At 34.5% G+C, this 72,089-nt stretch overlaps 2 protein-coding genes across 2 annotated transcripts in view; both read left to right on the top strand.

Annotated features, from left to right (window-relative positions):
* The first annotated feature begins 19,140 nt into the window (after positions 1–19,140).
* Positions 19,141–28,752, top strand: trib2 (tribbles pseudokinase 2). Its single transcript, XM_073816468.1, has 3 exons — positions 19,141–20,154; positions 20,830–21,122; positions 26,818–28,752. Exons 1-3 carry the CDS (start codon positions 19,885–19,887, stop codon positions 27,290–27,292), a joined length of 1,038 nt encoding a protein of 345 aa, XP_073672569.1. The 5' UTR covers positions 19,141–19,884; the 3' UTR covers positions 27,293–28,752.
* A 19,874-nt stretch (positions 28,753–48,626) lies between these two features.
* Positions 48,627–72,089, top strand: part of LOC141348553 (kelch-like protein 29) — a 215,180-nt gene continuing 191,717 nt past the window's right edge. Inside the window, exon 1 of the mRNA XM_073852833.1 lies at positions 48,627–48,825. The gene's annotated coding sequence lies outside the window, so the exon portion shown is untranslated. The remainder of the gene's footprint in view (positions 48,826–72,089) is intronic.

Below are 72,089 nucleotides of genomic sequence, written 5' to 3'. Positions count from 1 at the left end.
CCACCTTTGAGAGTCGTTTGGGATATTTGCCATTGAAACCTCTGATCCCAAACAGGTATTCATCACTGATTCTTGAGTGCTGCAAGGGACAATTACTAAGTTAAGTAAGTTTATGTACCAAATAAGATTGTCAGAGTTTTTTTTTTTTTTTTTTCTTTCAGGAAATGCTATTAAATTGTCACCACAGTCAAACAGAGTGATTATTAATGATTTTGAAAATGCTCATCAAGGCATTTATTTGATCATTTATTTGATCAAAAATACAGTAAAATCAGTAATATTGTAAAATATTATTAGTATTTAAAATACCTGGTTTCTTTTTGAATATATATTAATATGTAATTTATTTTTGTGGTGCAAAGCTGAATTTTCAGCACCATTACTCCAGTCTTTAGTGTCACATGATCCTTACGAAATCATCCCAACTTGTTGATTTGCTGCTCAAGAAATATTCTTTTTAATTATTAATGTTGAAAACAGTTGTGCCACTTAATATGTTTGTGTTAATTGTAATATTTTTTATTTATTTATTTATTTTTTTAAGATTTTTTCCCTTAGGATTTTTAGGATTAAAATCTATTTTTGAAACTAGATTTGCTGCTCGATAAATATTCTTATTAAACATTAATGTTGAAAACAGTTGTGCTACTTAATATTTTTGTTTAAATTGTTATATATACATATATATATAATTATTTTATTTATTTATTTTATTTATTTATTTATTTTTACAATTAAAAGACACTTTTTTGTAAGATTTTCTGCTCAATAAATATTCTTATTATTAATGTTTATAATAATGTTGATAATATTTTTGTTTCAATTGTAATATATATATTGGATTTTTAGGATTAGAAGACATTTTTGTAACATGAACAAGTCTTTTTTGTCACTTTTGATTAATTTAATGCATTGCTGCTGACTAAAAGCATTATTATTTTTTTAATCTTATGCTAAAATATAGAAATATTGAAAGAGAGCCCTGAAGATGTTTAAATAAGCATACAGTCATCTCTTTCTTTTTGCTGACATAGTAGTAATATATCTTTTAAAATACATTTTAATAGCACATTTATACATTTTAATATATATTTTAATTTGCATGAAGTACTGCGTTATGACAGTGAATGATAATGTCATCATTTAAACAAAGGGAAGAAAATCTAATAAAATGACATTTGTATCAAGAATATTGTAGTGATCATCATTTCAAAGTGGCAATTCTGCTATTTTAGTTATAAGACTTATTTTATCTCAAGTCTCAAGAGTCAGTGAAATGTTCAACCATCTCATATTCATAGTTAAATTAGCAGATATCTGAGGGAAAATGAATCTCATCTCACTCCCAAGTGCACCGGATGCCATTTTAAAGCACTTCTAAAGGTGCTGACTTCACATTTTGCTGCAGTAAAATGTCATTTATTACTATGCAAAATCTTATCTTGCTTAATCAACTGTTTCTAAGCACCGAAATGTCTTTTGCTTCTCACAGGTATTCAAGCGATGAGTATCTTACCGTTTAACAAATTGGTCATCTTGAAAGAGAAAACCACAGAGAAGTTCACACAAAGATCACATGACTCCCCAAAAAATGATAACACAGGCCTGTTGTATTAATTGATACTTCAGGGCCTTAAAAGCTGCTATAGTTGAATGAATAAAGTTTAAGCAATTGTGTTTATAAATTATTTGATATGTATTAGAGGCAAGGTTAATTAAGTACACGCTCCAGGCTGCTCTTTTTACCCAACATAGCTGCGTTTTGCACTCTAACCACCACGTTTTGATACGCATTTCTTCGAGGCATGAAAATTACAGCTAGTTATGCTGGAGACATGCTCCTCTAATCATAATTATGGTAGCATTACAGTAATTTAGCCTCAACAGTTCGTTAACTGGCAGGAGCACATGCCACAGGCCTGTTTTGATTGTACTGCTGGGCTCTTGGTCTGCTGGATAAAACGCTTCTTATTAATGTCAGCTGAAATAGCTCAAACGTCATCGTGGATCCTTCCTCCAAGTGAAAATCTCCCGCTGGAGTCGGCACTGATGGTGGTTAAGCGCTGAAGCTTGGCCTCGTCTATATCTATCAGGACCGATGCGCTAGTGATCTCAACAGACAGAGGTTTTCTCGCAGTTTCCACAGCAAACGATGAAAGCCGCTAATTAGGATCCCGCCATAATGATGTTTGTCACGATGACATTATCATAAAGCTTTCCCGACATGCTGTGTGCAAAAACCTAGCTGTAAGAATGATAAATCACAAAGGAGCTGTGTTGATGTTTTTCCTGTTAAAACAGGACATTGGGCACATTGATGGGCTTGTACTTTTTAAAATTAACCAGTATACTTCTGTTACCATAGAGCTTCTAAACAGCATTTTATTGGACAACAATCTTCAGAGGACTAAAAGAGTCAACAAATACAGATTTGTTTTAGTATGACAAAAGAGGGAACACACCTCTGATCTGGTACATTTGTAATGCGGTTTGTATTTGGTAGGTGGGTTTCTTTGAACCTACAGCCCGCGCTAGATCGGTGTCAGATAGCTGCGATTCAGATGGTAAGTCTGCCACCTGCACTGTCTCAGTAAATGCCTTCACTGCCAGGCTTCAAAAGCAAGAGTCAAAGAGATATTTGTTTGTGTGTATGTGTGTGTTTTTCCCGTGCCGTCTGTCTGGCAGATAGTAACAGGTCACAGCTCGACTGATTCACACATTAGAATGGCATCGTTTTACACAGAGTTTGATGAAGCCAGCCTTGTACTTTAATATTACAGTGTGTAATCGAGGTTGGGGGGAAAAAATCAGATGAAGAACTGAGTCTCAATGAGTTGGAGTGAACAGGTGACACTCTGCATGAAGATGAATTGGAATAACGAGGCAAGGGATTTACTGAAGTGGAATTCAAATAATTTCAGGTACATGCAAAAAGGAAATACTGAAAAAATGCCTGTAGAAACAATTTTAGAAAACGCTAGTAAATTTCACATCCATCCATTTATCCATTTATCCATCCATCTATGCATTCATCCATCTGTCCATCCACCCATCCATCCACCCATCCATCCATCCATCCATCATACAACAATCCATGCTTCCATCCATCCATCCATCCATCCACCCATCCTTTCATGCATCCATTTATTCATCCATCCATCCATCCACCCATGCATCTATTCATGTATCAATCCATGCATCCATCCATCCATCCATGCATCCATCCATCCGTCCGTCCATCCGTCCATGGATCCATCCATCCACCCATTCATGGATCCATCCATCCGCCCATCCATGGATCCATCCATCTATGCATCCATATATCCATCCGCCCATCTATGGATCCATCCATCCATCCATCCATGCATCCATGGATCCATCCATCCATCCATCCATGCATCCATGGATCCATCCATCCAGTCATCCATGCATCCATTTATCCATCCATCCATCCATCCACCCATCCATCCATTCATCCATCCATCCACCCACCCATCCATCCATCCATCCATCCATCCATCCATCCATCCATCCATCTATGCATCCATGCATCCACCAACCATGCATGCACGCATCCATCTATCCATCCATCCATCCACCCATCTATGGATCCGCCCATCCATCCATGGATCCATTCATACAGTTATCCATGCATCCATGGATCCATCCATGCATCAACAATCCATTTATCCATCCATCCATGCATCATCCATTTATCCATCCATCCACTCATCCATGCATCATCCATCCATCCATCCATCCATCCATCCATCCATCCATCCATCCATCCATCCATCCACCCATCCAAGGATCCATTCATCCACTCATCCATACATCCAACCATCTATGCATTCATGGATCCATCCCTACATGCATTCATGGATCCATCCATCAATCCATGCTCCCACGTATCCATTCACCTATTCATCTTCAGGGCTTTTAGACTTTTTAAAACATTCAATGAGAAGGTTTGAGACAAAATTCAATTGGTCTTGACAAACTTGGCCTCTGTCTATTTATAAGTAACAGTTATATACATTTCAACCAACACATTATGGTAGTAAAATGTGTTGTGAATGCATTTATCCTGATTGATTGATGGTTCCACTCATTATCACTAAAGTAATGCAAGACATTACTCTCTGGTATATGCTTTTCAGTGTTTTTTTTTTTTCATATGAATTACAGTATATGTACAGACATGCTTGTATATCCTCGTGAGAGTTAAATCGTGTTGCCATAGCATCTGCGTTAGCAGTATCCAAACCCGGTGCAAAAGGCTTCAAATTAAACGCATCAGTTAACATGTAGAAGTTGTGCGCTTGATACAGTAAATCCGCTCTGGTCGAGGGATTCAGACTCTTTTGGCCTTTTTTCTCAGAATCTGTTATTGAGTTTTGAGCTTATATTGCCTCCTGGACTTGTTCAGGGTTTCAAAGATCACAGCTCTACAATGAGACCTTCTCCCAGCCTGCATTTTTATGCCATTCCTCAAGCTTTCAGCGAGATTCTACATAATGTATTAAAGCTTCTCTGCCTGTCATTTATTTATATCCTTTCTACACACATTTTTACTCTTTGGGGCGTTTGTACAGCTACAAAATAACCGTGTGTCATTTGGCTGCCTTCATTCATTAATAACCGTATGTATAATTAAATATGACAAATGTATTTTGGCGGTGCTGTTGGTCCTCCCTGATGCCTGGAGCTCAGCTCTTTCACGTTTTTGTTTGTTCGACTTTTTTTGTGTTGTTATTCATCCTGTGTGTTTGGATTCTGAGTCACCCTGTCAAATCCGACTGAAGCTATATGCTTTTTCTTCCCGGCCTTCAGAATTCTTTCTGCAGCAAAAGCCAAAAGGCTCAAGTTTGAAAATTTCCTCCGGATCTACCTAGTCAGAGTATTGGACAGAAGTTAGCCAGCATTTCACATAAAGTTACTTCGGGTTGGAGAGAAGCCTAAAGAAACTTTTCAAAATCTTTCTAAAAGTTGTAGTTTTTAAGGGATAGCTCACAAGTTCCACCTATTTCAACTTAAAAACTTAAGTTACGGTCTTAAATTTTGAATCAACAAGTCATTTCAACTTAAATTATATTATAACAAATTGTAAAAATCAAGTTGAATTTTATAAAACTTAAAAAAAAAGTTTGATGAGTTAATGTGATGTATATGAATAATGTAATCTAATATAGTACTATTCTTTTTATATATATTTTCAGTTTGCATTTCCATTTTAAGCTTTAGTAATTTTTCTGTTTCTGTCATTATTGTAATTTTATTTCATTTTCCTTTTTTTAATATTTTATCTGTAGATTATTTTAATTACTTGCTATGACAAGTTTTTTTAGCTTTTAATTTGATTTAAATTTAGTTAACTCAGTTTTAATTAACAAAAATGATTTTTAATAGTTTTAATTTTAGTTAACAATTAAAAAAAACTACAACACTTATTTTAAAAACTTTCACAGAACTAAGAAACCAAGGTTTAGAATGATATGAGAAATAAATAAGAGCAATTTTCATTGCTGGATTTCTTTAAGCTTCAAAAATGACAATGATTCATTCTTGATTCAGAGTTTGACTGAAATGACTCAGGGCTCTGGTTGCAGCAGTTACTGACTCACTAGAGGTAGATTATCAGTGAATAAACATATTGTATAGAAAATAAATCTTTAGAAATATGTTTTTTTTTTTTGTTTGTTTGTTTGTTTCGAAGAGGAAGGAAAGCCAAGCAGATTGAATTGAGAAAAACATGGGAGTGAGTACATAATAACAGAATTCATTTTTGGAGGAACTGGCAACATGTTTGCCTCAAAACGGAACCTGGAAATGATTCATGAGGTGATGTGAGAGTATTTGGATATTAGTCTTACATAAATGACATTGCAAAGCATTCTTATCTGTTTAAAAGTTAAAATAACTGTTAAATTACACCGCTTTACACACCCTAATATTGTTGCAGTAGTATGGTAGCTAAAGGGTTATAGTAATATGTTTCTAGTTTTCCAGAGCAGAAAGCAGGTTTCTGCACTTCACCCACCTCGAGGCTTAAAATATAGAGATAGAGACATTTCCCAACAGCAAAATTGCTTCATTTTCTCATGGGCGGTGCGGCTGACAGGCGTGAGTGCCATTGCTGTAGGGGGTTAATTAAGATTTTAGCCATCCACGCTGACCTTTGGAAACTTCCAGGAGAGATCATCTCTCTACTTCCAGGCAGCCGCTGCTTTTCCCGCTTTGAAGTTTCCCAATTTAGCAGACTTTACCAGAGATAAGAGTTAGAAATGGGTCTATATTGAAAAGAAGGCACTTCAGTAAAAAGATAATCCCTTTTTTACTTACACATTTACTAGTGTGGTGGCATTTCTCTGTGTGACACAAACTGCTTTGACCTAAATATGTGACTATATCTCTGCAGCCACCATGCACTGTATTTGGGTCTATTAGAGAGGGTGAAATGGAGTCATTTTGAGCCCAATCTTTAGAAAGAAGTTAAACCCAGCTTGGGAAATTCTGACCCACTTTGAGTTTGGAGTAGTCAAAAAGTATGAGGAGTTCACCCAAAAATAAAAAAAAATTGCTTACAATTTATTCACGCTCAGGCCATTAAAGATGTAGATGAGTTTGTTGCTTCATCACAACAGATTTGGAGATATTTAGCATCACTTGCTCACCAATGGATCCTCTGCAGTGAATAGGTGCCATCAGAATGAGGTTCCAAACAGCTGATAAAAACATCACAATAATCTAATCCACACCACTCCAGTCCAGTGGTGTAGTCTACGTGATACGCAGGTATACGCTGTATACCCACTAGAAAAGGTCAAGGATTTGCATATACCCACTTTAAAAAGCGTGAGGATACGTAACAACATGATATTGTGACATAATTTTCACACTTCCATTCATAAATTAACCACGTCTGTCTTGCGAGGCATATTGTTTGACTTAAAGCGGCGATGTGTAGACCAATCGGCTGCTTCTACTGTATTTGAAGATTAATGACATATGAACTATTAAGGTTTCCGTAGCCTGATGTGACCTGGATCTGACGTCACCTATCAAGCTTGGTGGTCATTCTCGGCGCGAGTTTGAAATCAAGTTACGCAAACCAGTAAATGAGATATGAATTATGAAATGAAAACAGATTCGAATTACACTCTTTCAGTGTTTTCACAAGCCTGTCCGTCTCAATATACTGTACAACGCGGCATACATTCACATCAAATGCTAACTCAGCGGCAGAGTTCCACTCACGCAACTGGAGACACCCCTGCTGAAAAAAACAGCTAATACCAGCCTAGGCTGGTTGGCTGGTCTTAGCTGGTTTAAGCTGGTCTCCCGGTCAGGCTGGTTTTAGCTGGTGGTTTCCCAGCCTGACCAGCTAAGACAAAACCCCTCTAAAACCAGCCTGCCTTCCAGCTATGACCAGCTAAAACCAGGCTGGTTGACCAGCTAAAACCAGCCAACCAGCCTAGGCTGGTTTTAGCTGTTTTTTTCACCAGGGACGCTTTTCAAAATCCCGTTTGTGTCCTCCCACTTTCGAATGGTTTTGTTAAAATAATCTCTTGTATTGTAGAATGCACGCTCAGCGCCACAGAGAGTTTCGCGCAATCGTTAAAACGAGACCAAAAGTAAAACATGCACGCGCATTCAAAAGCAATTTTAATACCCCACGTTTAGAGAGCGATTCCCCAATGTGCGCAAATTAGGCTACATAACATATCTAGGCTGTTAATAGTATGTGGGCTATTATAGGTTGCATAATTGTCAATAGCTCTAGATCATGCTTGAAAAATTCGGTCTCTATTTGCGCTTTGAATATTGAAGATGGTTTAAAAATGCAGTGGTTGTCCCTTGCTTAAGGCGTAAAATAATAATTAAAAAAGGTTTTCAAAATCAGCCAATTTGTAATTAGTAAAAAAGTTAATTTCGAGCCCTGAATTTATTGTTAATAATAGTTCCAACTTGCACCCCTAAATGTGCATTGAAAATTGACAGCTCATAAAACTTACTAAAAATAAATCAAAATGTTGATAACACATAAGCAGTGTTTCAGAATGCTCTCAATTACATATAGATGCATCCTGTATGCATTAATGAGTGTGGTGGCGTTTGGGGTGTTGCTCTGGGGTGGGTAAATATGGGGCTGGGAGGGAAAAATCACAGTATACTCACTACAAAAAACTAGACTACACCACTGCTCCAGTCCATCAACTAACATCTTGTGAAATGAAAAGCTGCATGTTAGTAAGAAATTAATCCATCATTGAGGAATTTTAATGGCTTTTCAACGTTTAAACGTTGCTTCTGAGCAAAATACGAGTCCTGTCACATTAAAATTCACCAACATATTTGTTTATGACTGATTTAGACTGCAAACGGTTCTTGATCTGTGCAGATTTCTTTCCTGATTCAGACAAGACACAATATTAACGAAGAAAGCAATGTAATGGATACACTTTTAAAAATAAAGGCGCTTTCTTCACAGCGATGCCATAGAAGAACCATTTTTGGTTCCACAAAGAACCATTCAGTCAAAGGTTCTTTAAAGAACTATCTCTTTCTTACCTTTTTATAATCTGGAGAACCTTCTTTTGCCACAAAGAACCTTTTGTGAAACAGAAAGGTTCTTCAGATGTTAAAGGTTCTTTATGGAACCATTTATTTTTAAGTATGAGTGTAGAGGACTCATATTTTAGCTCAAAGTAATGTCTTAATGATAAATTTATTTCTCACAAACATGCACATTTTTGCTTTACAAGATATTAATCGATGTATTGGAGTGTTGTGGATTACTTGTAGATTATTATGTTGTTTTTATCAGGTGTTTGGACTCATTATGACGGCACCCATTCACTGCAGAGGACACCTTGGTGCGCAAGTGATGTAATGCAAAATTTCTTTACATCTGCAAATTAGTTCTGACAAAGAAACCCACTCATCTACATCTTGAAGTAAATATAGCAAACTTTAATTTTTAAGGTGAACTATGCCTTTAAGAGCAAGGCAAACTACTTTTTTGGTAGCTGCAGTCCTTGATTCTGGAAGAAAGGGGCTGTTTATGTGACAAACACAATCTCATGAAGCGTGGGCACACCGAGGCTGTGAACTGCAGGAGAGAAGCTACCGGCTCCCCCTTTGCAGTGTTATGTCAGGGGGTGGAATCTGTTTGGAATGAACAGTTCTGTCTGTGTCTTTCATCCAGCTGTGTGCATTCCATATGACGCCCTGCATTCCACAATGGAGAATTGCTCAATCCTGTATTCACTCCTGCTTACTCCTGCTTACTTGGCATTGGGAAAACAGTTCAGGAGCTCAGGAATGCAAGTGGGAAGTCACTTTCTCAGATGAACAAAACAGGAAAATCGTGACTGCTTTACATTAGGCCACTTATGGTGCAAAGATAAAGAAATTCCTGCAAGGTTTGTAATAAACTTTAACATGCAAAAAAATTAAGATAAGTTCACCTAAAAATCACAATTCATGTCTTTTGAAAGCCCTTGACTTTCTTTTTTGTCCAATGAATGTCCAACAATATAAAAAGTGGTAGTCTACAATTTTGTATTCTTGTGTTTGTAGATTTAGTGATGTTAAATGATAGTTTTTACTTTTGTTAACTTACAAAAGAATAACAATATGTGACCCTGGACCACAAAACCAATCATAAGTGTAATTTTTTTTTTTTTAATTGAGAAGAGAAAATGACCTTTAAAGTTGTCCAAATGAAGTTCTTAGCAATGTATTTTACTAATCAAAAATTAGATTTTGATGTATTTATGGTAGGAAATTTACAAAATATCTTCATGGAACATGATCTTTACTTAATATCCAAATGATTTCTGGCATAAAAGAAAAATCAATAATTTTGACCCATACAATGTATTTTTGGCTATTGCTACAAATATACTTGTGCTACTTAAGACTGGTTTTGTGGTCCAGGGTCACATTTCTAATATACAATGCCAGGTTTATTAGACTACTAGATTAAGAAGCAAACTAGAACAAAGGGCAAATGCAGAGAAGAATTTTTTCTTTATTTTTAATAATTTTATTAAAGCACATATTTAGGTTAACAACTTCTTTTTTTTTTTGAGTAAAGATGATTTTTGCATACAGTGAAAGTCTGAGTTATTGCAGTTAACTGAAAAACCATGCAAAAACTTGTTACTTGAAATCAAATAAACGCTAACTGAAATAAAATTCTAAAGCTAAACTAATTAAAATCACAAAAACACACAACAAATTGCTAAAACTTTCAAATTAAAATAAAAAAAACATTCAAAATCAATAAAAAAATTTAAAAGTGTCTCAATAATACTAAATAACACAGGTGAAAGTGAATGGTGACCACAGATTTCTAACAAGATTTCAGTAAATTCCCACATTTAGGCCCTGATTTACAAGACCAGGATTAAGCCATAGTTCAATTAGGACATTTAAGTCATTTTTATAAACATGCTTAGAAAAAAAACATTACTGGTGTGCATCTTGAGACAAGATAAAGGCATTGATATATTTTAAGATTAGTCGCTGTGAGTTTCGTTTAGCTGAAACAGCTTAGAGTTACATTTTAGTCTAGGACTAGGCTTAAAGGGGTCATTGGATGCAAAACTCACTTTTACATGTTGTTTAAACATGAATGTGTGCTGGCAGTTTGTGAACACAACCACCCTACAATGATAAAAAAAAATCCACCCAGTGGTATTTTTTTAATCTTTAAAAGTAACATCCTCTTTTTGAAATCAGGTCATTGTCAGCTTCTTGTCAGTGTGACGACACACAGACAGAGGCCACTCCCACGATAGTTGATTGACATGAGAGCCTTAGACCCGCCCTCATCGAGCTGAAACAGTCTTCGATCGCCATTGTGTCGACTCAGGTGCAGGGGAAGACAAGAATGTCTCCGATTGAGCGACTGAGGTCTTCAGTTGTTGGATGTAATAATGAACACAGCAGTCGTCATTTACTCCCGACATCTAAGCCGCTGAAGACGAGGATTAACCTTACTTTCATTTTTGAAAGGAAAGCGCCGATCCCGATCTACATATGTGTCTATGTTCGTGCAAATCATTCGTGATGCAGCTTCACGTGTTTTTTTTTTTTTTACATTACCATTGAGAAGTTATTAATCAAAGTATGTTATAAACTCCTCATCAAGATCCTAAAGAATCATACCAACTTGTGGAAAATGGGCATCCAATAACCCCTTTAAGCCTTGTCTGTGAAACCGGGGATAGTCTTTTCCTCACGCAAATACATTCCTCATACATATACATGTCTTCTAAACGGCTTTGGAAGACATATATAGCACACAATATCCACCTTATTCTTTAACACGGAAGTAAGCCTATGGGCGAGACTTACGGTTCATTATCTGCTATAATAACGAGAACAATAACAACGTGCAGTAAACAGTAAAACTGTTTGCACTACAAACCAGTGTGTTCATAATTAAGATAATACAGTAAAATAATATGGTAGTATTATACACGCTGTTGTTTACAACAATTTGCAATATCAAGCAGCAAAACTAGCTGTTTTGTTTGAATGAGCCTGGGAGCCGCACCCATAAAATTTATAAATGAAAAAGACCCAGTCTTACAAAAATAAAAAAAGGTGGATAAAGTGAATATTGTACAGTCATGGCCAAAAGTTTTGAGAATGACACAAATATTAGTTTTCACAAAGTTTGCTGTTAAACTGCTTTTACAGTAGATCTTTGTTTCAGTTGTTTCTGTGATGTACTGAAATATAATTACAAGCATTTCATACGTTTCAAAGACTTTTATCGACAATTACATGACATTTATGCAAAGAGTCAGTATTTGCAGTGTTGGCCCTTCTTTTTCAGGACCTTGTCCAGATGCACCAAACAATCGGACAGAGGCTTCATCTGAGAATATGACTTTGCCCCAGTCCTCAGCAGTCCATTCGCCATACTTTTTGCAGAAGATCAATCTGTCCCTGATGTTTTTTTTTTTGGAGAGAAGTGGCTTCTTTGCTGCCCTTCTTGACACCAGGCCATCTTCCAAAAGTCTTGGCCTCACTGTGCGTGTAGATGCGCTCACACCTGCCTGCTGCCATTCCTGAGCAAGCTCTGCACTGGTGGCACTCCGATCCCGCAGCTGAATCCTCTTTAGGAGACGATCCTGGCGCTTGCTGGACTTTCTTGGACGCCCTGTAGCCTTCTTAACAAGAATTGAACCTCTTTCCATGAAGTTCTTGATGATCCTATAAATTGTTGATTTAGGTGCAATCTTAGTAGCCACTATATCCTTGCCTGTGAAGACATTTTAATGCAACGCAATGATGGCTGCACGCGTTTCTTTGCAGGTCACCATGGTTAACAATGGAAGAACAATGATTTCAAGCATCACCCTCCTTTTAACATGTCAAGTCTGCCATTCTAACCCAATCAGCCTGACATAATGATCTCCAGCCTCGTGCTCGTCAACATTCTCACCTGAGTTAACAAGACAAAATGAAATGAAATGATCTCAGCAGGTCCTTTAATGACAGCAGTGAAATGCAGTGGAAAGTTTTTTTGGGATTAAGTTAATTTTCATGGCAAAGAAGGACTATGCAATTCATCTGATCACTCTTCATAACATTCTGGAGTACAGGTCCTTTTCAAAAAAATTGCATATTGTGATAAAGTTCATTATTTTCTGTAATGTACTGATAAACATTAGACTTTCATATATTTTAGATTCATTACACACAACTGAAGTAGTTCAAGCCTTTTATTGTTTTAATATTGATGATTTTGGCATACAGCTCATGAAAACCCAAAATTCCTATCTCAAAAAATTAGCATATCATGAAAAGGTTCTCTAAACGAGCTATTAACCTGATCATCTGAATCAACTAATTAACTCTAAACACCTGCAAAAGATTCCTGAGGCTTTTAAAAACTCCCAGCCTGGTTCATTACTCAAAACCGCAATCATGGGTAAGACTGCCGACCTGACTGCTGTCCAGAAGGCCATCATTGACACCCTCAAGCAAGAGGGTAAGACACAGAAAGAAATTTCTGAACAAATAGGCTGTTCCCAGAGTGCTGTATCAAGGCACCTCAGTGGGAAGTCTGTGGGAAGGAAAAAGTGTGGCAGAAAATGCTGCACAACGAGAAGAGGTGACCGGACCCTGAGGAAGATTGTGGAGAAGGACCGATTCCAGACCTTGGGGGACCTGCGGAAGCAGTGGACTGAGTCTGGAGTAGAAACATCCAGAGCCACCGTGTACAGGCGTGTGCAGGAAATGGGCTACAGGTGCCGCATTCCCCAGGTCAAGCCACTTTTGAACCAGAAACAGCGGCAGAAGTGCCTGACCTGGGCTACAGAGAAGCAGCACTGGACTGTTGCTCAGTGGTCCAAAGTACTTTTTTCGGATGAAAGCAAATTTTGCATGTCATTCGGAAATCAAGGTGCCAGAGTCTGGAGGAAGACTGGGGAGAGGGAAATGCCAAAATGCCTGAAGTCCAGTGTCAAGTACCCACAGTCAGTGATGGTCTGGGGTGCCATGTCAGCTGCTGGTGTTGGTCCACCGTGTTTTATCAAGGGCAGGGTCAATGCAGCTAGCTATCAGGAGATTTTGGAGCACTTCATGCTTCCATCTGCTGAAAGGCTTTATGGAGATGAAGATTTCATTTTTCAGCACGACCTGGCACCTGCTCACAGTGCCAAAACCACTGGTAAATGGTTTACTGACCATGGTATTGCTGTGCTCAATTGGCCTGCCAACTCTCCTGACTTGAACCCCATAGAGAATCTGTGGGATATTGTGAAGAGAAAGTTGAGAGACGCAAGACCCAACACTCTGGATGAGCTTAAGGCCGCTATCGAAGCATCCTGGGCCTCCATAACACCTTAGCAGTGCCACAGGCTGATTGCCTCCTTGCCACGCCGCATTGAAGCAGTCATTTCTGCAAAAGGATTCCCGACCAAGTATTGAGTGCATAACTGAACATAATTATTTGAAGGTTGACTTTTTTTGTATTAAAAACACTTTTCTTTTATTGGTCGGATGAAATATGCTAATTTTTTGAGATAGGAATTTTGGGTTTTCATGAGCTGTATGCCAAAATCATCAATATTAAAACAATAAAAGGCTTGAACTACTTCAGTTGTGTGTAATGAATCTAAAATATATGAAAGTCTAATGTTTATCAGTACATTTACAGTACTTTATCACAATATGCTAATTTTTTGAAAAGGACCTGCATATGCAAATTGCTATTATAAAAACTTAAGCAGCAACTTTTTTCCAATATTTAAGTAATTCTCAAAACTTTTGGCCACGACTGTATACTGTATGTCTTATTTAGAGCTTGTCAGCTCTTGTTTTCCATGCACTTTCATTGTGTAGATGAGAGCGGTGTGAACATTCCTCGATTATATGATTTGTCATACAGGTTTGAAATTACGTAAGAGTGAGTAAAATACAACAGTTATAATTTTGGGTGAACTATCCATATAACATTTCAACCGTGGGGTACATAAAAATCTCAGTCTGCCCACCATTCACTGTTGTTACACACAATAAACACTTTGTGAATGTACGAGTGGGAGGCACAACAATGTCATTCATCCAAAACACACAAATTCAAAAAATCCCCTTGATTCCTCAGTGTTCTCCTTCAGTACATGTAATCAGTTTTGAAATTCAACACCAGCTCCTACAAATCATGACATTGTGCAACAACAATAACGAGACTTTATACAACTGGAACAGATTATACACAGACAGCAGAGATTTTGTCACTCATCAGTCAAACACTCAGATCACTGCGGTAAAACTTACATCACTTCATCAGTGTCACACCAAATGAAAGAGCACATGATGTACCTCCTCTGAAATAATGTCAAAGCTAAATGTGAATTCATTATCCTGAAATTGCAGGTACAACAACATTTGTTGAACTCTTTTTATTTTTTTACAATCTTGGGTCATTATGGATGAATATATTCATAAGTATATGCATATATACATTATTTAATATGTTTACTTTCATTTTTGCTCTTTGTATTATTATTTTTATATTATATTTTAGGATGGAATATGATCAGGACGTGTCCTTTAGCCTACATGTTTCATTACATTCACCCTTATGTGAATATAATCTACCCAGATTTGTTGTTGTGGCTTGTAACTGCAGCATGAACGTCCACACATCTGGTTTTTGTTCAGAAAGACGGTAGAATCCTGCATTTCTAAAGCAGGGAACAGACCTGCTATTAACATGTGGGGATTTAACGTAGTCACCATCTGGCCAACAACCAGACTTCTTCCTACAATACGGTATATACAGGACTGGTATTATATTTCTTTTATATTTATATTTCTGTTACTTTTACTTAAACATTTCTGTAAACAAAAGTTAGATTTAAATGTGCAAAATATCCACCTTTTTTTCTGTAAGAGTGGGTGTAATCATTTGTACATTTTATAGGTCTGGCTTCCGGTCTCATCTGCATCCAGCTATTTTTAGCTGTACAAAACAGCTTGTTTTGCTGCTTGATTGCAAATTGGTGTGTGTTATCATATTATTTGAATGTATTATCTTAATTAAGAACACACTGGTTTATAGTGCAAACTGTTAAACAATGCGACTGAACCGAACGAAACTCACATATTTGATTATAATAATAATGCTGATTATTGCTGCAGAAAATGGTCAACTGTCATGTTTTGGACTGTACTAATCGGTCAGACCAGGAAAAACATTTGTAGTACTATAGACTGCCAAAAGTTATAACAAATCAAGGAGAAGAGTGCAAAAAAGCTGAGGAACAAAAGGCATTTGTGGTTGGCCAAACTGAACCAGGATTTCCGGGGCAAGATTCTTGACAACATTTGTGTTTGTTCTTATCATTTCCAGTCAGGTAGGTGAAATATGTAATATCATAATACCTTAATTAATACTGCTCGTACATGTCTTTACCACCTATTAACTTCAGTTTGTCAAAATATTGTGCCCTTTCCTGCTTATAAAGTCCTTCTCTGTATGATTTAGCAGCTTTTACACATTTTTTCCATGGTAGACAGCATAAATTAGCAGAACAATGTATTCAGTATACAGTACATAACTGTGCAATCCATGCTATTGTTTACAACAGTATCGGTAGTATGGTTGCGCATCCGGGTAACTGACCAAACCTTGACGTAAGTGCAAACCCTCTATAGCAGCTATTGAACCAGAAGTCTCACCCATAGGCTTACTTTTGCATTGAAGAAAAAGGTTTACAAAAATGAATACAAATCCATAAGTTGGATTTGCACAGAAATAGTACTCTTGCAACTTTATAAAAGTAAGGTTGAACCACTGATGTCAGTATTTTGACAATGTCCTTACTATGTTTCTGTGCCTTGACCATGGTAGGATTCTTGCTGCCTATAAAGGGTCAGAGAGCTTTCGGATTCCATCCAAAATATTTTGTTCCGAAGATGAATGAAGGTCTTATGGGTTTGGAATGACATGAGGTAATTAATGTAATTAATGACAGACTTTTCATTTTTGGGTGAACTATCCCTTTAAGATAATGACAGAACGTTGCTATCAAAATTATTCAACCCCCTTGACCTGCAAGACATTTTGCTGCAGAAAAAAAACATTTTGTGAAAAAAATTCAACAAAGGCATCAGTAAACTATTAGAGAAAATGTTTGTCATGACAAATGAAACAAAAAAAGAAAATAAAATGAATTGGCTCTAAACATTCATGTTCAAAATTATTCAAGTCAAATTTGGTGGAGAATCTTTAATTCTTTAAAACCACCAATAAACACTGCTTAAAAGTGCTTAGAAGTTTCTGTTTCCTCTTTACTGCAATCTTGGCCCATTCCTCACCTAAAAAAGCTTTCAGATCACTGAGAATCTTTGGTTTTCACTTTGCCATTGCTTTCTTCAAATTCAACCAAACATTTTCAATGAGAATTACATCTAAAGACTAAACAGACCACTCAAAAATATTCTATGACCCTGAATCAAGCTTAAGTAGATGTGGATGTTTACTTTGGGATGGCTGTCCTGCAGGTAAGTCCTTTGATCATCAGCTTCATTCTTTGCACCAAAAGTATCACAATTCTTGCCAAAATGGTCTGATACTTCAAAGAATCCATGAATTCCTTCATACGGTCATAATTTCCACTTCCTGCTACAGTAAAACACCTCTATGTTTGACAATGGAGACCGTGTTCTTTTTTGCACCAGACATACTGCTGATCCATGGGTCCAAAAAGTTCCAGTTTGGTCACATCAATCCATAAAACATTCTATCAGTCTATCCAATTGAGTTTTTGCACGTTCAAATCAGCATTTTATGTTCTTCTTGTTCAAGAGTGGTATTTGGCAAGATGCCTCAACATGAAAGCCATGCTTGTCTTGTGTTCATCTTATACTCTGCAATGAAATGTTTCTCCATCTTTCATTGGGTCATCTTGCAAGTCTTTGGCTGTACATTTCAGGTTTTTCTCAGTTGCTCTGATTAAACATTTTTTTGATATTGTGCTTTTTTTTTCATTTAACACCCTAAAAGCTGTGTCTCTAGGAACTTTAAATGTCTTGGAAATCTTTATGTAGCCTTAGACTTTCTTATAAAACAACTACTTCTCGTGAGAGCATTTAGCACATGCATGAGCTAAATGTATATATGTGTAACAGCCCAAACTAATTCTGTTTTGTTAATAGAGTTTCTAATGGCTTAAAAGAGTTGTCATCCAATATGTTCATGACTTTCTTCAGTCGTAAAGAAATTATGTTTTTTGAGGAAAACATTCAGGTTTTTTGTTCATATAGTGGACTTCTATGGTGCCCTGAGTTTGAACTTTCAAAATGCAGTTTAAATGCTGCTTCAAACGATCCCAAATGCAGTTGTTAACAATCCCAGTCGAGGAAGAAGGCTCTTATCTAGCGAAACAATCAGTAATTACAAAAATATATATACAATTTATATAACCTCAAACGCTCATCTTGTCTTGTTCTGCCTGCACTCTTCCGGTTCAAGACAGTTAGGGTATGTCGAAAAACACCCATCTTATTTTCTCCCTCAACTTCAAAAATCATTTCAAAATCATCCTTCATTGCTGCGGAAGTACCGACCCAGTGTTTGCAAAGTGAACATGCAAAGAAGATCAAACGACTTTAACAAAAAAGGTAAAACAGCGATGCAGGGCGATTTTGAAGATTAGGGAGAATATGAGATGGGAGTTTTTCGACATACCCTAACTGTGTTGAACTGGAAAAAAACAAAAAACAAAGTTCAGGCAGAACAAGACAAGACGAACGTTTGAGGTTAAAAAGTATTGTAATTGTAAAAAAACAAAACAAAACAGATCGTTTCGCTAAATAAGACCCTTCTTCATCGGCTGGGGTCATTTGAAGCCGCATTTTGTCAAACTGCATTTTGTAAGTTCAAACTCGGGGCACCATAGAAGTCCACTATATGGAGAAAAAATCCTAAAATGTTTTCCTCAAAAAACAATTTCTTTACGACTGAAGAAATAAAGACATGAACATCTTGAATGACAAGGGGGTGAGTATACATTATCTGTAAATGTTTGTTCTGGAACTGAACTTTTCCTTTAATTGTGTTTCAAAACCATTTTGATCCCTACCATAAACATAAGTGACTAAAAAAACAGCAATGTTGAATAGGGATTGAACAATTATAACACAGCTGTGTTATTAAAACACACCATCACTTTCAATATGCCAGTAAACTGCTGTAGATGTAATTTTATAAAAATCCTGGAACGTCAAAAAAGCTTGCATTTGTAAATTACTGCAGTCTCTTAGGGGTTTCAATTGCAATTTCGATTGCATCTGTATATACATATATTCAATGCTTAATCATCATGGCACTGCAGCTAATCAGAATTTGATGTCATTCTCGCTTCATTGCACAAACCAACTGACATTTAGTCATAACACACACTTTCCCCCTAGAATTCACCATACAGACAGATAATTTAGGGTGCTTCAATTAAATTCCAAGGACAACAATTATCTCACATGACTGCATGGATGGCTTGCTTGCAAGACTGTGGATGTGTCAGCATCAAGCGAGCGGCCAATGGGAGGGCGTTTGGGCCGTGACGTCATGGGGGCTGGTCGTGCGCGTGGAGAGCTCCAGTCAGTCCCGCGAGCGCAGTCAGTCAGTCAGCCAGCTCGTGTGTGCAGCTGACCCCGCGCCTTCAGTGGACTAGATTCCCAGCCACGTAAGTAAGACGAACAGGATGATAATGGTGTCTTGTTGCTGAAACAAGGGATAGGCCCGGGGAGAACGTCGGCCGTCCCCTCTTGCCTTTGTGCAAAATCAGATCCAACCGCCGGAGATCGTCGGGAGTTCGGCTGCTCACCAGGAGGAGGACATCGACTTCCCAGGCGTAACAAAAGGCGGCTCGCAACCTGGAGGAAATTTTTCCTAGCCATATTTGGTAGATGCACGGACAGGATTCGCGTGGAGGCCCGCTTGAATGAACGCGGAGCGCCCTCTCAGGATATCTAAACCCAGCTGGCACTTTTCCCTTTTCATTTAATGCAAAAAAGCCCGTTCTTTACCTGCTCCGCTGCATCGACCCTGACGTCACAGCTTTTAACGTTACATTACCGCGCCGATTCATGCATTTTGGGCTCTCGTGGGGACACTGAGCATAGAGGTCACAATCCGTGCATGCAAGTCATTGCATATGTGCTCAGATGACGCCACATTGTCATTGCAATTAACGCACATGCATAAGCTCATCATTACAGTCAAGGGGAATCGCCGCTGCCTTCATGCCCAGTGTTAAATAGAGGGCATCTGTCTGTCATTCACTTCCACCCCCCCTCCTCCAAGACCGTCTGAACCCTCCTGATCTGGACGAACCTCCTCCTATACTCATGAACATACAGAGATCCAGTCCCATTAACATTTCGCGTTATGGGAGATCGAGGCACAAAGCACACGACTTTGAGGAGCTATCTTGTCTAAGGACTACAGAATCCAGCCAGAGTTTCAGTCCCAATTTAGGATCTCCCAGCCCCCCTGAGACCCCTGACTCCTCGCACTGCATTTCTTGCATTGGAAATTACCTTTTGTTGGAGCCCATTGAGGGAGACCACGTTTTCAGAGCCACCCACCTGCACAGTGGGGAAGAGCTGGTGTGCAAGGTAAGAAACTCACGCACACACACGTATGTGTGTCATTTTGTAACGGAACACTCATGCAATTGCGTCAGCTTTAGATAGGGATGTATGCAGGACATGCATCTGGCTTGCTGCATTCATTAGCAGGGTGCATTATCAAATGAATGGCCTTTCTTTTGTGATTCATCAACAGTGATGAGTTATAGTCACGTGCAAAAAAGCATGAGGGAATACCCCTGAAGAGTGAGTGTGTGTGTGTGTGTGTGTGTGTGTGTGTGTGTGTGTGTGTGTGTGTGTGTGTGTGTGTGTGTGTGTGTGTGTGTGTGTGTGTGTGTGCATGCTTGCATACAGCCATGCATTCATGCATGCAAGTCCACAGACTTTGAAACATAAGACACTCTGAATGGGCTAACATGGGCAGAGAGCCATTAGTAAGAACCTCTTATCTTTTGATGAGAGAACGGCCTCTGATGTCCACCGCTGTCGTGGTATATTTAGCCCATCTCTCTTTTTTAGGTGTCTGTTACTAAGCAACATCAAAATTCAGTGTATGTTTTGGGCACTCGGCGTTAAATGGATTTTCATTCTTTTGTTTCAGAATTAGGCAGAGGTCTAATACTTTTGCACTCCACCTGGGATGTTGGGGAAATCGATGACGGCTTCTAATTGAATTCCAAATGCTCTCTCTTTTTCCTCCAGGTGTTTGATATCAGTCGATACCAAGAGTCCTTGGCTGCTTACTTCGTGCTGGGCACCCATGAGAACATTAACCAGATAGTGGAGATTCTTCTGGGGGATACGCGAGCGTACGTGTTCTTCGAGAGGAGCCATGGCGACATGCACTCTTTCGTTCGCACATGCAAGAAGCTGCGAGAGGAAGAGGCTGCCAGACTTTTCCATCAGATAGCATCAGCTGTGGCGCACTGCCACGACAACGGCCTGGTCCTCAGAGACCTCAAGCTGAGGAAGTTCGTCTTTAAGAACGAGGACAGGTAAAGAAGCCGCTAGCTAAGGTTGTTGGGTTCAAACAGAACATGCACATTTCATCTTTAAGGAGAGGTTTGGTATAATACTGATGTATTTCCCATTGAAACAAACATTGAATGGGTTGTAGGTGGGCAGCTGGTATTAGGAGACATTCTCATTTTATATTTTATTGGACACAAATTTAAGTTAATAATTAAATATATACAGGTATATTTGTAGCAATAGCCAAAAATACATTGTATGGGTTAAAATGATCAATTTTTCTTTTATGCCAAAAATCATTAGGAAGGTAAAGATCATGTTCCATGAAGATATTTTGTGAATTTTCTTCCGTAAATATATCAAAACTTAATTTTTTGATGAGTAATATGCATTGCTAAGAACTTCTTTTGGACAACTTTAAAGACAAATTTCTAACTTTTTGGATTTTTTTGCACCCTCAGATTCAAGATTTTCACATGGTTGTATCTCGGCCAAATATTGTCCTATTCTAACAAACCATATATCAATATATATATATAGGTCTATTGTTGATATTATCGACTGTTTAATAATTATATGAAGCACAGCTCTCACAGAAATCACTTTAAAACCAATGCAGCAAATCTGCATGACCAGCATAAACCATTGTGAATTCCGGTTTAAATTAATTAGATTTTTTCTGCAACAATTAGCAAAACAACAGTAAAAATGACTGCACCACAATTTTAATTTGCAGATATGTACTAAAAGTTTTTTAATGAACTCTTGGATGAGTATTAGCATATAAATGGTCAAAAAGCCACTCCAGTTTTGTTTTCATGGGGTCTTTAATGATGCTGTCATCCCATACCGTGATATTAATCAATGTACTATGGTTTTACCATCTCATACTGTCAGTGTACCATGCATGGTGCCTCCACAGTTCTTTTTTGTATCTAGTTTTAGAATGTATTGACGGTCTAAAATGCTACAGGTATTGATTAATTGACCATTATAGGCATTTAAATGGTGCATTTACAGAATTAACCCAATGTTAATTTAGGCTGATATTGTAAATGCATTAGTTGACCATATTTACTTTTTTATGCAAGCTGTCATTTCTATGCAACTGTGGATTAGTGATGCACTAAAAAAGATTTTTGTTTTTATTTTATTTTACCAAAATCGAAATTAAAGTTGTACTTTAGCCAAAAACTTCAAAAGTAAAGTTTGAGTAATAAAATGGTTGTTTATTGTGTTATTAAACCAGTCATAGTGAAATTCTTTGGCAACGGGTTGCCTCTTGATATTTTAGTAACAAATTTTACATATTGCAACTTCAGCATCTTTTTTTGGTCACAAAGTTAACCTGTTGTGGGTTATCTTTGTTCTGTGCATGAAATATAGATGGACACAGTCGAAAAGTGCCATTAGAGAAGCGAAAATTAAATGTCCAAAACTTTTAATTGCTGAAATTTTGGTGCATCACTACTCTTTATTTTAGTCATGCATGCTATTACCGAAAAAATATAGTTTTTTGCAATCTGTCATGCTCCGCTCCCAAAATGCCCTCATAATTTTCGACCCCTCCAATGGACAACATTAAGTCCCAACTTCTGTTTTTCTATTTACATATCCTGTTTCGCTCGGAAAAGTCATGTTGTTGAAGTGCAAAGGTTTTGAATGGCATTGCGTGTTTTAAAAATGAGCCTGCACATATGTTTGGCAGTAAAATTAGTCTGAAATAATCCCAAGCGTGCGTTATGAATCTGGGTGGCCTTCCCGTTTAAGCTAAATGGCAGTGGCCCCACCGGCCAAATGAGTCAGCTCAGCTAGATTCCCCCTGGCTCGCTCGATGGAAATGGAGAACGTTGCCCGGTGCTTTAAATGTGAGCTCGGTGACCTTACTGTTCCCATGCTCTGTGGTCTGGTGCGTCAGCCGTCCACCTTTCAGTGAGTGATTGCAGACGAGCGCAAGTAAACGTGGCCAAGGGTGGTGAGTATTACCCTGGCCAGAAATCAAACACCAAGGGTGCACCAATATTGGAACCAGAGAGGAAAGCGAGCCAGACAGAACTGCATTCCTCGGCGTAGTGGGTTCCTGACCTGGTTATGTCATGAAGGACGCTCGTAACGTTCTGCTGTCGCACGCTAGAGACCGCAGTGCAGCTCGTCTGGAATGGCTCCCTAATGTACTGGTGTTTGCATCCACGTGTCCTCCTCCGTTTCTCCTGCTTTCGTGTGGGCCGGTGTTCTTCGCAGGCTCTTGACCCGGTGTAACTCAGCCGCGTCGTGGAGCTGTGACTCACATATGCTGCATGTCATTAAGAGAATATTTCGAGCATGCCGTGTTCCCTTCGCACAGCGGTGCATGGAAGCGGGTCACAAGTTCAGGTCAGAGAAGGGGCAACCTGTTCGTTTCTGACCTTCAGGTAATTTAAACGCCCTGCAACCTTTCCACACAGCAGGATACAGCGTGTCGTGAAAAATAATATGACTATTTTGAGCTCCGAGGATTGGATGTTTTGCTGAGACTCAGTGGGCGTACGGTTTCATTCGGATGGTTTCTGATTCAGAATCTGAGTCACGAGGCAGCTTGTGGAAGATCTCAAAGATGTTTTCATTGCATATGTTGTTTTTTATTTTTTGTCTTCGGAACTTGGGCTGCACGATGTAGTTAATCGGTGTTATTCAGCTTTTTGATGAATAAGCAGGGATGCATTGTGTAGATTGAAAATACCGCAAGCACATAAACTTCACAAAAGTTTGGGGTTGGTAAGATTTTTTTTTTTAATGTTTCTGGAAAAAGTTTTTTTTTTTTTTTACACAGACTGCATTTATTAGTTCAAAAATAGAAACATAAAAACAGTTATGTTATAAACTAATTTTTTTTTTTAAATGTAATTTATTCCTGTAATACAAAACTGAATTTTAATGTGACTCATTTAAAGTGACAGATTTAGAATGTTTTGAGTGAAACACAATATCTAACAAGAACAAATGTGAGATGGGACTTGATTTAATTTGTCAGGAACTGATTAGATTATAAAAAGTCTTTTTTGCTTACCAGGGCTGCATTTATTTGACTAAAATGCAGAAAAAACTGTAATATTGTGAAATATTATTACAATTTAAAGTAACTACTTTATATTTGAATATATTATCAAATGTATTTATTCCTGTAATACAAAGCTGAATTTTCAGCATCATTATTGGTCGACATGAAACGACATTTAAAACTCATTTTAATGTGACAGATTTATTGTTTTCTGAGTGAAACAGAATATGCAACAAGAAAAAATGTGAGGTGGGACTTGATTTAATATGTCAGGAATTGATTAGAATATAAAATTTTTAATATTGATATTTTTGAAAAGTCTTTTTTGCTCACCAGGGCTGCATTTATTTGTCTAAAAATGCAGAAAAAAAACTGTAATATTATTACAATTTAAAGAAATGTATTTATTCCTGTGATGCAATGCTGAATTTTCAGCATCATTACTCTATTCTTCAGTGTCACGTGATCCATCTGATCCTTCAGAAATCATTTAATAACAGTTGTGCTTCTTTATAGTTTAGTGGAAACCATGACATAGAAAGTTCAATTTAATGCGTCCTTTCTGAATGAAAGTATTCATATATATTAATATAAACAACATTTTTTCACAGTATTTTAGTAATTATCACTTGTTTATGATTCAAATGAATCATTGAACCATTGTTATAAATCTTAATTCATGACTTGAACTTACCCCAAATCCTGTTTATGCATCCAAAACATTATTCAAAAATCATGATGGTCTCATGCTTGCAAGACAAGAAAAGCTGCTAAATTAGTCTGCCATGCTTTTTAGAAAACATAATGGTCGAACAAAAAGCATAGTGTTCCTTTATTTTATATTAGCAACAGAAGCATTGCGTATATGCTGTGTCTCATGTTTTGCATTATTGTGCGAATTACAAGATCACAGTGGAAAAACTAGGATCACAGGGAAAGAGTGATGGTTTGAGGAATTCCATCTTTGGTGTGGCATTATTCCTGCTTTTTATAATTCCCAGAATGAATTCCAGATTTCCCTCTGGATTAGACTGGCAGGAATGTCCCGAGGCTATCTTTATATTGCTTTTTTATGCAAGGGATTTACCGTCCAATATGTAGAGGATATTTACGCTTTGCTGTCAAAAAACAGCAATAGTAGTGGAAAATATGATTTGAAAGGGGTTTTTGTTATTATTTTGGACAGATTTGGATGCATGCATTTCTCTTAAATTAAATCTCTCAAATTGTTTTTGGTCATATCATTTCTGAATGATCTTGAAAGCCAACACAACCGAAAGCTTGCTACATTTGATTTATTTTACATCTTACTTTAACTTATTTTAAAACAACATTCTTAGTGTTTAAGTCTGTTTTATATCTCGATTTATTCCATTTAATGTATTTTACAACTTTTCTGTTAGTTTGTCAATCATTTTTCATTCGAAGTCATTGAAGCTTGGGTTCAATTTTTCTGATACTATATATATATATATATATACAATTTTATATTATATATTACAATTTAGGTCAAAAGTTTACATCCCTCTTTTATAATTTGCAAAATGTTAATTATTTTACCAAAATAAGAAGGATTATACAAATGCATGTTATTGCTTCACATAAAATATGTTAATAGCCCACAAGAGAAAATAATAGTTTATAACTAATAAATTAAATAACTTTATAAAAATGACCCAGTTCAAAAGTTTACTGTTCTTCCTTGAATGATCCACATCTGTGTTGTTTTGTTTAATGATAGTTGTTCATGAGTACCTTGTTTGTCCTGAACAGTTAAACTTTTTCAAAAAAATCCTTCAGGTCCCACAAATTCTTTGGTTTTCCAGCATTTTTGTGTATTTGAACCCTTTTCAACAATGACTATATGATTTTGAGATCCATCTTTTCACAGTGAGGATAACTGAGGGACTATGTGCAAGTATTACAAAAGGTTCAAGCACTTGCTGATGCTCCAGAAGAAAAAAAATAATGCATTAAGAGCGGGGGGTGAATAACTTTTGAACAGAATGGAGATGTGTACCTATATTTTACTTACTTTGCCTAAATATCATATTTTTTCATTTAGTACTGCCCTTCAGAGGCTACAGAAGATACTTGCATGTTTTCCAGAAGACAAAATAACTTAAATATACCCTGATCTTCAAATTCCAAAAGTTTTCACCCCCCAGCTCTTAATGCATTGGATGTCCTTCTGAAGCATCAGTGAGTGTTTTAACCTTCTGTGATAGTTGCGTATGGATCTCAAATTCATACAGTCATTGTTGGAAAGGGTTCAAATACACAAAAATGCTGGACAACCAAAGAATTTGTGGGATCTGAAGAACAGCAGGCAGTTGAAGTGTTCAGGACAAACCAAGGGAATCATGAACAACTATTACTAAACAAAAAACACTTTGTGGAACATTCAGGGCACAACATAGTATTAAGAATGTAAACTTCTTATAAATTCAGCTATTATTTTCTCTTTTATGTGAAATATCTAATTCAAGTCAGTACTACATAAAAAAACAACATGCATTTTGTATGATCTCTCTTATTTTGGTCAAATAATTAACATTTTGCAGATTCGGAAAGGGGGATGTAAACTTTTGACCTCAACTGTAGTTTGTCAGTTCAATTGTTGTATGATCCACCCATCTTCAGATATCTAACTTTTCATGTCGTTCTCTTGTCTTTCCCAGGAACTTTGTAAAGTTGGAGAGTTTGGAGGATACGTACCTCCTCGAAGGAGGTGACGATTCGCTCTCGGACAAACACGGCTGCCCAGCCTACGTCAGCCCGGAAATCCTCAACGCAAATGGCAGCTATTCGGGCAAGGCGGCGGACGTGTGGAGCCTAGGCGTGATGCTCTACACCATCCTGGTGGGCCGCTACCCGTTCCACGACGTGGAGCCCAGCTCGCTGTTCAGCAAGATCCGCCGCGGCCAGTTCAGCATCCCCGAGACGCTAACGCCCAAAGCCCGATGCCTCATCCGTAGCATCCTGCGGCGAGAACCGGCCGAACGCCTCACCTCCCGAGAGATCCTGGACCATCCCTGGTTCTCGGCCTCTGGCGGTTCGGCGTCCGCCGCCGGCCACGGAAGAGGCGAGCGAGAGTTGGACCAAATGGTGCCGGAGGCCAACATGGAAGAAGAACTAGAACAGTTCTTCAGCTGAGCACAAACTCGTCAGACGTTATGCCACGTCCTTTTAGATTCAGATCATAAAAAAAAAGAAACACACTCATTACAAATGGTGTCTATCGTTATTTCTCATTCCGTGAAAGGACATGGTCGGTTCTGGCTAAGCTAGGACTTCTGGACAAAGCACGTCGAGTGATGTAGCAAGACTTGTTTTGGTTTTTCCTTTATTTCCGTCTTCATTTTACGCGGTGCTCACGAGGCGTACGAGTCGCAGTAAGCTACAAACATGCATTACAGCACAGGAGAACGCAGCCAAGGAACAAAGAAAATATCAGGCAAAACTGCTAAACCTCTCCTGTTTCCAGCTCTGATTTCGTCTCGAATGCAAATTGTTGGTTGCGTCTCAATCTGATCCTCGGTTTATTTTAAGTAGAGCTTTTCGACAGCCCTCCAGGTCATTTTCTTTGTGTTTCTAATTCATTATGGCTGCATTAAAAAAGTTTGTGTTGCATTAAGCTGTTCCTTTTACTATTATTGCTGCTTTTTCCGTTCGCTCTAACCATAACTGAAACGAAATACAAAAACGTCAAGCACTTGACTCGCCTAGGCTTGGAGATCCTCTCTGGACTAGTGTCATCTAATTTAACTTAGTTTTTTTTTTTTTTGCTGGAGCAAAGTGTATCTTTTTTTTTTATTATTTATAAGATAACTACTACTATATTTAAAAAATAAATACGTGCAGGGTTTTTTTTCTGTTGTTTTCTTAACCGCCAGTTTTCACGAATATTGTAGGCAATACATTTGACACAGGACGGGTTTGACTTTTTGTATCAAAGTTTGTCCCAAGTTGGAAGGTCTACGATTTAACGTCAGTGGCAGTAAATCGCGCACCCCAAACGCACGCTGACCGTACTTCTTATTTTTAGTTTTTTTTTTGCATTTGACTCCATAAATATTAGACGATATTTCTACGACTACAGCGTCTCGAGTACCTCATGTTAACTCTACTGCCTGCATAGGTCTGTGAAATGATCATGTTTTGAATGGGTACATGTAGACATGTTTCGTCGTATATCAATGTTACTTGAAATCGTGATTTATATCTAGTCAATGGCATGTGCCCTTTGAATGCTTTAGCCTGCCTAGCAAGAGGGGAGTTCATTTTTTCATTTTTCGGTTTCTTAAAGAAGAATCTTACGAAGGATTTATTAGGAGTCCAATTGCGCTTTGGAGTTTCTTTTTTCGTTGTTTTTTTCTTTCCTCTGGTCATTGTGCTTTCACTCGTTTTGTAGAAGGAACTTGCCTACTTAAGTTGGTGCTGATTAGGTGCTAATTTTGAAGGATGTTTTTCTTTTTCTTTTTCGTTCGTTCATTTTTTTTCCTCATGTTTTCAAGGGGAGGGGGGAGTGCATGGTGGGATAGCTGCCTCAGATGCTCTGATTGTAATGTAACAGATTTTTGGTGTTTTGTCCAGATTTATTCAGTAAATAAATTGTGAACTGCACACTGAATGCTACATCTATTTATTCTGTCTTTTAAGCACATGAACAGAAAAATAAAACAATGAAATTATTTATATATATATATATACTATTTTTTTTAGTATGTATAAAACATATTTACATAATATTTTACTTTTGATTTTTTGTATAATTTCCAAACAGTTTACTCAAAAAATGTAAAAACAAAAAAAATGAACAAAAGATTAATTTAGTTTTAGTGTTTACCTCTACCTCTAGTCAAAAACCCCAGAAAATATGGAAAGATAGGTATGTATTTCTTTATTTTAGTGACTTTAAATAATGGTAATTGTGAATTAAAAAAAAAAACAAATTATATGAATTAATTTATTTAATGTAGGGACTTTAAATAATGGTAATTGCTAAAGAAATATATATTTAAAAAATGATTAAAAAAAGATTAGTTGCAACATAAAAAAACAGAAATGACATGAATTTATTCATTAAGTAAATGGTAATCATGAATAAAAAAAAAATAGTAATAATAATATTACTATTTTTCTAATATAAAATAATAGTAAAAAAGATTAGCTGAAACTTCTAGGTAATATTAAAAATTCCCCAGAAATGTATGTATTTATTTATTGTAGCGACTTTAAATAATGGTAATTTTGATTAAAAAAAAATATAATAATAAAAAAAGATTAGTTGCAACTTGTAGGCAATATTAAAAAATCCCCATAAATTAATTACATTTATTTTTTTATTTTTTTATTTAGGGACTTTAAATAATGGTAATTGTGAATTAAAAAACAGTGATAATAAGAAGAAGATTAGTTGCAACTTGTTGGTAATATAAAAAAATCCCCAGATATTATATTAATTTATTTGGGGACTTTAAATAATGGTAATTGTGAATAAAAAAAATATAGTAATAATAAAAAAGGTTAGTTGCAACTTGTAAGTAAAATTTAAAAATACCCAGAAATGTATTTATTTATTTATTTAGGTAGGGACTTAAAAAAATAGTAAATGTGAATTAAAAATATAAATAATACAAGATATTAGTTGCAACTTGTAGATAATATAAAAAAAAAATCCCAGAAGGTTTATTTATGTATTTATTTAATGTTGGGACTTAAAATAATGGTAATTGTATATTAAAAAATAGTAATAATAAAATAAAGATTAGTTGCAACTTGTCTGTAATATTAAAAATTCTCAGAAATTGTATTTATTTATTTAGGAACTTTAAATAATGGTAATTGTAATTTAAAAAGTAGTAATAATAATAATAAAAAAAGATTAGTTGCAAATTGTCTGTAATATTAAAAAAATCCCCAGAAATTATATTTATTTATTTATTTATTTAGGGACTTTAAATAATGGTAATTGTGAGTAAAAAAAAAAAAAAAAGTAATAATAAAAAAAATGAGTTGCATCTATCTGTCTATCTGTCTGTCTGTCTGTCTGTCTGTCTGTCTGTCATTAGCACAATTATCAGATGATGCTGATGATAATCTCTGACTGAATGATTAGTTGGCCCGTCTCATATTAGTCTATCATGACTCACATTCAGGCCTTTTTATACCAGTTGGTGTTGATGGTTTATGTTCTCTCTCTAGTTTAGATTATTTAATGCCTTTGATCTTCTGTACATTAAGACCTGTGATAATTCTCATGCGGACATCACTCTCTGACTTCATAACATAAAGCATTTTCCCCCAGCAGATTGGTTGATTTCACTGCTTGACTGCCACTAAATCTGACTAAAGCCTGCTGGGAAATAATCCATCAAATACAGATTAATGTCTTGTGCATTGGGCCCATTTTCTATGATCTGCAGCTGAAGGCTTGATCTGACCCTGCAGCCTCGGTGTCATGTGCAGTCGTGCCATAAAACACACACAATGTTCATTTAACACTCGTGTCCCTTGTGAACCAGACACTGATAGCCCAGCTAAAACACTAAAGCCTGTCAAATAATGCAGAGGGTTTGTTCAGACGTTCACATTATTAGTTCATTTCATATTAAAATATATTCCAAGAGTCAACATGCAATAAAAAGAGCTGTTGATATTTCATACTCAGCCCCTCTAAATGCATATGCAAATGCGATCTTGAACAAACACACCTCCACACTTCCAGAAAAGGGTGTTTTTTTTTTATGTGGGCAGTAGCCATGCTGTGCTGAAAATAGATCAGTGCATTTGTTGGGCCAGATGTGCACAGGCCGCAACACTTGGCCCAAGTTTGACTAACTAACCTATGGAGCTCTTCAATGTTTATGCATGCATTTCTGGTTTTATCCACCTCTGCATACATGATCTTGCAGGTAATAAAGTGTTTTGAAGTGCATATGGTCATTTAGAAGCACCAATTTTATGAATGATATAAGATTAGTTGCAACTTGTAGGTAAAAAAAATCGATTATAAATCATAGTATTTTACTATTTTTCATAGAATAGATTTTTTTTAATTTAAATTTCTTAGCAATTTCTGAGTTAAAATTGTTTCAACGATTTTTATTTATGTATTCTATAAGACCTTTTGAGATTTTTGCTATTTATTTTTATTTGTCAGTTTATAAGTACATTTAAGTTTAAAATATATTAAATTAAATTAGATAAATAAAAACATTTAAAACTTTTTGCAATTTGTGAGTGAAAATAGTTTCTACAATTTTTTTACTTATATTTATTTTTATTAATACTTTATGTATTTATTTTCTAAGACCTTTTTTAAGATTTATGCAATTATTTTTTTTGTCAGTTTATAAGCACTTTTTGTATTAATGAAAACATAACCTATTTACTAGTACACTCAAAAAATACTTTTTAAATTGTATTTATTTAATTTTTTGTAATTGAACAATTATAGGAATTATTTTTTGACAAATAATAATAATAATAATAATATAATAAATCTTTGCCTTATTTACAACTTTGAAAACTACTTCAACTTCTGTCAAACTTAAATTTGTAGTAAATAATGTAAATAAATAAATAAATGTTTAAAAAATTGTTTCTACAATTTTTTTATTTACTTATATTTGTTTGTATTATTATTTTATGTATTTATTTTCTATTTTTTAAGATTCATGCAATTTCATTTTTTTGTCAGTTTATAAGCACATTTAAGTTTGAAAAAATTAAATGAAATTAGATAAAGGAAAATATTTAAAACTTTTTGTAATAATGAAAACATAACCTATTTAATAGTACACTCAAAAATTTTCATTTTAATATATTTTAAGTATTTACACAAAAAAAATACATTTTTGATTTATTTTAATTAATTTATTTATTTATTCAAACGTCAAACTTAAATGTGTAGTAAATAGTGTAAATAAATAAATATTTAAAACATTTTATTTTATTAAAATAAAAATGACATTATTAACTATTTTTTATTATAATGTACTCCAGCAATCTTTGCTTTATTTACAACTTTGGAAACTACTTCAGCTTCCGTCAAACTTAAATTAGTAGTAAATAGCGTAAAAAAAATTTAAAAGTAAAAAATAAACACTTCTTATATATTATAATCTATATATATCTACAATTTGTGGTGATTTTTAAATATAACCTACAAGTTGCAACTAATCTTATAACTTGCATTAAATAACCTTCAACTTCATCTGGCACAATCCTGAAAAAAAAAAAAATCATATTTCAGTTCTGATGGGTGCAAAGGAGATTTTAAAATCAAATTTCCTGGGGCTCATTACTCAGACCCCATTTAATAAAGCAATCTACAGTTACTCTAATTAGCATTCGCATCTGATAAGAGCAGGAAATAGTTGTGCGTGCGAATCCATACAAAACACCATAGTGTGTTCATAAATAATATTTCTGCAGATAATCTTCTCTAATCACTGCTGAGGCCAAATTGAATATCACACTGTGTAAGACACCATTAGGCTGACAGTTACTGCCCATTGTGCTCCTTTTAATTTGGCCCTGCACCATAGTGTGGAAGTAATGGCTTTCAGTGGAGCGATAATCACCTGCAACATTGTTCATCTTACGCCCCCTGGTGGACAAATGGGAATCGTGTCCTATTCTCTACAAATGAATCCCTTACATCCCATCTAAAACCCATTGTACAAGCATTAATGCTCTCCACAGGCGATATTTCTTTGTTTTTGTATTTATTTAGTGCAAATATGACTGTCACAGCAGTGTAACCCATTCACAGTTGTGTTGTATTTGCATGGTTCTGTTTTGTGTCTGTTGTCATTCAGGTTGTGTGGTTAATCTCTGGATGCAGACATCTGGAAGAACAGGCACAGAGCGATTAGACTGTAATAAAAATGATTAAAGAATGTCGTTCATCCTTAGGGAGCGGTGCCATTTGTGTCTATATACATTTCAGGCTCATTTTATTTGAAAAGGTTACTGCGGAATGAGAAAAATGTAAGGTTGCTCCTCAGAGTGTCAGTCCCTTAAGGCTGATCATCAGAAACATCACATCATTATTTTTAAAGGTGTAAATGTCACATTGAAACACACAGTGAAGGACATATTTACATCCTGCAGTTTCTCTGGAAACTCTTACTTACTTATTTTATTGAAAGCAAAATTTATTTATATATATATATATATATATTGAATGGAGCTGAATTATATTAAATAATAAAATGAAATAAAATAAAATAAAATGGAAATAAAGTAAAATTTTAAAATTAAATAAAACAACTTTAATAATAAAATGAAATGGAAAAAGACAAAATAATAAAATAAAATGAAAGTAGAAAAAAAAAAAATATATAAAAAAAAATACACAATAAAATAAAATGAAAATAATAAAACAAAATAAAGTTTTTTATTAATGAAAACACAACCTCTTTAATAGTATACTCAAAAAATGTATTGAAAAAAATGGAACTGAATAATCTTTACATATTTTAATTGAATAATTGAACAATCCTTAATCTATTGTAAAATTAAGATTACTCATTTCAATTTGATGGAATTGTACTATTAATTAGATTTTAAAATAAAATAGAATGGAAATAAAACTAAATAATAAAATGAAAATGAAATAATAAAAATTAAATTAAAATAAAATGATAAAATTAAAAAAATGAAAATGAAAATAAAATACAATTTTAAAATCAAAATTAAATAAAAAACTTAATAATAAAATCTAATGGAAATAAGACAAAATAATTAAATAAAATGAAAATAGAAAAAATAATAAATAAAAAACTAAATAATAAAATGAAAACAAAAACAATAAATACAATTGTAAAAAAAAATGAAAATAATAAAACAAAATAAAAAAGTTTTAATAAAATAATTATAATAAAATAAAATAAATACAAATGGAAAAAATTAAATACAAAATAATAAAATAAAAATAAAATAAAAATTTACAAATTTAAATTAAAAAACTATTTTTTTATTAACGAAAACACAACCCATGACTCTCTCACTACACTCAAATTTAGGGCAAATTTAACTGAATAATCTTTACATATTTTAATTGAATAATTGAACAATCCTTAATCTATTATTCAGTTAAAATACATAAGAATCATTCAATTAAATTTGATGAAATTTTTATTATTAATCCAATTTCAAATTAAAAGAAAATAAGATACAACAGAAATAAAATAATAAAATAAACAGTTAAATTAAATGATAAAATTAAATGATAAGACAAAATAATAAATTAATAAAAAAGTAATTAATTAAAATTAATAATAATAAAGAAAAAAAGTAATAAAATGAAAATAAAACTAAGTAATAATAATAATAATAATAATTTATATATATATATATATATATATATATATATATATATATATATAAATAATTAATGAAAACACAACCCATTTAATAATACACTCGAAACAAATTTTGAGCTTTTTTTCAGTTAATAGTGAAATATTTAATGAATTGAATAATATTTATGTAATTTAATTGAATCATTGAACAATCCTTAATCTATTATTCAATTAAAACACAATTCAATTAGATGGAATTTTACTATTAATACATTTAAAAATAAAACAAAATAAAATTCAATGGAAATAAAACTAAATAATAAAATTATTTAAAAAAATAAAATAAATACAAAAAAATAATAATTCAAAAATTAAAATTAAATAACAATTAAATAATAGCATAAAATGGAAAAAACTAAATAATAAAATAAAATGGAAAAGTTAAAATAAATAATTAAATATTGAAATAAAAAATAAAATAAAATATAATAAATAATAAAATTATATATATATATATATATATATATATATATATATATATATATATATATATATATATATAATTAAAATAACAAAATAAATATGAAACAAAAAAATATAATATAGTAAAATGAAATAATATTATAAAATAAATACAAATAAAACTAAAAAAATATTTAATAGTAAATCATATAAAAACAACAAAATACTAAACGTCTACTACTTCTAAGCTAATTGTAAAAATATAAAAACTAAACTAAAAGTAATAACTAAAAGTTATATACCAAAATATAATATTCTTTAATATAAAACGATACATATATGTACATGTAAACATTTATCAAATGAAGAACTGTAGACTGTGTTTGAAGAACTGTAACTGCAGTGGAATTTTCCATTAAAATGCAGCCAAGTCTTTTCCCTATTCACCAATCAGTCATTAGGCCTACTGTTGTTCATTCTTTGCATCATTGCGTCACTATATTGATAGTTTTATTTGAAATCAACACCACACACAAACATTTCACCCCCAGACGATAACGTGTGAATACAACCCTACAGAGCAAGCGAAGGCTTGAGCTCAGCACGTTACGATATTGGCAGAAATTAGAGGAATTAAGCAGCCCAGCCTGGCTCGACGGGCCGTAAAATGCCAGCAATTGGGCTGATGTTGATTTTGCAGTGCAGTTGGAGCTCCTCCGTGTTTATTTCTCTTTTCCAGCCTCATTCCAAGACAGAAGCTGCTCAAACCGACTCTAGGAAGCAGGCCAGAGCTAACATTTCATTTAGTGCGCTTCCCCCCCTCTGCGTGTTTTTATATCCTAAACAAAGCCTGCGTGGATATGCCAGTATGCTGCAGCTTACATCTGGCTTACGGGCTTTTCATTATCCCGCATGTCAATAAACAGATGAGTTCCTCTTCGGAAAGAGAGCCGAAGCGTTTTGACAATGCAGCGACTGTAACCGCAACGACCAATCAGAGTGAAGTAGGCCCTAACTTGCGCCAGCATTGCTAATTGCAGGCGATACTGCAAGTGCCAGGAGTTTGTGTACTAACTCGACCCAATCCAAACACTGGGAACAGACTGTTACTGTTGCTCCCTTGAGGTCGTGGCCACTCTATACAGGTACGTTGACACCCAGAGCTAGTTTACTCTCCTCGTAAACCTCACATGATCTGCTGAGCCGCTGGATGCCATTTATTAGTGACTCGGCTCGATCATTAACTCACTCGATCGGCTATTGAGTTGCTGGTTAATCCAGAGCACAGATCTCATAGGTTTCATCCGAGGGGAGTCATGTGTTCATGCACTGTTTGTAAATCATTAAAATCGCTCTAACTAACAGGTGCTTAGTTACTGTTACTTGCAAAAATGCCATTTCTTTTACAAAATTTCACATATATCCACCTTATTCTTCTTTATTATCCAATGTGAACCATATGTGACCATGGACCACAAAACCAGTCATAAGGTTAAATTTTACAAAACTGAGATTTATACATCACATTAAAGCTCAATAAATAAGCTTTCTATTGATGTATGGTTTGTTAGGATAGGACAATATTTGGCCGAGATACATCTATTTGAAAATCTGGAATCTGAGGGTGCAAAAAAATCAAAATACTGAGAAAATCACCTTTAAAGTTGTCCAAATTAGGTTCTTAACAATGCATTTTACAAATCAAAAATTACATTTTGATATATTTACAGTAGAATTTTAACAAAAAATCTTCATGGAACATGATCTTTACTTAATTTCCTAATGATTTTTGGCATAAAAGAAAAATCAAAAATTTTGACCCATGATATGTATTTTTGGCTATTGCTACAAATATACCCCAGCGACTTAAGACTGGTTTTGTGGTCCAGGGTCACATACAGGATAATAATAACGAAAAGAAAAACAGGTGCAAGCAGCGATTATCAGGGTTCAAACACTTAAAGGAGTAGTTCACTTTTAGAACAAGAATTTACAGATAATGTACTCACCCCCTTGTCATCCAAGATGTTCATGTCTTTCTTTCTTCAGTCATAAAGAAATTATGTTTTTTGAGGAAAACATTTCAGGATTTCTCTCCATATAATGGACTTCTATGGTCCCCCGAGTTTGATTTTACATTATCTGAAATTTTTTGTTCTGGAAGTGAACTACTCCTTTAAGGTTGTCTAATAGGTGCTTAAAAGTCTTTGGCCAATGGCGGCCATGGTTTTTGAGATACACAAATGTCCTCATAGACACTTGTGCCATTTTGGACAAAGACACTGCATACCCATTTTCAAGTCGATTGGACCAACGGTTGCATAGTTATAGCCATTTTTATGATTTTTTTCCATATTGTAGTGCCACCAAGTGAACAATTTTTTTTATTTGACCAAAGATTGAGTTCTTACACATGTGTACAGTAAATTTGTTAATAAAATTTACAAATGGCCGAGCCCGCTCTTATGGTAAAAATAAAGTGGATAAATATTTTTAAAAGTCTCTTTTAGGTTCCAGCCAAATAGATTGTTTCAACAATGATAATAATTTCTTATTATGGATGAAATCTGCATTTTAGAATAATTTCTGAAGGATTATGTGACACTGCAGACTGGAGTAATGATGCTGAAAATTCAGGTGTGCATCATAGGAATAAATTATATATTAAAATATAGTAAACTAGAAAACACCTATTTTAAATAGTGAATAATATTTCACAATATTACTGTTTTTACTGTATTTTTTGATCAAATAAATGCATCTTTGGAGAGCATTAGAGACTTCCTTAAAAAACTTTTACGTTTTTAAAACCTTTATATGGTTAAGCAGGTTAAACAACTACATAAACATTTAGAAATAATACAGTATATTCTTAAAAATATAATAAAGTAAATAATGTAAATTTACATATACTTTTAGGATGTGTTTGTCATTTTTGGGCACACTGTTATTTAGTATTGGCCAATAGATGGCGCACTCACATACTAATCAATTGCTGTTCAGCGGTCTAAACATGTTTTAAGACATTAAAAAAAAAACTTTTACCATGGTAAGTACTGATTCTGCCACAGTTATGTTTTACTTCAATAAACCAATGGTGACTTGGTTTTAGCCAGCACTGTCTCAAAAACAAACAAACATGATTTATAAGGAAAAAGAAAAGTCTTGTAGAAGCTGAAATAAAAACTGGGATCCAGCAGGGAAAATAAAAATAAATTATAAAAATTATAAAAATAAAAATGAAACATTTGCAATATATTTCAGCATTTGTATGCTTTGCCATCCATCTCTTATTTTTGTTGCTGAAAAGCAATAAAACGTTCTTTTTCTATTCAGAAAAACTATTTCCTTTTTTGTCCTTTTTTAGTACATCATAAATTATATATATAGTACTTTTTAAAATATATTTTTAAGCATATACTGTATTGTTTCTAAGTGTTTATGTATTTATTTCACTTTTTTTCCACGTTCACCAATATAAAAGTTTGGAAATCTTGAAAAATTTTTTTTTTTTTTTTTTTTAATTTAAGGAAGTCTTAAATGCTCTCCAAAGCTGTATTTAAAAAAAAAAAAAAAAGACAGTAAAAACAGTAAGATTGTGAAATATTATTACAATTTAAAATATGTGTTTTGTAAGTTAGTGTATTTTAAAATGTAATTGTGACCCTGGACCACAAAGTCATAAGGGTCAATTTTTTTGAAATTGAGATTTATACATAATCTGAAAGCTGAATAAATAAGCCTTCCATTTGTATATGGTTTAGTATCTGAGGTTGCAAAAAAATCTAAAAATTGAGAAAATTGCTAAATATTGAGAAAGTTGTCCAAAGTTATTAGGAATGCATATTACGAATCAAAAAATAGGTATTTACAGCAGGAAATTTACAAAATATCTTCATGGAACATGATCTTTACTTAATGTCCTTTGGCATAAAAGAAAAATAATTTTGACCCATATAATGTATTTTTGGCTATTGCTACAAATATACCCCTGCGTCCTAAGTCATATATATATGCACTAAGATTTGAGTGTATTTAATATTATAATGCCTATAGTTGATTTTTGCAATTCCCAGGAAGTTCCCAGGATGTACTCCAAGTATTTTTAACAAATACATCCAAGGGGCAAATGATCAGAGCTGCTTTGCACATTCATTTTCAGTTTTTATGTCAATATTGCTTCTTTTTTTTCTTTTTTCCAGAGGAGAAACATCTGAGACAAAGAGCAACCCCTGAGAAACGTGTTGAGTTTCGGCACTAACAGAAAAGGTAATTGTTAGTTTCTTCATTCATCTTCATCACGCTGTTTGTCAGCTGTGCCGGTGGTTTTGCTTTCACATGGGCCAGTTAAATGGTCAGCGAACAGCCGTGCTGAAGCCACATGATGACAGTGTGTGTATGTGCATGTGTGTATCTTTTTTGTCAATATGCAATTATCCTCCCTGTTGCACTTCCTCTAGATGGGAAATGCTGAAAATAGCAAACGGGAAGCATTGTCTCCTAATTGCAGCTAACAGTAGTCACTTGCCGTATTGATCACACATTAGATGCGGGCTGCAGGAGGGCGGTTGTGTGGAGTGGATTAAGGGTTGTCTATTCCATTCTTAAGGCCTCCACAAAAGCCTCCAATTAATGTCTCTGCGCACAAGGGTTTTGCTGGAATGTTTAAGGACCACTCTTCATCGTCATGGTGGTCGCTTTATGTATGAAGTGTTCTTTTTGAAACCGAGAATATCTCAAAGTGAGGTTTAGGGCGTCCTTGTGTTGCCTCTTGTGTTGTGCCGTCGTAATGCATGTTTTTACACACTTTCTGAACATTAATGAGCATAATGTGTTTTTCCACACACTGTTTTTTGACATCAAAATAGCATTTAGGCATATAACTACACCGTGAAGACAAGCAAATAGCTCTGTGCCTCCGGGAACCTGCTTGTTCGAGATTCTGTAACATGTATAGTGTGAAAATAGCGTCTGATCTTTTTACCCAGACTCTTTGCGGGCTTTTATGGTCAGCCCACATAGCAGAGATGAAAACACTGATGCACAGATATGCTTTGATGCAAAATATTCTTCTTTTCAAGTTTGTGTTATGCTGCATCGACACGGAGCATCAAGATACTGATGTACAAATATGTGCATTAATAGAAAAGTTTCTTTCCGAGTCTTTTCAAACGACTGAAAACCTTTCATATAAATGAATCAGATCGATGTCGGATGTTTCTAGCCAAAGCAGGAGGTGGCATCATTCTGCGAGATTTGCAGTGTTTTATTGAAGAATGAAGCATAGATGACTGTTCAAAAGTTTTAAAGTTATTTATTTAAATAATATAAAGAAAATTGTAAAATAAAATTACAATTTAATCACTCCAATCTTCAGTGTCACATGATCCTTCAGAAATCATTCTAATATGCTGATTTGCTGCTTAAGAGACATTTATTTATATTAATGTTGAAAACCGTTCAAAACCACAACATTTATCTATTACAGAAATTTTGGGGAAAATTCTAACTGTTCTTATTGTCTAAAAAATAGGCAATAATAATGAATATTTATGACAATAAAAATTATATATATAATTGTTATATAATATAATTTTTAATTTTTAATTATTGTAATTGTATAATAATAAAAATTGTATTAAAATATATATATATAATTTATATCTTTTATAAACATTTATAATTTATAAACATTTTATATATATATATATATATACACACACACACACACACACACACACACACACACACACACACACACACACACACATTTACTTAATTTTTTAAAGGTTTTTAAAGACATCTTTTTTGCTCACCAAGCCTCATTTTTTTTATCCAAAGTACAGCAAAAAATTCTGAAATAGTTTTGCTATTTAAAATAACTGTTTTCTATTTGAATATATTTTAAAATGTAATTTATTCCTGTGATTTCAAAGCTGAATTTTTAGCATCATTACTCCAGTCTCATGATCCTTTAGAAATCATTCTAATATTCTGATTTGCTGCTTTAAAAACATTTATTATTATTATGTATTATTATTATTATTGTGAAAACAGCTGAGTAGATTTTTTCATGTTTCTTTGATTACTAGAAAGCTCAGAAGAACAGCATTTATCAGAAATAGAAATCTTTTGCTAATAGAAATATTATATATGTCTTTATCATCACTTTCAATCAATTTAAAGCATCCTTGCTTTCCCAAAAAGTAAATAAATGAAAAAAATAAAATTATACTTTTGAATGGCATAGTGTATAATGTTACAAAAGCTTTCTATTTCATATAAATGCTGATCTTTGGATCTTTCAATTCATCAAATAATCCATTAAAAAATGTACTCAACTGTTTTAAATATTTTTAATAATAATAAAAAAAAATATTGAACAGCAAATTAGCTTATTAGAATGATTTCTGAAGGATCATGTGACACTGAAGACTTACATTTTAAAATATATTCAAATAGAAATCAGTTATTTTAAATTAAAAATATTTCACAATATTACTGCTTTTGCTGTATTTTGGATCAAATAAATGCAGGCTTGGTGAATGGAATAGACTAATTAAAAAAAAATCTTATTGTCAAAAAACTTTTGACTGGTATAGTGTAATTCATCCTTGCTGAAAAAAAAGTATTAGTGGCAATTTATTATCTACTGCCCCTCATGTTAATCCAAAACCTGTATGCTTTTTTATTTTAAGCATATCTAAAGAATCTTCATCCATGTCTGTCAATCTCTAAAAAGATCTATAGAAATGATCCATACAATTTGTGCACTACAAAAAAAAAAAAAAAAACAGCATATGGGTTTTGACTGACATGAGGCTGAGTAAATAAAACCCTTTCCATTAACATGAATCTGATCCTGTTTACAGATGCGGTATGGGGTGAGGGACGGGAAGCAGAGGTCAGAGCCCGACGGTACATTAAACTAGCCGCTTGCAGATGGATGGAGTTGTTAGTGAACTAGAGCTGGACAATCCCACTATACAGGTGAGGCTTTTCCTCTAGTGACCAATTATCCAGACCGCTCTGTCCAGCCTCCATAATGGAACATGGACTAACGGGGGCGGTCAGCAATTTAGATGCTATTTGGATCTCCGTGTCTTTCTTTTTCTGTGCGTCTAATGAAAATTGAACTGTATGTGCGGCAGGCAATGGACCTTATAGAGCATTTGCAGGAAGTCCTTTGAATGCAAGAACGGCCTGTCTGTTTGAAGAAGAGCTATTTGAGGAGCTTTATGAGGAATTGCTTTAAAGTCGATATGAAACGGCATTTAAAACCCACTTTAATGTGACGGATTTTGTATTTTTTGAGTGAAATAGAATATGGGGCTTGATGGGGCTTGATTGAATGCATCAGGAATTGATTAGCTCATAAAATTGGATGTTTTATTTCATATTGATAAACACTGTTTTTGAAAGTCTTTTATGCTCACCAAGGCTGCATTTAGTTAATTAAAAATGCAAAAAAAAAAAAAAAAGAATGAAAATGAAATATTATTACAATTTAAAATAACTGTTTTCTATTTGAATATATTTTAAAATGTAATTTATTCCTGTGATTAAAAGCAAAATTTTCAGCATAATTACTTATTAACAGCATAATGTTTTTACTAGTTGGCAGTAAACACGTAAAATGATTCAGTGCAAATGCACCGCAAAATGATTCACTGTTTTGAAGCTCTCCAATCAGATCATGAATCATTCAATTTTGATCTGGACTTCGGAGCAGGTTGGCGAATCAGTTGCTTTAGATAGGAACTTTGCGTATCGTGAGTCATTTGATTCAGATGAGAACTTCTGTGCGGGTTCGCAAATCATTTTGCAAATTAATTGATTCTGATTCTGGATGATTTGAATCGGAACTTCGGAGCGTGAATCATTTGATTCAGATTGGACTACGGAGCTTGGATCGAGATTAATTTAATTTTAGATCGGAACCTTGGATCTGCATATCAAATCTTTTGAATTAGATTGGAAATTCGGAGCAATTATCGCAAATTATTTGATTTAGATCGGAACCTCAGAGCATTTTTATGACTCTTTTGATTCAGATTGGAACTTCAGATTGGAATACTCGAAAACCCGCTCATCAGTTGATTCAGATGGTGCTATGGAGCGTGAATCGTGAATAATTTCATTTTAGATTGGAACTTCGTGGGTTTGCAAATCTTTTGATTCAGATTGGAAATTTAGAGCGCTTATCAGAAATGCATTGATTTAGATTGGAACTTCTGAGTGTTTTTGTTACTCTATTGATTCAGATCAGAACTTCTGAGTGGGTTCATGAATTATATCCCACTCCGAAGACCCTATCTGAAATCGTGGTTTGCAGAACTTTATTCAGGTTGGGACTATGGAGCACAGATCGCTAATCATTTGATTTAGACCTGAACTTAAATTTGGTAAATGATTCACAAACCCGCTCCGAAGTTCCGATCTAAATCATATGATTCACGATCCGCGCTCCGAAGTCCAGATCTAAAACAATGTTTCACGAATCTTTTGTTTCAGATCAGAACTTAAGAGCATGAATTGCAAATCATTCAATTCAGATGGGATCTATGGAGCGTCGATTGCAATCATTTAATTTTAGATTGGAACTTTGGAGCGTGTTCACAAATCTTTTGATTCAGATCGGAAATTCAGAGCGCCTTCGCAAATCATTTCGCAAACTGAATGATTCACAAGGCTATGATTCTGCAAAGTCCCAATCTGAAATTATGGTTCGCGAATCTTTATTCAGGTTGGGTCTACGGAGCATGGATTGCTTATTATTTCCAGTGTTGAAACCTTTTTTTTTTGTGGATTGCATTATGTATACTGTACATTTATTTAATGTCACTTTTAATCAATTTAATGCATCCTTGCTGATTAAAAGTATTTTTTTTCTAATAATAATAATAATAATAATACATCTCAAGAATCCTCAGACTTTTAAATGATAGTCTATATAATTATTTGCATGCTTATTTCATATTTGTATGACTTATATTTTCATTTAACAATACAGTTACTGTTACAAAACAGTTTTTTGATTTCCAAAATTTGATACCACATTTATATATCTTGATCTTTTATTCTTAACTGTTTTAATTCATTTTTAATCAATTTAAATTTATTTTTAAATCATTTTCAAATTTTAATTCCTTTTTATTGTAAATAAACTATAATATATAATCAAGTGAAACGCCAATATATCATTTATGGTTTAGTGCCTTAAAATACAACATTTGTCTTTTTTGGACACTTTTACATTAATAATTGTAAACAGTCAATGCAGAAAACATTTTGCACCGTTAAAAACTAAATATGACCACAGTAAACCATCATATAGAATGAAAGGAACTACTGACAGAAAAACTGTTATTCAGCTATTTATTTTACTCTTCTGAACAAATACAAATATTGCAAGACATTTCATTGAAATGTGTTACCCTGGACCACAAAACTTGTCTTAAGTAGCATGGGTATATCTGTAGCAATAGCAAAAAATACATTGTATGGGTCAAAAATATCGATTTTCATCCGATAATTAGGATATTAAGTAAAGATCATGTTCCATTAAGATATTTTGTAACTTTTCTACCATAAATATATGAAAACTTTAATTTTGATTAGTAATTTGGACAACTTTAAAGCTGCTTTCTCAATATTTAGATTTTTTTACACCCTCAAGATTCCATATTTTCTAATAGTTGTATCTCAGCCAAATATTGTCCTATCCTAACAACCATACATTAGTGGAAAGCTTATTTATTCATCTTTTAGATGATGTATAAATCTCAATTTCAAAAAAATTGACCCTTATGACTGGTTTTGTGACATATATGAACATATACTATTTTTTTACAGTTCATTTTCATAGCCTTTGACTAAATCAGACCTAACCAAGCACAGAACCAAAGTCCTAATTGTATGTTGTTGGAAAAACAAGGAAACAAAGCTTCACGCGTGACCAGCGGCAGTGACGCGTTACCTGCTGAGGCCTTCAAACTCAAGCAGCGGTCGGTCGGAAAAACACGTTCGGGTCCAGTGGATCCCAACGAAGTGCAGTGTTGCGCTGTGGCCTGGAGCTATTCCTACTCAAACAGAGCTGCATACATATCCATAAATTGTGGACGTGCTGTTAAGACAATGCCTGCGTGTTCGTGACAAGAAAACCCCATGACCTTTGACCCGCCAGTTGTGGTTTATTATTAATGAGAGCAAACCTTCAATTTTTAAACATTTGTGATGTATTATAAATGTAGGATCCAATTGCCACTTCGGAGAAAAATCCGCAGATATCAGAGTGGATTCGTTCCCTTGGGTTTGGACAACACAGTTAGAGGAGGTGGGGGGTTCAAGCATGTCCTCAAGCAGCTAACGGTTTCATTTCAACCAGGAACATGCTAACAGTAAAAATGAGTCATTTTCATTTAGTTGAGATCTTTTAACCTTAGTGTTAATGATTACAGCTTGTGGGATTTGAACCAACAGCCACCTCACTTCACAGAATTTACTGTGTGCATCTACTAGGTGTCATTGGAAAGATGTTTATCAAAGCCAGATGAATTAAAACACGTGTCTTGTGTATGTAATTCATAATTAATCACCGTGCCACACTGGGCATTGCAGTGCCAGCATCAGCACCTGACAAGTACACTCTATTTAATTGCACATCACTCAAGAGAACTGGGAGTGTGTTATTCTTCCTTAATAGTGCTTTAAAAACAACATTTGTCTTTTTTTGTCACTTGTACATTCATAATTGTAAACTGTCAATTTTGAAAACATTTGTATCATTTAGAACCGCATCTGAAATAGGTCATTTCATTGATATTATCTGAGAAGTTAAAATGAATACGCTAGAAAACTGCACACTTTCAGTGACACATATTTAATACATAAGCAGAGTAAGAACATATAAAGTAGCTGAAGTGTTTAAAACATAGGAACACTGTTCAGTTGAATGTCAAAGTTGACCCTTTTTAACTTCTCCCATACTCTCTTTTTACATTGACCATCCCTCTATATAGACTAGAACAATCGGATGTAACAATAATTTTTAAATATTTATTACAATGTATAGGCTATTGATAAATTTAGCTTCAATAGTATGAGATGACTGGATGCTTTCAACTGATTTACTATTGAACTGTCATCAACTGAATTGCAGTGGTCGAACTATTTTAAATATAGTGAATTAAGCTATCATTTGATTTAGATCGGAACTTTAGAGCGGGTTCGCAAATATCAAATAATTCATTTCGTGAAATGATTTGCAAACCTGCTTTGAAGTTCTGATCTGAATCAAATTATTGATTGAGGCTTCGCTTGAGGCAAAGCATTATTCATATCTGGACTACGGAGTGTGGATCGCGAATCATTTGATTTAGCTTGGAACTTTGGAGTGGGTCCGCAAATCTTTTGATTCAGATCTAAACTTTGGAGTGCTTCGGATCACAAATCCATTGAGTTCAGAACTTTGGAGCAGGTTCGCAAATCATTTCACGAAGTGAATCATTGGTGATTTGCAAAGTTCCGATCTGAATCAAATGATTCGGAATTTGAAATGATTGATCGGGACTCCGCATGACGCAAACCATTATTCATATCTGGACTACAGCACATGGATCGCAAATCATTTGATTTAGATCGGAACTACGGAGCAGGTTTGCAGATCTTTTGATTCAGATCAGAACTTCGGAGAGCATATCACAAATCCATTGATTCAGATCGGGACTTTGGAGCGCTTATCGCAAATTGTTTGATTTAAAACTGAACTTCGGAGCAGGTTCGTGAATCTTTTGATTCAGATACAAACTACGGAGCAGGTTCACAAATCATTTAATTTAGATCAGAACTTTGCTTATCGCATTTGATTCAGATTAAAACTTTGGAGGGGGTTCGCAAATCTTTTGATTCAGATCTAAACTTTGGAGTGCTTCAGATCACAAATCCATTGAGTTCAGAACTTTGGAGCAGGTTCGCAAATCATTTCACGAAGTGAATCATTGGTGATTTGCAAAGTTCCGATCTGAATCAACTGATTCGGAATTTGAAATGATTGATCGGGACTCTGCATGACGCAAACCATTATTCATATCTGGACTACAGCACATGGATCGCAAATCATTTGATTTAGATCGGAACTACGGAGCAGGTTTGCAAATCTTTTGATTCAGATCAGAACTTCGGAGAGCATATCACAAATCCATTGATTCAGATCGGGACTTTGGAGCGCTTATCGCAAATTGTTTGATTTAAAACTGAACTTCGGAGCAGGTTCGTGAATCTTTTGATTCAGATAGGAACTACGGAGCAGGTTCACAAATCATTTAATTTAGATCAGAACTTTGCTTATCGCATTTGATTCAGATTAAAACTTTGGAGTGGGTTCGCAAGTCTTCCAAATCTTCTTATCGCTCCAAAGATTTGAAAACGTTTTATGATTTAAAACGTTCCGTTTTATGATTTAAAATGGAACTTCGGAGCAGGTTCGTGAATCTTTTGATTCAGATCGGAACTACGGAGCACGGATCAGATTCGCAAACCATTATTTCAGACCGGGACTTTGGAATGCGGATCACAAATCCATTGATTCAGATCAAGACTTTGGAGCACTTGGGATCACCAATCCACTGATTCAGATCTGGACTTCGGAGCGCTTATCGCAAATTATTTCATTTAGATCGGAACTTCGGAGCAGGTTTGTGAATCTTTTGATTCAGATCGGGACATTAGAGCGCTTTTCACGAATTATTTGATTTCGATTGGAACTTTGGAACTGGTTCGTCAGTCTTTTGATTCAGATCGGAACTACGGAGCAAGTTCATGAATCATTAATTTTCAATAGGAACTTTACATTTCGTGAGCCATTTGATTCAGATCGCAACTTTGGATTGGGTTCGCAAATCTTTTGATTCAAATCTGAACTTCAGAGTGCAGATCGCAGATCCACTGATTCAGATCAGGATTTCAGTGTGGGTTTGCGAATCATTTGATTCCGATCGGGACGTCGGAACACTTATCGCAAATTATTTGATGTAGATTGGAACTTCGGAGCGGGTTTGTGAATATTTTGATTCAGATCAGGACTTTGGAACATGGATCACAAATGATTTGATTTAGATCGGAGCTTCAAAACAGGTTTGCAAATCATTTTCAAATCAAGAACAGTGTTTATTTAAAATAAAATATTTTGTAACATTATATATGTCTTTACTGTTACTTTTGATCAATTTAATGCACCCTTGCTGAATATAAGTATTTATTTATTTCAGCCAGCAACAAAATAAAATTAAAATAAAATAAAATCTTAGAACAGCGGTGTATATAGGTATTTGGATGCTTGTCTTATGTTGTATATAGATTATATTTTTATTTTAAAAAATTTAAAATGTATTTTATTTCATAAAACCTAAGTGAAATAAAAAAATTTTTTTTTGTAGTTTTTTGTACGTCCCCTGCATATTGTACAGAGTTTAGATAATTTTTTGTGTCATTAATAACAAAATCATTTTAACATTTTTAACCTAAGTGAAATATATAATAAGCCTTCTGTCAGAAAAGTTAATTTGCTACACTTTCACATTTCGCCAGAAGGTGCCGCCGATTCTCACACAACCGCGTAGTCGGAGCTCATGGCGCTGTAAGTGGGAGGCGCTTATGTGGAGTAAAGTATCAGCTGGGAGAGACCGGAGCAGCATTCACTCGCGTCTCACTGTGCGGACAGCATCTGTCAACTCCCCGGACCAACTCATTACAGCGCACAAAGAGGGAGAAAGACACCTGCTACTGATGCGAGCGGCCGTAACACACTTTACAGCGGCATGCGATGAACCAACCGCCAGCGCTTGAGGAACAACGTCTACATCTGAGAAACAAGGACAGACGCCTGGCATCACTGGGCAACTCGATCTGGAGGTGAGGCTGGAGATGGTGGTGGTGGTGATGATGATGATGGTGATGTCGAGGATGGCAACTGTACATTATTATTGCATGGAGCGCTATTATGTCACATGCGCGGTCTGGTGGCACATTGGCACATGCCATGCGCGTTCGGTGAAGGTGTTTGTGTACGCCATCCTCTTCTGCTGGATGTGGAGAAACTTCCTGGTGGGATTTAATAGCGAATGCTGGATTGGGTCACTTGGACCACATGGATGATGCTTTTGTCCTGGATACTCCAAATATTTGTGATTTGCTTGTTTGGCCTGACACGCTGGAGATCTACCTGCATGGAGTTTAGTTGCAACCCATAAGTGAACCAAAAGTCAGTAGTTGCTTGTCCTAACCTATCTAGACTGGCTTTTATTGCCAATATGTGAGAAACTAAAATCTTAAATGGCTAAAAATGCTGTTTAGGTAGACAGCTCAATAGGTTTGGAGACGCAACCATTGACCACCTGAGTCAGGTGTTTGTTTACAGCATGAGTTTTGTATAAAAGCTTTAAAAGCATCGACAGAATATTTTATGGATGACTTAATTACTTTAACAAACATTTTTGGATTTTACTATGCAGTTAATTGAGAAAGCAGATAATTTACAGTGTTCTGGATTAATCTTTCCACTAAAGAGTTTGACAGTAAAGATTCATTTTTGTTTAATGGTGTTTTTTGCTCTCTATAAGCTTAACTGAAGCGACCAAAATTATATATAAATATTTTATTATATATAAAAACAAGTTTTAGATATATTTCAATATTTAATATTATTTTTTAATTTTTTTTTAGATATGCAATAATATGTGTAATTTATTAAATTTAAATAGTATATTATATATGTATATATTCAAATTGGCTGATAAGATATGGACTGAAAAATCATTTAGCCCATTTATTAAATTTATATTTAAATATATGTATACAGAATAAAATATATATATTTTTGCCTAGTCCATATCATATGTTTTGCATTTAGATTCATACGTTTAAATAAAATAGTAAATATACTTTTTAAAAACTGAATAAAAATGGACTGTTATGATATGAGCTGGATGATAAGACATGAACTGAAATGCAAACCCAAAAAGTTTTGCATATCAATTATTCATATTTAAATAAAATGTAGCCTATATGCATACAGAACTTGACAGATACGTTTTTTCCATTTCAGTCCATATCATGTTTAGCATTTAAATGTATAATTAAATATGAATTTAAATAAAATATTTAAATACGTATATTTTGAAAAATAGTTTAGCCTATCAGTTATTAAATTTATATTTAAATGCATGTATACAGAATAAAATAGAGACTGATTTGTTTTTATTTCAGTCCATATCATATATTTTGCATTTCAATTTGCATTTCAATATAAGTGTAAATAAAGTATGAAATATACTTTTTTTTTAAGCCAAATAAAAATTGAGTGTATAATATCAGCTGAAATTCACTGATATGGACTATAATGCAAAATAAAAATAGTTCTGCATATCACTTATTATATTTATATTTAAATATAATGTATATGCATACAGGACAAAATTTAATATATTGAAAAAATACATTTAAATAAAAAATACATTTAAAAAATGATTGAAATAAACAGTTTTTTATTTTGCATGCCAGTCCAAAGTGCCTTTTTTTGTTGCAGACCCTTGAAAACCCTAAGACTTCAAACTAAACTCTGCAGGAAAGTAGATCTCCAGGAGGCCCTGATTTGAGTTTTTTCCCATGCATGTCTTTATTGATTGGCACAATATCATAAGGGAGTCTGTTACACTAGGAAGCTTTTGTTGAACCCGTAGGCTATTATGCATAGAGAAACACAGTGTTCAGATTTTTTTTTTGCACTAAGTACACATGCAATCTGAATTTACCCCTACCAGGCAATGTTACGGGACTATTACAGATAGCCAAATCGATTGCATGTGCAAATAATACAGCGGTGCATGTGTAAGTGAGTTCAGTGTTATCTCAGAGGTCAGCTGTCTCTCAGTATAAACATATTTCACACGTCACTACACACATAACACTCGACTCGTTTCCCCCCGTGCCGTCGGGATAATCCGTGTCGTGCAGTGCATGTGTTCTCATGCAGACGCAGAAGTGTGGATTCTGTCGGACTAGCAGTGGGTCTCAATAGAGTAGCAATGCTGTCATGTTCGCAGACGCAGATATTGATAACATTGGCAAATGTATCAGGTAGCAGCTTGGAACATGCGCCGGATTAAAGGCTTACAGTTTGGACGCTCTGAGCAGTCGCACACGCACACATCCCGTCAATGTTTTGACACTTCCAGTAGTACTATACGAGTGCAGAAATATGGACTAAGTGAATACTATCAAGGTTATACTGTGTTTAGTTACATTTTGGTCCACGTTCGCGCTGTGCTCAGGGAGTGTTGTGGTGCCGGTCATACTGGTCCATCCTTCTCAGCACAAAATCAATATGTTTTGAAAGCAAGTACAAAAGGAAGAACAAAGAACGAGAGGTTTTGCCTTGGCAGTGCTAATATGTTTTCAGAATAGTCGAATATTGTAGCAGGGATGGATTTCTCCAGCTTGCTTAAGACTGAGATGAGAATTTGTGTTAGAAAGCGAGGCGGTTTTATTATTTTCAGGATATAGATACCTTCTGGGTATGTTGTTATGAGCGGAGAGGATCGGTGCGGGAAGGTTGGTACAGGTGAGGTCACGGTTATAAGGCTCATTGGATTTAATTTCAGATTGACTGTATGAATGCTTGATTTCTCAAGAGCCAAGGACAGATCACTTGGCGCCAGAGGCGTCGCTAGACCCTTTTTTTTAACCTCTGTGCCCTGGTAAAATATAACTGATAAATCCTTATGTGTCAGTGAAGATGTGCCAACCTGAGAATCATTTTCTCGGATAATATTTCAGCAGGCAAGTCATTTTCTTATCAGCTCTTACTGCAAATGGTTTTTAGTTTTAGTCCTCAGTCAAATGGCTTTTTAAGTTAGTCAGGTTTGGTCAACCTGTTCTGCTTTTGTCAAGTTTTAGTTGACGTCATTGAGTTATAACTTCATTATATCATATTTTAGTGCGATTAAACTGATAATTATTTTGCTCAAAATTATAATCACAATTACTGATCATGATTGAGAAATTACATCAGCAATTATGCACTTTTATTTGTAATCGTGCAAATGGTTTATTTTTCCTCATCTAGTTTCCTGATTTATTATATTATCATACGTTTAAGCATGGTCTCTACATTATAAAAACTGGTAAAAAGCCTTTTTTTTTTTAAATAGAACAATGACATTAATATTAGGAATTCGACTTTTATCTATAATCATACAAATTGATTATTTTCCCTCATGTAGTATCCTTATTTATTACATTATCATAAATAAGCACAGTCTCTACATTATGAGAACTGGTAAAAACTTCTCTTAAAACGTAAAACAGTGACATCTCTAATATTAATTCCTTATATTGATTCCATTTGATTTATAATAATACAAATGATTTATTTCACCTCATTTTGTTTCCTGATTTATTATATTATCATAAATGTAAGCACAGTCTCTCTACATTATAAAAAATGGTCAAATTCAAATGCTTCTCTCAAAAGCTAAAACAGTGACATTCCTAATATTAATACCACTTTCATCTATAATCATACAAATGGTTTATTTAATTTCATCTAGTTTCTAGATTTATATTATTATTATTATTATTATTATTATTATTATCAATATAAGCACAGTCTCTACATTATGTAAACTGGTAAAACTCAAAAGCTTTTTGAAAAGCTAAAAATTTCCAACATTAATTCCTGATATTAGTCCCACTTTCATTTAATATCATAGAAATTGTTTATTTTATCTCATCAAGTTTCCTGATTTATTATATTATCATAAATATAAGCACAGTCTTATAAAAATGGGTAAAACTCAAAAGCTTCTCTCAAAAGCTAAAACATTGACATCCCTTATATTAGTTCATAATATTAATAGTATATAATCATACAAATGGTAATTTTTTTTTACCTCATTTTGTTTTCTTCAACTTATTATATTATCATAAATATTAGCACAGTCTCTACGTTATGAAAACTGGTAAAACTCAAAAGCTTCTCTGAAAAGCTAAAAACTGACATTACTAATATTAATTCCTAATATTAATTCCACTTTCATCTATAATCATACAAATGCTTTATTTTACCTAATTTTGTTCCCTGATTTATTATATTATCATAAATATTAGCACAGTCTCTATGTTATGAAAACTGGTAAAACTCAAAAGCTTCTCTCAAAAGCTAAAACGGGGACATTTCTAATATTAGTTCCTAATATCAATTCCACTTTTATCTATAATCATACAAATGGTTTATTTTACCTCATCTAGTATCCTGATTTATTATATTATCATACATATTAGCACAGTCTATGAAAACTGGTAAAACTCAAAAGCTAAAACATTGACATCCCAAATATGAATTCCTAATATTAGTTCTGCCTTAGTCTATAATCATACAAATGGGTTATTTTTATTTTAAGTTAGTTTTTTTCCTACCTTGATTTATTATATTATCATAAATGTAAGTACAGTCTCTACATTATAAAAACTGGTAAAACTCAAAAGCTTCTCTCAAAAACTAAAACAGTGACATTCCTTATATTAATTCCAATTTCAACTATAATCATACAGGTACAAATGGTTTGTCTTATCTTATCTAGTTTCCTGATTTATTATCATAAATATAAGCACAGTCTTTGCATTATGAAAACTGATAAAAATGCAAAAGCTTCTCTGAAAAGCTAAATACTGACATTCCTAATAATTCTTAATATTAATTGAACTTTCATCTATAATTACATAAATGGTTCATTTTATCTCATATAGTTTCCTGATTTATTATATTATCGTAAATATTAGCACGGTTTTTGAAAACTGCTAAAACTCAAAAACTTAAGCTAAAACAGTGACAATCCTAATATTAATTCCACTTTCATCTATATATAATCATACAAATGGTTTATTTGATTTCGTTTTGTTTTCCAATTTATTAGCCTATATTATCATAATTATAAGCACAGTCTCTATTAAGAAAACTGGCAAAACTCAAAAGCTTCTTTGAAAAGCTAAAAACTGACATTCCTAACAATAATTCTTAAAATGAACCACTTATGTAATTATAGATGAAAGTTGGATTAATATTATCTCATATAGTTTCCTGATTTATTATATTATCATAAATATTAGCACGGTTTATGACAACTGCTAAAACTCAAAAACTTCTCGCAAAAGCTAAAACGGCAACAATCCTAATATTAATTCCACTTTCATCTATGTATAATCAAACAATTGTTTATTTAATTTAATTTTGTTTTCCAGTTTATTAGCCTATGTTATCATACATATAAGCACAGTCTCTACTTAAAGAAAATTGGTAAAACTCAAAATTATATTTACTAATTATATTAATGTCTTTCTATTAAAATAGCAACAAAAAGACTTTGTATTGTGGCACAGAGGTTGCATAAGTGCATTTATTCAGCAGCCTTAGTTGCAAACAGTATAGCTGAGATCCATGTTTGGGTTTATTGCAGTTCATCACAGTGAAGTTTTTGAGGCAGATAAACACAAGAAACTACAATACTATACTTTTTATTTTTTATTTGACCAGAATATATGTGAAGATTGCTAAACTCCAGTTTATGTGTTTTCAAATCAATAAAGTAAAACTCAGGGCAGAAAGTGTGTTCTTTTAAGAGAGAAGCTCTGATAGGGTGATTTAAACTCTTGATATCTGGCAACCCCTGTTGTGATCTAATTGGTCAAACTGGTTAGCAAAGAGGTCCGAAATGATTCACAATTCAGTTCGGTTCACTCACAAACTGAATCGTCTGCAGAAAAATAGTAACAGTACATTTTACAAGACAGAAAGCAAATACTGGATGGATGAGTTGGATATTTGCAATCCATTGTAGGAAACAAAACTTGCAAATGTCTTCTTCCTTTGTCAACAACAAAGCCGCTCTTTATTCTGTGTACAGCTAGTGAACGACTCTGTACTTCAGGTAAAGACGATTTATATCCATTTATATTCAAAACAGTATTATAAAAAGAGAAACGCCTCTGCCTGGTGCTACATTGCATAATTCCCCACATCTTTTAGCGTGGCTGTCTATTGTGATGCATTATCTCCTCTGACCTCAGGCGAACTGCCTGCAAAATGTAGGTTAATGTTTATATAAAACAATCTGGGCAGCAGTTCTGTGTCACGCGTGTTTATAAAATAAAAATAAGCACGCAGAGGTGTTATTTTTGACATTTGAAGATGTACGTTGATATGTTTTATTGTTATGGCATTTGCTTTGTTTATGCAAACCATACAGTGAAGCTGAGTTTGAGAGCAGTGTTTGATTTCGTTCTTTGTCTATTTATGGGTGTGAATTGTGTAAATGTAATGAAAGCAGAGCCTAATTTAGAAGACTGAGGCTGCGTCAGTTTCTGGGCTGCAGTATTGTGGGTAACGTCTGTCATGTTTGTCATCCGTCACGTTATTTTCATCTTGTGCTGCCAAGGCAAAATCTTTATTAATTAGTTGAGCTCGAGGTGTTGTTTGTGATTTGATAAATTACCTGTCTGCACTGAATGTTTTGTTGGGATTTTGCTAATGCCTGCTAAACCACATGACAAAGTGTTATAAATAAATAAATGAGCAGATGCAAATATTGTTGAATTTAGTGGCCAAAAGCAAGGGGAAGTTGTTTTTGTAGGTTGCCTAATCAGCAAGTATACATCAGTTATATTACATCTTATTAAGCCAGTGACATGCAAGGTCATGTAAACACCTTTAATGGTTTTTCTGCTATCAGGGAAAGGTCAGAAATGTTTTAATACTGTGCATAACATGTCTCTACTACCTGACAGATTTCACTGAAATAGTGTCCTGAGAATCACACCAGTCTCTCTGACAGCCTTGCACTCTATAAATGGCAAAAAAGAGTCAAGGGAGCAGCTTTTTTTAGTCAGTCAGAAGCCAGCCAATATGAATCTTTCTTCATGTTTTGGCATAAATTCTATGTAAACAGTTGTGTTTTTAAAATTTACATGCAAACATGTTCAGTTTGCTGTCTGCATGGGTAATCAACCGTGTTTAATAATGGAAATCCATTTGTTAATTGCTTAAATTGAGCTGGGGTGTTTTACACTTATTTTTTTTTTCTCTTTTTGTTTTGCTTTTTATTTGTGCTTCTCCTGGTATAGTTTACTGTTAATGGTATTCTTTTAAACTTTATATGCATCAAAGAATATTGAAAAACAGTTTACACATTAAGTGGCAAAACTGTTTAAACCATTTATAATAAGAAGAAATGTTTTTGAACAGCAAATCGGCATTTTCGAATGATTTCTGAGGGATCCTGTGACACTAAAGACTGGAGTGATGATGCTAAAAATTCAGCTTTGATCACAGGAATAAATTACACTTTAAAATACATTCAAATAGAAAACAGTTATTTTAAATTATAATATTATTTCACAATATTACAGTATTTAATATTACAGTATTAAATAAATGCAGTCTTGGTGAGCATAAGATACTTTTTGTATTGTAGCATATAATTTCATTAAATAATTAATTCATTAATTCTTTCATTAATAAATACATAAATAATATTTATTCAGTCATTCATTCATTTAATTTAGCAATAAACCAGCAATCTGCATGCATAATGTTAACTTGATAGACATTTTTTTCTTCAACTTTTTTTTCTTCAAATTCCGTTTTTTCCACGTTTCAATTGTTCTGGAAAAATTACATTTTTAAGGTCCTATGAAATCTATTTTATTTTATTTTGACCAATTTCTGTGTTTTCCATTCATTTTCTGTATTCTGTTGTAATGGTTTCATTTAATGATTAAAAACATGTCTAATTAATTGATTTTATAAACAATGAATTTTATTTATTTATTTTTTTTTCAGAAATAGTGCTGTGTATTTAAATTTTCCCCACATTTAATTTTATTTTAATAAATTCTTTTAAATAACTTTTTTCCAAAAATACTGTGTATTTAAATTTTTGGGTGAATCAATTTTGGTAAATAATTTTTCTGGTAAACATTCCTTAAAACGATTAAAACAGGAAAAATTTTGGAATTTTGGAAAAATTCGTATTGCGGAATTTCTCAATTTGGGGGGAAAAAAAGGAATTTGGAAATTTCATAGGGCCCTTACCAATTTCTGTGTATTCCATTCATTTTCTGTATTCCATTTTAATGGTTTCATAAAATTTTAATAATCAAAAACATGTCTAATTTATTGATTTTATAAACAATGAATTTATTGTTATTTTATTTATTTATTTTCCATATTATGTTACATATTATTTTTCTTCTAAATAAATTCTGGTAAATAATTTTCTGGTAAACATTCTTTAAAAAATGTTTTAATAATCATTTTATTGAGATTACTACTATCATTACATTAGATAATATATTTCTGTCATAGTTTCTTCAAGTTAAACCGAACTTATATTTTGAAGGGTTGCTGTGAAAACCTTTGAGTTTCTGTTTGTATGTGATACAATAGTTTAAAAAGTATATAAATTGTAAATATTTTTTTTAGAAATAAACCAATCGGCTGGTATTATTTAGAGCCCTTTGAAGTTGCATTCAAACTGCACTACATGCAAAACATTCCTGAATTTTTTTCCTCAAAACACATAAATTCTTTACGACTGAAGAAGGAAAGACATGAACATCTTGGATGACAAGGGGGTGAGTAAATGATCTGTACATTTTTGTTCTGGAAGTTAAGTGTACTGACCCATTTTTGATTTATTCATCCAAAATTTGTCAAATTCTGTGACATATACAGTAAATTTCATTTTTATGACTGGATTCCATGATTCTGTCTACAGTCGTGGCCAAAAGTTTTGAGAATGACACAAATATTAGTTTTCACAAAGTTTGCTGCTAAACTGCTTTTAGATCTTTGTTTCAGTTGTTTGTGTGATGTACTGAAATATAATTACAAGCACTTCATACGTTTCAAAGGCTTTTATCGACAATTACATGACATTTATGCAAAGAGTCAGTATTTGCAGTGTTGGCCCTTCTTTTTCAGTTCCTCTGCAATTCGACTGGGCATGCTCTCAATCAACTTCTGGGCCAAATCCTGACTGATAGCAACCCATTCTTTCATAATCACTTCTTGGAGTTTGTCAGAATTAGTGGGTTTTTGTTTGTCCACCCGCCTCTTGAGGATTGACCACAAGTTCTCAATGGGATTAAGATCTGGGGAGTTTCCAGGCCATGGACCCAAAATTTCAACGTTTTGGTCCCCGAGCCACTTAGTTATCACTTTTGCCTTATGGCACGGTGCTCCATCGTGCTGGAAAATGCATTGTTTTTCACCAAACTATTGTTGGAAGAAGTTGCTGTTGGAGGGTGTTTTGGTACCATTCTTTATTCATGGCTGTGTTTTTGGGCAAAATTGTGACTGAGCCCACTCCCTTGGATGAGAAGCAACCCCACACATGAATGGTCTCAGGATGCTTTACTGTTGGCATGACACAGGACTGATGGTAGCGCTCACCTTTTCTTCTCCGGACAAGCCTTTTTCCAGATGCCCCAAACAATCGGAAAGAGGCTTCATCGGAGAATATGACTTTGCCCCAGTCCTCAGCAGTCCATTCGCCATACTTTTTGCAGAAGATCAATCTGTCCCTGATGTTTATTTTGGAGAGAAGTGGCTTCTTTGCTGCCCTTCTTGAGACCAAGCCATCTTCCAAAAGTCTTGGCCTCACTGTGCGTGCAGATGCGCTCACACCTGCCTGCTGCCATTCCTGAGCAAGCTCTGCACTGGTGGCACTCCGATCCCGCAGCTGAATCCTCTTTAGGAGACGATCCTGGCGCTTGCTGGACTTTCTTGGACGCCCTGTAGCCTTCTTAACAAGAATTGAACCTCTTTCCTTGAAGTTCTTGATGATCCTATAAATTGTTGATTTAGGTGCAATCTTAGTAGCCACAATATCCTTGCCTGTGAAGCCATTTTTATGCAACGCAATGATGGCTGCACGCGCTTCTTTGCAGGTCACCATGGTTAACAATGGAAGAACAATGATTTCAAGCATCACCCTCCTTTTAACATGTCAAGTCTGCCATTCTAACCCAATCAGCCTGACATAATGATCTCCAGCCTCGTGCTCGTCAACATTCTCACCTGAGTTAACAAGACAAAATGAAATGAAATGATCTCAGCAGGTCCTTTAATGACAGCAGTGAAATGCAGTGGAAAGTTTTTTTCAGGATTAAGTTAATTTTCATGGCAAAGAAGGACTATGCAATTCATCTGATCACTCTTCATAACATTCTGGAGTATATGCAAATTGCTATTATAAAAACTTAAGCAGCAACTTTTCCAATTTCCAATATTTATGTAATTCTCAAAACTTTTGGCCACGACTGTATGTTTTCCACATCACTGAAATCATAGAGCTTTGATTGTGCATGATGCTAGCACAAAAAGTGCCCAATTGAGGACAATTTGACTCATTTAGAACTAGAAATGTCTGTCATGATACCGTTGCTTCCATGTTTGAACCTTGGCACAGTGGGTGAATATAGATCTGCAAGAGCGTGTAAATATGCAGCAGGACTCCTGGCACGCTGAGGCCATATATAGAGCGAACCCATGAGGATGCGCTGGCAGCCTGAACTGGCCTAAAACAAACAGATGAGATGGAAACCACAGTCCTAACTGCTGACAAGACAAATGCAATACCTCAATTGGGCCGCACAGAGAGGTCAAATCAGCAAGAGACCACGTTAGACTGCCTCATAATTTGTGGACTCAAGCCAGCTGGGAATCCATGGCTGAGTGAATGTCAGAGCCTGTGATGAGAATTAGTATGCGGAATATTCAGCTCAGAGCCAAAGCAAATGGAGTAATATACTTGCTAATGTAGAGGGCAAAGGGCCTCGAGCGAACTGCGCAGTTTCCAAGCTCTTAAGAGGCCACGCGAGCCATTAGAGACTGTTGTCCGCTATCCATCCCCTGTGCGAGCTGTCACCTTCAACCCCCGCCACTCTGAGCGCACCGCGTTGGAGATTCGCAGAGCTTTGCTCTCTCCATCTGTTTTGAAACTGGATTTCGCTTGAAAACGCAGCGTGGTCGTGTTGGATTGGCCACCGTAAAGTGCTTTTAACTGCGTCGGATCTCTGATGAACTCTGAAATCAGATTTTACATTCGTAGACATTAGTGACTGCACGAAACTGCATTTGCATTTTAATTTAAAAGCGGCAAAGCATTTAATGTCCATAATGTGACATTTCTGGGGGGAAGTCATGTTTAATGGGAAATAACGTAGCGTGGGATTTCATCGTGTCTTTTGGGATTTGGTATGATGATGTTTGTTTGTTGTGTTTGCATAGTAGCTGTTGCTATTGCTCATGTTTAGAGATTGGGATTTTAATAGATCTCTAAGTGTAAAACGTGGCTTGTAACCCATCCCACGGAGTTTGTGCTACAGACATTAATAATGCTTCAATTTGTGTAGGTTGATTAGAAGACGTGCTGTAACTTTTGTAGGCAATCTGAAGTGCTGTTTTTGCCTGGTGGGTGATAAATGGTCAAAATGAAACAAAACAAATCTCAGAGTTACATTAGAGACATTTGACCCATTTAATTTTGTTGAAAGACTATGAGAACTGACACTTTAAATTGAATTTTGTTAAGAATTAATTTTGCTCCTCCTTTTTTTATATATATATTTATTTTATTAGATTTAATTGTTTTAAAAATGGCAAAATAGTGAGCTGACATAATGTTAATTACAAAAAAATAATAATTTACAAACACATAAGTTGAGTACATTTAATTCAGTAAGTTGAGTAAATTATTATCATTATTGTTATTATTGAATACATTTTCTGTATTTAAAGTAATATTAATATTATTAGTGTTAACTAAGTTAAATTGATTTAGTAATGAGTAAATAAAAAGATATTATTGTTAATAAATAAATAATAATAATGATAATAAAATTAGAATGGGTTTATAATTATTAGTAATAATAATAATAAAATACTGATAATAGCAACAACAATAATAATAATAATGTAAATTCATAGGTATATTAAATGAATACAAATGATGATAATAATAATAATAATGATGATGATGATGATTATAATTAATAACGATGATAATAATAATATTCATTTACAAATGTTAATACATCTTTACTATTATTATTATTAATAATAATAATAATAATAATAATAATAATAATGTAATGATTGTACATTTATTATAGACCATTTCAAGCGCTATTCAGCGGCTTAAGGAAGTGACGTCTTTGGTCCCAGGAAGTTTCCGGTTAATGATCCAGCGCATTGAAAACAATGGCGAGAAGCGCTTTATGAACAGTGGGACTGCGGTCATATAAATACAATCCACCTGTTTAAATGTGTAATTTAAAATTAGATTCTTGTCGTTCGGTGGTTGTGTGCTTCCCCTGGGTCGGAACTAACATTATGAGACGCGTTTTACGGTATATTTCCGAGAAACGCACCCGAGTTGCGGCAGTGAAGGAGAAGGCTGGACAACAACAAGCAACTCTAGGATATACAGCGCACATTTCGATTCAGGCAAGTAAATGTCGTTTTTAATTAATCTGATTATATGTATATCTTTACGTTAACTCTTCAAGGATGATGCCGTATAATTTAAAGTAACATTTTGTCATTGTTTACATATGCAGCTTGCATTTTGATTCGTGTGTAATGTTAGTGAAAAAAAGGCAAGTTTTTTTTATTTTTGTTTTATTGCTAAGTGTTATGTGGGCTATAACTAAGTTCATATTAGTCGTCTAGTAATCTTGTCAGTTGACAAATGCAGTGAGTAACATGAAAGTGAACTTGAACGTGGTATTGTGTAACAGTTATCAGCAGTAGTTAACAAAAGGTAATGTTAATGGTGAATATTTTTTCCATCAAGCTTTGGTAATGTTAATTCCAATATATACTTACGTATTAAGCAAATAGCATTATTTTTTTAATATTGTGCATTACATTAAATAATTGTTTTTCTACTTTTATCCTTAGGAGAGCCATCATCTGTAGACACCCAAGGACATCTGATCATCCTGCAGTGACAAACCACATCTGACCATATCAACACCCAGATGTGTTTGAGAACTTGAGTGTAGTATTTACTAATTCAGTGTAGTACTTAAAGCTACTGATGACCAGGCCAGATACAGACTGCTGCTTTTGACATTTGTTCCCCCTTTGTACTCCATTTCAGTTCAAATGTTGTTTCAGTTGTTGTTGTTTCATTTGTTGAAGCATTTTATGTTCATACAAATATTTACATATCAATACATGTGTTGGAAATAAAAACAGTTGAAAGTGAGAGAATGTTCTTTGTTTATATACAGTACTGGTCAAAAGTTTGGACAAAGTATTTTTTTTATGTTTTTGAAAAGAGTCTTTTATGTTCATTAACATGATTTATTATTTAAATTATTTTTTGTTATAAAAATGTGTTATGCAAAGCTGAATTGCCATCAGCCTTTACATTACACCAGTATTCAGTTTCACACACACACACACACACACACACACACACACATATATATATATATATAATGTGTGGGTGTGTACAGTAAATACGTGCATAAAAACATTTATGAATGCTGTATGTAGTGTGTTTGTGCGGGCATTTATTAATCTGCAGATATACAGGTTAATGCAAAACACGGTAGCCTGCATTGAATTGCGTTCATCTTGTTTATTTGTTTTCACATGATGACTCGGAGCATTCATACCCTCTTCTTGCACTGTTCCACGGCAACAAACACGACCAAACCAAACACATTTTGAAATGAATTCAATACGTAATAACAGCATCGAGCGCCTAGTTTAACAGCATACATATTAGTGTTGTATTGAAACGATATGTATTGTGAAAAGTAATGTACTAATGAAAACAAATATGTAAACAGAAATACAGACTGACCACGCAATGCAAGTGAATTAATCACGAACAACCTCTCCGGATATCTTAGGAACAAAACATGAAGTAAGTTGCACTCTTTCTTCAGACTGATGGCATCCATTGTACGAATAAATGTTCGCCACATTTCTGTTCTCATCCATGTGATATGCTTTTAGCAATCTCCCATGTACACGCACGCAGCATCGATTAGACAATGAGCAGCTTTTTACCTTAACTGTAGCGTTTTCGCTAGATTTTAAAATAATGTGCTCGCATTGACAGATCGGAGAAATAGCGCTACCGGAAATGCTTCAGGACCGGACATGCGCAGTAGGGCTCCAACGCGCTTGTTATTGTTTACGTCCTTGAAATGGTCTATAGGTAAATTAAATAAAAATGATCTACTACTAATAATAATGTATTCAACATACTGAGTTTAATTTACTCAACGTGTATATTTGTAAATTAATTTATAATAATAATTAAAAAATAGCTTATAAATGTTAGTAAATATAAATGTCACATGATTGTAAATAAATGTATAATGATGATAATAATAATAATAATAATAATAATTTACTTATTTTAACTTAAGTTGAATTTACTCCACTTATGTGTTTGTAAATTATTATTATTATTATTATTATTATTAATAATAATAAAATTTGCTTATAAATGTTTGTAAATTTAAATATAATAATAATAATAATAATAATAATAATAATGTACATTTATTATACGTAAATTAAGTGAATAAAAATGACCTAATAATAATAATTTACTCAACTTAATGAGTTAAATTTACTTGACTTATATGTTTATAAATTAATAATAATAATAAAAATATCAATAATAAAATTAGCTTATAAATGTTAGTCAATTTAAATGTTATAATAATAATAATAATAATAATAATGTACACTTATTATACGTAAATTAAGAAAAAATGACCTAATAAAAATAATTTACTCAACCTAATGAGTTGAAATTACTCGACTTATATATGTTTGCAAATTAATAATAATAATACATTACCTTATGAAAATGTTAGTAAATTTAAACATGTTATTATATTAATAATAATAATAATAATACTATTGGATGTTTATTATATATAAATTAAGGGAATAAAATGACCTAATAATAATAATTTACTCAACTTATTGAGTTTAATTTATGCAATTTACTCAATTTATGTATGTTTGTAAATTAATGAATAATAATTATTTTTATCATTACATTAAATGAGAATGAGTACATTATGATTGTTATGGGTATTATGACAGTCGGAATCAGAAAATCAATTTTGGGCTTGGATGGCTTGAATATATTGATTTGTTTATTTAGCTGTACATTGTGTTGTGCTGAAATCAATTTTAAAATCAGAATGATGTTTCTTTAGAATAACAAGATGTTTAATAAGAATATCATTCTGGTCAATTTTGATTTCATATATCATTTCAACAAGAATATGCCAGCAATTACACTCCAACACAAGCTCATCCCCTACTTGGAGACCTATAACTTCACAGCAAAATCACAAGCCAGTGTTTGTTTAAAAATAGCCTCACCAAGGTGAATCAAAGCTCTTGTACATTGGCTTAATGACCAGTGAATGTAGTGCTTATCGGAGCCTGTAATCTCCAGCCGTAACACGGAGCCCCTCCCGGCAGCGCTGATACCCAGCAGGGTGGAGGTTAAGCGGGCCGCTCTCAAATCCCTCTCACACCTGACAGCTTCGTGTTTCAGATCTTCAGCACGCTCCCTCTCCTCACCATATTATTCCACTCCTCGTATTTACGTCCTCTATTTGCATTCTATCACGTACCTATTATCGAGTATAATTTCTTCTCTCTAAATGTTTCAGATGGAAACAAATCATTAGACATTGCTGGGAAGTATGCGCAACTGTGGGACGTTGCGTGCTTGGGCATTATGTAATAATTTATTTGCTGGGTAAATAATTGAATCTGCCTTCAAGGATAGCGACTCTATCTAGGGCATTAGAAAGAGTTCAGGTGTAAAACAGCGCAGATGATTTATGATTTTCCTAGATGCACTTGGCCTCTGTGGACCGGCCTGCCGTAGTTGGGAAACTAGCCACTAAATACTGCGCCTCTGGGGTCATCATGGACATTAACATATGCTTTAATATGAACCTGTCTAGCATCCGCTGTTAACTAATGCTCTCTAAACCTGCTGGCCCTTCCTGGTTATGAATGATGTAGGCTGTTCTATGAAGTTGTCTGTGCGTTCAGTAGGGTGTTGCTTTAAAGGGATAGTTCGGACAGAAATGAAAAATTTATCATTTGCTCACCCACATGTTGTTCCAAACCTATGCGAGTTTCTTTTTTCGGTTGACCACAAAAGATATGTTGGTAACCAGACAGTTGACAGCAGCCATAGACTTCACTAGTAGGGAAAGAAATACTATGGAAGTCAATGGCTACCAATATTTGTTTGGTTACCAACATTCTTTAAAACATCTTATTTTTTGTTTAACAGAAGAAAGAAACATGGTTTGAAACAACGTTGAGAAAAGGATTACCGGGGTTCAAGCGCTTTATGAAAAAAGCACATATTAAAATAGACATTATTTAGCAAGCCTGTGACCACCCAAATCAATGATTTACAAAAAGCATTTTTGGCAAATCCAGATAATTTACCATAAAAATATTGTTTTTTAATGTTTATGACTGTTATAGCGCCAGCTGTGGTCCGATCTTTTTACAACGTTGCACGCTTGTTTAGTACCTCTCGTTTTGTGAAGTTTTGAGTTTTACTTTACTTTACTCAACCTCATTATAGCCTCCCAAAGGGTAAATTTCAATTTTTTTTGATAATTATTGACCTAGAGAGTCCAGAGAATTGTACTGCAGTGCAGGGATGGAAATTAGCACCCGCCACCAGCCAAATGCGGGTGATTTTGTGTTGTGGCGGGTAAACTCGCTTCACCCACCGGCCACCGTGGCGGGTAAATAAAAATAACATACTTCAACCGGACGGCGGTAATGCACCTTAACGTTGGTTGCGAACTGCCGTTAAAATACACGAAGAAGACGACGGCGGACACTTTTAGCGGAGGCACACCTTCAAAAAAATGTGGCGATACATCACAGGCGTTAAGAGGTCTGTTAAAATATCTTTACAATCTGCTATTGAAGAAATATATTGTTTTTCGTGCTACAGCGCACATTCTGTCAGATGCAATTCATACTGTACAACGCGGCATTCATTCACATCAGATGATAACTTGGCGGCAGAGTTCCACTCACACAGGGGCGTAATTTCCACTGGGGACACGCTTTTCAAAATCCCGTTGGTGTCCACCCAAGTGGTTTTGTTAAGTAATCTCTTGTATTTTAGAATGCACGCTCTACGCTGCCGAGAGTTTCGCGCTATAGTAAAAACGAACCCAAAAGTAAAACGCGCACGCGCATTCAAAAGCAACTTTAATACCCTGCGTTTAGAGAGCGACTCCCCAATGCGCGCAAATTAGGCTACATAAAATATCTAGGCTGTTATAGTATGTGGGCTATAAGTTGTGTAGTTGTGAAGATAGCTCTGTATCATGATAGAAAAATTTGGTGAAAATGTCAGTATTTTACTGAGACTTTAGATTAAATAAACTGCTCAAGTATAGTAGATATTGTAGTATTAATTTTCACATGCAGCTACACATTGTCGTTTAAAAGCATAAAGTGGCTGGTAAAAACATTTAGTGGCTGGTAGATTTTGAAATCCACCAGCCACACTGGCCGGTGGACAAAAAAGTTAATTTCCATCCCTGCTGCAGTGTTTTTCCCAGATTGAGTGAGAAACCTAGGCCTAGTTCTCAAAAGTAGGTTTTGGTATTTTCTCAATCAGTTAACAAACGATTTGCTTGACGGCATTGGTTCTAGAGGCAAAGTTGTCCAGAATGAGGAGTTCTTTCGTATGATATGAATATCGTGTGTATGTGGGAAAAACCATGCGACGTAGAATCGTTCACGTCCTTGGAAAAAATGTGCTATCGCCCAGTAGATGGTTTCTTTCAAATTTCTCTCAGACCTTTGGAGCCGTGAGTCAAACAGGCCCAACTAGTTTGGTTTCGATTGGCCTCTGTTAACCTTGTCTAACAGGTGCTCAAATTTCGTCGGCCAATGGTGGCCATGTTTTTTGAGATACATAAATGTCCTTATAGATACTTTTGGGACTTGGGACCAAGACCGTGCACACCAATTTTCATGCTAAAAGGACAAATGATTGCGCAGTTATAGCCATTTTCATGTTTTTCTCTCTCTCTAATAGTTCCACCAAGTGGACGAGCTCTGCAAGTTTAGCAAAGATATCTCGTTCCGTTCGGATGTTATAGGTATTTTACTAAAAGTGGCCCTGCCTCTTTAGACTGTTTTGGCGTCCCTTTGCGATGGTAATTATTGATATTTACTCCCTAGAGAATCTTTCTGCGCTAATTTGGCTCTAATCGGGTGAAAAACATAGGACTAGTTCACAAAAGTAGGTTTTGCAAAAAATCCAAAATACCTGAAAATTCAAGTGCTTTAGGGCATTTAAGCACGTATTAAAAAAAGACATTATTTAGCAAGCCTGTAACCACCCAAATCAATGATTTTAAAAAAAGCATTCTTGGCAAATCTAATTTATCATAGAAATATCATGTTTTTTAGGGTTTATGACTGTTATAGCACCAGCTGTGGTCCGATCTCCTATTTTAGAATCACATGTCGCATGTGCTCAGCAGGTTTTGTGAAGTTTTGAGTTTTACTTTAGGCTTTATAGGGTTTGGGGTAAATTTGGACAGGCCCTTTTCTAAACGACTCCTCCCAAAGGGTAAATGTTTTTTTGACCTAGAGTATCCAGAGAATTGTACTGCAGTTTTTTTTTTCCAGATTGAGTGAAAAACCTGGGAGTAGTTCGCAAAAGTAGGTTTTTGACATCTTATTTCTGCATCTTCTCAATCATTTACCAAATTTGATTGACAGCAGCAGTTCTAGAGGCAAAGTTGTCCGTCATAAGAAGTTCTATTGATTATGTGCGGTGTACAATCGTTTACGTCCTTGAAAAATGCAATATCGCCCGCAGTAGCTGATTTTAGGGATGCACCGAAATGAAAATTCTTGGCCGAAACCGAAAACCGAAAAAGAGGAAATCAAGGCCGAAAACCGAAACACCGAAAGAATTATGCCAATTATTAGTACCATTGCATTTATGGCTATGACTGTGTACTAATCTTACTAAAATCAAGGCATTGCAATTGCATAAATTAATATTAAAGTTTCAAAGAATAAATCAATTATATTAATTTAAACAATTATTATCAATCAAGTATTATATAATAATAACATATACATATATTTTACTGCCTTTGTTTAAATTGTTTACATTTTTATAACACATTATCTTGTGGATCCATCAGTTCACATTTACAACTCTACGCGTTTCTCTTCCAGCAGGAGGCGCTGTCAGAATAATAATTCACAAAGCAGCGCAGCAAATGACTTTGAAACGTGCAGGGCATATTCAATGGATAGCCTTTTAAAGTTTCATCGCAATTCTTGTCTTTCAGTCCCCACATTTAAGACCACCTGAAATCATAGTTAAGACTTTCTTAACCCCTAATAACACTGCAGTCATCAATGAAAATTAAGAGCTTTATTTCAAGAACCGACTTTCAAAAACAAACCTTACACAAAATACGTTTCTTTTTATTTTTTCCCACCATGTTCAGGGCACAAGAAAAATATCAGGGGACTAAATTAACATCAGCATATGAAGTATAATCGTCTCTCATTGTCTCTCAGAGAATGCACATCAGATGCTGAAAGCATTGTCAGTTTTTACTTTCACTTTAACATATTGCGCAGTTTTCACGTTGCTTGTGTGATATCCATTGGCTCACCTCCATGAATAACATAAATATTGCGACGTAACACCAACGTAAAGCCATTGTTTTTCACTCACTGAAAGCTACATCTGTCAGCGCAATGCGCCGATCTCTGCTCTCATTACTGGCTGCACGCACGACTGCAGACACACTCCCTCTTGAAATTTCGGCATTGCAAGTTTTGCAAATCGCTATCCGAGGGTCTTTCTCTCAGATATACTGAAAAACGTCCACACCGCAGACATGTTGCCTCAGACAAGAACGTGCAGGCCGCGGTTTCTGTTTGCGTCAACATACTGTTTTGGCCGTGTTGTTTCGGTGATAAAAGTCTTTCGGCCGAAAACCGAAAATGCACTTTTGGGCCATTTTTGGCCAAAATTTTTCGGTGGCCGAATATTCGGTGCATCCCTAGCTGATTTCTTCCAAATTTCTCTCGGACCTTTCGGGCTGCAAGTTGAGCAGACCCATCGAGTTTCGTTCCGATCGACCTCCTTGTCTAACAGGTGGTAATGTCCCAATTTTGTCCTTTTTTTAAATTTTTTTATTTGTATAGCGCTTTTCACAATACAAATTGTTGCAAAGCAGCTGCACAAAAAAGTAGGCTACTACAATATATTGAAAACTATATTAAAAAAATATTAAAAACAGTAATGGTGTAATCAAAAACAGATGATGAACACTAATAGAATGATTATGTGTTGCAATCAAACTTGTAGAAAAATTGTGTAGTGCTGTATGTTGTTTCAAGGCTGGCATCATCGGCGGTCCTCTGAGGGGTTGGCATCATCTCTTCTTCTGAATCCAGACTGAATCTTGTGTAATTCCTAGTTACCACGGGATGGAAATCCCAAAGAAAACAAATAGAAAACAAATAGCAGAAACAAATAGAGAAATAATTAGCGTAACTGCTGTTCCAACCAAGCAAAAATTATGTGTTTACCCCAAGCTGAAGAATGTTGATGTGATGTTGATCCTTTCTTTTTTATGTTTTTGTAAATGGTTTGTTTTATTATTAATTTTTTTTTATTTTTATTTCTGGCCATTTTTATTTGTCAATTTTAAAAGTCACGTTAAGTAACATAAACAATATGCGTAATTATTATTTTATTAGGTCTATTTTTTTTTATCTGTTCTTATTTTAATAATTGATTTAAATGGCAAGGTCATATTGAATTGATGAAAAGTAACAATAATGTTACAAAAGATTTGTTTAACTTTCTATTCATTAAATAATAATTTGAAAATATCATAAATTCCACAAAAATATGTGTTTTCAACACTGATAACAGCAAATCACCGTATTATAATGATTTGTCTAGGATCATGTGATACTGAAGACTGGAGTAATGATGCTGAAAATTCAGCTTTCCCCCACAGAAATACATTATATTTTAATTTTTAAAAAGATATACAAATAAAAAATGGTTATTATAAATTGCGATAATATTTCACAATATTACTGTTTTTACTGTATTTTTAATCAAATAAATGCAGCCTTGGTGAGCATCAAACACAATCTTACCTAAAAATGAAATTGAAGTCATTATTTGTTGAAAATTCACTTTTTTTTTTCACACAAATTTACTTTTATGGTGTTTTTATGTCCTGTTTCCATTCATACTGTATGAAAAAGGACAGTTTTGACATTCTGTAAGACATCCTTCTTTGTATTCTATGGCAGAAAGCAAGCCACATAGTTTCAGAACATCATGATGATAGTAAAATATTATTTTAGTCACTTTAAACACATTTCAAAAGTTGTTTCATGTTGTCCTACCAAAATACCAATCCATCAGCTTCTGCATGGGTTTTTGTATAATCATCAGGCTGCACCGAGGGAAATGATTACAGGAACGAGGGCTTCTGACTCGATCGTACAACTACAGACGTGTCATTAAAGACTCTTCATCGCTTTCATCAAAAGCAATCAGCGCACCTCAGAAGGGATGTAATCGTATTCATGTCTCTGATATCCGTTTATCCAGTGATGGAATTATTTGCTTTAGGCGCTTTCTTTCTTGTGAAAGTTTAGTCGGAGTGCAGCCGTTTGTTTTAGGGACAGAGACGTGCCGAGTGGTTACACCGTGCCACAGTTGCACCGGAGGTCGCTACTAGACGTTCACGTTCCTCGTCACTGTGAACTTTTAGCTGGGTGAATCTGACTGTGAGCAGGAGGAACTGGCTCATAGTGCAGAACTGTGGGTAGTACATTTGTTCCTGTTTACAACTAGTATTTATGGCCCTTTTCACAATTGAATAATTTGATCATGGTACTTTGCTCTGATTTTCCTTTGTACCGAGTGGTATTAACGTAGATGATAAATTTGGAAGTGTCACAGACAATTTGTGCCTCCCAAATGTAGTTCAGTGAAAATTAGTAGCGCGGTTGGAGAGAAGCACAATCGGGGAAAGTGAGATGATTCGGGTAGGGACCTCATTTCGAGGGTGGTGCTGCCACTGTCGTGCCGTATTTGAATAATACTCTTTAGGAAATTATATGTTGCCGTCTTCATTAAGAAATGCGGGCGGCAGGGAGCACAATTATGGAGGAAAAATGAGCAAATGTCCACTGTTATTAGTCGCTTTGCGTGCTGTAGAAATTTTTACATCCACCACACGGGGCTGAAACTGAGGCTAAATTCAGGCTGCACTAGCTGGAGCTCTAACATGCGGTGGTAAATGTGAAAAAAAATATAATTTTCTGACTCGTATGAGACCAAGACTATAGGAAAGGATTATATCCAAAGGAAAATGTTTAGTTTCCACAAAAGTGTTTGGATTTTGCCACAGATAAAAATATATGAATCTTTTTGCATGAGATATCAAACAAAATATCTACCAACTGGCATTTAATAAAGTGAAGCAAAACATTTAAAATAAGTTTTTATTTATTTATTTTTTATTTTATTTTAAATGAGTCATTGTATAATTTAGGGTGTTTAAAAAAATTTTTTTTTTACAAAGTTTTTACAATAAATACTACTATTGGTTATATTAATATTGGTATGTATGTATATGTGTGTGTGTATGTATGTATGTATGTGTGTATATATATATATATATATATATATACCAGCAAGTTGTTTTTTTTGACCGGAAATGACACAGGCTTCTCCCAAAAGATAATAAGGCGATGTACAAGAGGCATCATTGTGAAAAAAAATATTACTAATCTTTTATTTACATTTGAACATAAAGTGGCATATCCAAAATTATTCAAACCCTTCTCAGTAATCAATAGAAAAGCCTTTATTGGCTATTACAGCAATCAAACGCTTCCTATAATTGCTGACCAGCTTTTTGCATGTCTCCACTGGTATTTTTGCCCATTCATCTTTAGCGATGAGCTCCAACTCTTTCAGATTGGAGGGTCTCCT

Source organism: Garra rufa, chromosome 13, assembly GCF_049309525.1.
Source record: "Garra rufa chromosome 13, GarRuf1.0, whole genome shotgun sequence".
Lineage (NCBI taxonomy): Eukaryota > Metazoa > Chordata > Actinopteri > Cypriniformes > Cyprinidae > Garra > Garra rufa.
Note: the sequence above shows the minus strand (reverse complement) of the source record. Positions and strands in the feature narration are given on the sequence as shown.

Coding starts and splice junctions, on each gene's coding strand:
- trib2 (XM_073816468.1), top strand. CDS start 19,885: ATGAACATACAGAGATCCAGTCCCATTAACATTTCGCGTTATGGGAGA. Junction 20,155..20,829: donor GGGAAGAGCTGGTGTGCAAG/GTAAGAAACTCA, acceptor TTTTTCCTCCAG/GTGTTTGATATCAGTCGATA. Junction 21,123..26,817: donor GTCTTTAAGAACGAGGACAG/GTAAAGAAGCCG, acceptor TGTCTTTCCCAG/GAACTTTGTAAAGTTGGAGA.